This window comes from Arachis duranensis, chromosome 1, assembly GCF_000817695.3.
Source record: "Arachis duranensis cultivar V14167 chromosome 1, aradu.V14167.gnm2.J7QH, whole genome shotgun sequence".
Lineage (NCBI taxonomy): Eukaryota > Viridiplantae > Streptophyta > Magnoliopsida > Fabales > Fabaceae > Arachis > Arachis duranensis.
In genome coordinates, this window is record NC_029772.3 from 101,500,992 (window position 1) to 101,564,321 (window position 63,330).

General features: G+C 33.9%; 2 protein-coding genes across 2 annotated transcripts; one reads left to right on the plus strand and one right to left on the minus strand.

The window, feature by feature from the left end:
- Positions 1–4,488: 4,488 nt before the first annotated feature.
- On the minus strand, positions 4,489–5,404 carry LOC107471290 (uncharacterized). The gene is made up of 2 exons (XM_016090738.1): positions 4,873–5,404; positions 4,489–4,763 (listed from the first exon to the last, which is right to left on the minus strand). The coding sequence occupies exons 1-2, from the start codon at positions 5,402–5,404 to the stop codon at positions 4,489–4,491; spliced, it is 807 nt and encodes a 268-aa protein (XP_015946224.1).
- Positions 5,405–24,511: 19,107 nt separating this feature from the next.
- LOC107469452 (serine carboxypeptidase-like 13) lies at positions 24,512–28,165 on the plus strand. The gene is made up of 14 exons (XM_016088827.3): positions 24,512–24,831; positions 24,937–25,082; positions 25,318–25,394; positions 25,543–25,665; positions 25,769–25,871; positions 25,997–26,034; positions 26,263–26,361; positions 26,458–26,544; positions 26,637–26,795; positions 26,890–26,961; positions 27,054–27,172; positions 27,295–27,408; positions 27,525–27,570; positions 27,672–28,165. The coding sequence occupies exons 1-14, from the start codon at positions 24,629–24,631 to the stop codon at positions 27,753–27,755; spliced, it is 1,470 nt and encodes a 489-aa protein (XP_015944313.1). The 5' UTR covers positions 24,512–24,628; the 3' UTR covers positions 27,756–28,165.
- The last annotated feature ends 35,165 nt before the right edge of the window (positions 28,166–63,330 follow it).

Genomic DNA, 63,330 nt, shown 5'->3' on the forward strand with positions numbered 1-63,330 from the left:
CAACGTTGAGGAATGAAGAGTTGAAAGCAACACAACAACAACAAGAAACTCAAGTCCACAACATTTGAAGACAAGTATAGTGTCTTAGGACTTAGGTAACTTCTTGTTAAGAACCAATTGCTAAATCTCTCAACATACACTCACAAAATATTTTGATGCACATCTTGCAACTCGATGCTAGCCAAATGGTTTAAAACTTGTTTTTCAAAGGTACAAAAGCATAGGAATTGACTCCAACAAGTTTGAGATCAATCCTAAGTATTTTAAAGTGATTTTAAGCCATTCTTTAAGGTTTGCATCGATGCACACTCATCTTGCATCGATGCAAAGCATGCGACGACCTGTTGAATCGATGCAAATATGTTTGCATCGATGCAACCTAGCTGAAAATTCAAATTTCAGCTTCAAAAACACATTTGCATCGATGCAAAGTGTTATGCATCGATGCAAATAATTCAAAAACATAAAAAACGGCTAGTTTTGACAAAAAGGCTCCATCCCATTAACTCCCCAATGTTCCTAAGGTTTGGGAAATCTATAAATAGATGGATTGAAGCCTTATTTCAGTGATTTTGATTTTTTGAAAACTATATTGTTCATATTCTTTCATTCTACATTATATACCGTGAGGTGTTAGAAACTAAGGACTCGGTTTGTAAAAGGTTTTGCGCGAGCACCTTGAAGCTTGGGAATAGTGGAACTTCTCAATTGCGATTGAGAAAGAAAGTGGACGTAGGACAAGGATTGTGCCGAACCACTCTAAATAGCGTTTGCATCTCTCCAAACTCATCGCTTCAATATTATTGTCTTTTACCTTTGAGCAAATAAATTGTGATCGAAAAGTAGCTTCGTAAGTACTTAAGGAGTAGCTTAAGCCCGATTGGTGAAAAGCTTGATCAATTTATTTGAGTTGGTGTCTATTGGAAAGTAAAAGCTCCTTATAAATGCTTAGCAATTGAGTTAAGCTCTTGGAAAAATACTAGTACAATAACACTTTTGTATATTGTCTTTAACTTTCGCAAAAAGATTCATTGTTGTTGCAATACTCAATTCACCCCCCCTCTTGAGTAATTGTGCATAGGTTCTACAGGTTAGTTAGAGTTAATTTTTTTAGCTTACTTAGAGTTATTTTTTTTAGCTTAGTTAGATTTACTATTTACATGTTAGAGAAAATTATTAGTTATAGTTTGCATGTTAGTTAGAGTTACAGATTTACTATTTAGATGTTAGTTAGACTTATTGTTAACTGTTTTTATGAGTGTTGTTCCCGACCTAGATGACAGACAGTCACAGACGAAGTGGACTATGAATCTCACTTGGTTCCACAACACGGTTTGTGGAGAGCTGGAGCAGGATGCCACAGAGGAGCGCCTGTTGAGGAACACGAGAGGGTACATCATGCAGTTGATAGGGGGTATCCTATTCCCAGATGCATCTGACTCTCAGGTGCACATAAGGTGGCTCCCCCTACTGGAGGACCTTGAGACGTGTGGCTGACTATCGTAGGGCTCGGCTGTACTGGCATGGCTGTACCGCCAGATGTGTCGGGCCATGGAGCATGATCAGCGCAATTTGGGTGGGTGCATTTTTTTTAGCTTAGTTAGATTTACTATTTACATGTTAGAGAAAATTATTAGTTATAGATTGCATGTTAGTTAGAGTTACAGATTTACTATTTAGATGTTAGTTAGACTTATTGTTAACTGTTTTTATGTTAGTTAGATTTTTTATGTTATTGTTTTTAAGTATAGTTGTTGTTTATTGTCTATAACATGTTAATTAGTATAATAAAGTAAATTGTTAGTTAGTTTAGTCAGAATAATTAGTTTAAGTTGTGAATCAAAAGATAATTAGTGGAATAATGAATAAGGTTAAGTTAGACTAGAAAGGAACTTAATTAGTAAAATTTAGGGTTCAGTTAGTTATTTATTAATTAATTAGTTAGTTGACAACGTCAGTTAGTCGGGCAGGATTAGAATTACTATGTTTATAAGCTGTTTTGGATTTAAATATTTTTTTAAATAATTTAGTTAACGTAAAAAGAACTTAGTTTAGTGTGTGTAATTTCATTTTACTAGATTATGTTTAGATGGAGTAGCAGTTATTGAGTTATGAGGGTGAGATGTACAGATTGGATCACGCTGAGCACATTGTTGGTAGACTTGATCGAGTGGTACACTTTTTTAACTATTTTTTATTTTATTGTAATTAAAAAGCAGTGAATTTGTTATTTTATGTGTTCACCGTCACCTTTTTTTTATTTTTTGTTTTTGTTTGGTAGACGCCTTGGATCTTGCGCACCAGGCGGAATTTGATGACATGGCCGCTGGAGCAGATTAGGCCATATCTCAGACGAGCCGGGTTTGAGTATGTGGCCTATATGGTCGAGTTCGAACACGATTGGCCGCTTGCCTCGGCTTTGATAGAGAGGTGGAGGCCTGAGTCTCACACGTTTTATCTACCGTGTAGGAAGATGACTATCACCCTCCAGGACGTGGCCTATCAGCTGGTACTTAGGATCGACGCTGATCCTGTGAGTGGATACATTGGTGGGTGGGAGCAGCACTATCAGAGACAGACCATTGAGGAGTTATGTGAGCAGATTTTGAGTGTTGTTCCCGGCCTAGATGACAGACAGTCACAAACGAAGTGGACTATGAATCTCACTTGGTTCCACAACACGGTTTGTGGAGAGCTGGAGTAGGACGCCACAGAGGAGCGCCTGTTGAGGTACACAAGAGGGTACATCATGCAGTTGATAGAGGTATCCTATTCCCAGATGCATCTGACTCTCAGGTGCATATCAGGTGGCTCCCCCTACTGGAGGACCTTGAGACGTGTGGCTGACTATTGTGGGGCTCGGCTGTACTGGCATGACTGTACCGCCAGATGTGTCAGGCCTTGGAGCATGGTCAGCGCAATTTGGGTGGGTGCGTCAGCCTGCTGCTATCCTGGGCTTATCACCATATTCCGCTGGTATTGTCCGAGGGCTTTGATACTCGTCGATTTTCTCTGATGGAGAGATATTATTATAATACTTATAATAACCCTTCATGTTATTATTTCTTAGTTAATTAAGTTGAGCGATAAAATAATATTATGGTTGGCATTGTAGGTGGGTTCAGTACCGGACGGACAATGCCAGAGGTGAGAGTAGGCTTAGGCATTATAGGCGTACCTTGAATGGGATTAGGATGCTGAATGTAAGTGATTAATATTTAAGTTTACATATTTAACTTTAATTTACTTTAATACCTATTTCATTTGAAATTTGAATGTCGTCATTTATATGCGTTTTGTGAACAGGTTGAGTGGACATCGTATGCTGACCCACAACTGGTTGGTCTAGTTCCACCGGCAATAGCTGAGGCAGAGGCCTTGGCGCCAGTTGTTTGTCCGCTGATTTGCTTTGCTATCGTCGAGTGGCATTAGGTGGATTGGGTAGTATGTCAGTTCGGTGGCCTGCAGCACATTTCGACTAGGCCACTATACATTGAAGACATGCACATGTTGGACGGTCGGTTTGGGGGCGGTGAGTGGTTCCCGCAGCTGCTTGGTGGTTGGCATAAGTTGTGGGATGCTCGGGTCCACCATCGACTGCCTATACACCATCATATAGAGCTGCGTCCATCCCTCCTATATATGAATTGGTACCTGCAGTGGGCGCACATAGAGTTAATCGGTCTAGGTGACCAGCACCTAGTGGCGGCTGGAGTTATGCCAAAGGACCTGCCCATCCACCATCCACTTGCTCCAGATCTGCATCAGCCGAAGGATGGTCACCTTCCGGAGATGAGGCCAGCTGCAGGAGGAGGTAGAGGTAGGGGGCGGGGGAGAGCCAAGGGGAGAGGTAGATGCGGTGCAGGGCGTGGGAGGCAGGGTGGTGACAAGACTCCCCACGATAGAGACCCCGTCAGCCCACCAGCTCACCAGGCCGAGGATGCAGGCTAGACGGTTGGGTTTGTTTCAGGACTCATACTCAGAGACTACTTGTCCTTGAGACCCCCTGTGTCACATCACTCAGAAGTAGGGACCAGTCAGCAGAGACAGAAGCCGAAGGCTAGTGTTCATTTTGATATTGGGGAAATAGCTTGACTTAACAAGAGCTATGATCGGCAAATTACGGAAACCGTTCATAACATTGTTAATACACTCAGAGATATTGGTCTTCATGTGACCAAATCAACGACCCTCATCAGCATACTGTGTCCACTGGGACCGTGGTATTTCTTTAATCCAGTTTGTGATTGCTACATTTTCTCCCCTTAGCCGGCCAAAATAATGAGCAAACTCACGCTGCGACTTTGAATACGCTGCATTAATCAGAACCTTCTTCAAGTCTTTGTTCTTAAAGTGAGTCATGAAGTTGGCTGCAATGTGTCTTGTACAAAACGCCTGGAAGGCGTGAGGTGGTTTCCATAAACTCCCTTTGGCGTTCAGCGCACCATCAATGGATTTATGTTTGTCTGAGATCACTAAGACCTCGGGTTATGGTGTGACATGCTCCCGCAGATACGACAGAAAGAATGACCATGCCTCCTTTGTCTCACCCTCAACAATGGCAACTATAATAGGCAAAATATTTGCGTTGCCGTCTTGAGCTATGGCCATCAGCAAGGTCCCACTGTATTTACCATATAAGTGAGTTCCATCAATGAAAATAAGTGGCTTGCAATGCTTGAAAGCCTTAATGCACGTTGGAAATGTCCAAAAGACCCGATGAAACATGACAGTGTCAGTGGAACCAGGACATGGTTGAGTCACTAGTGTACCCAAGTACCTAAAGAGACATATTTAGTTGGCTTATTGTACACGTCTGACTTTTTTAGTAGTGAATAACCGAATTTGAAATAAATCTTACTAGGCAAGTACATCTGCATAGCGAATAACCAACGAGAAAGCTCATTGTATGACTCCTCCTAATCGCCATATATTCTAGCAATGACTCTTTGTTTGCAAGCCAAACCTTTCTATAGGACGCCTTGTAACCAAAGTGATTCTTCACACCTCCTTGGAGAACCATTATGCTGATTGTTGGATCGGCTTTGACCATCGTGAAAATGTGTTGCGCAATCACCTTCGAATCCAACCTACCATGGTCTTGTCCCATCAAAGTTTGCATGCAAGTATGAAACCCAGTGTATCTTCTCACCTCCCACTTTTCTTGCTTTCGGCGATATGATATGAGTATGCACCAATTACAACCGAGTCTGAACTGGATACATTGTGCATTGTACCTTAACTGGTCACTCTTTACTATTTTGTACTCCGCAACCCTCTTAATGCTGTACTGCTTAACTGTCAACAGGACTTCTTCTTTGTTCTTAAATTGTTGTCCAACCTCAAACTCATCGCTTAGATCCTCATCAGGGCCTCCTTGGGTAAACGGCCGATCTGAATTCATTGCATCGAGATTCAACCTCGTGAAATGATCCGGCCGGTCATGTGGTCGAGAAATGGCAGGTTATGTCAGAGCAATCTGTATGTCAACATAGAAGTTCATCTCTTCTTCCTCATCACCATCATCAGGAATTTCAGGTGGTTCTTCCTTAGCATCGTCTCTGTCATCGGGGTTAACTTCATACTGATCCATCATCGGATCTCTTATAGCAGAACCATCATGACTTTTAACATCATCGTCCATTAAGTCGACATTACGAACTTCAATATTAGAGCCCTCCTAACTACCCTCAGGTGGCATATTTTGATCCACCATAGTTCTTCTGATAGTTCGTCTAACAGCTCCACTCGACGAACTATCATTGACAGTATCTGCAGATGATCCTCGGCCACCCACCTTAACGAGATACACAAATAATTTCAACAGATGAATATTTGTCCATCGATTGTGCCACGACCTTATAAGCCGTACGTTCTCGTTGTCGCGCAAACGGTACCTAATTCAAGACAATAGAAATATTTCTCACAACCGTGCTTTGATAAATGTAATAGTAACAGAGACAATACAATTGTAATATACCTTTTATAAAATAAACTGCCATCTACTTTCATCGGATATCTGTAGTAAAAATTTTCACCCTTTTTGCCTCTTGCTGCCCGATGAAATACAATATCAAATTCTTCAAAACTATTAAACTATTGACTTCCGGTGTTATATAGGTAATTATTGTTTGTCCCGATCTAAAAACGATAGAACCTTCTTCGTCCTACACAATTTCACCATCGTAATGAATGGATATCAATAGATTCCTTGACATCATAGAGAAAATATCAACAATGAGAGAAAGAAAATGAACAATGAAATTGTGGTTTTGTGATAAGCTCTTCAACATATATGATTTTATTTTGGAAACCTAACATATAGTTCGCCGAAGGGTGCAAAAAACTCTATAATTTATATAGAGTTCACCGGGGGTACGGCGAACTTGATCTTATTACAAAAAAAATTGTATTCTGGAAAATAAAGCTTAAATATCTTGTTTGGGAAATTATTTAATTTTTTTATTTTATTTAAGAAAAAAATCCTATTCTAAGGGAATAGAAACTGTTAAGATGAAGGATTAAAAAACGTGAGTGGCGTGGATTAAAACAATGAATAGTTTTCATTGAATTGAAATAAAAAGTCACACCTTCGAGAGTGTAGCTGTAAAAATAAGTCGTAAAACCACTTTCAAAAAAATCCTATAACGCTCTTTTGTCTTTATTGTTGAGTTTACATTTTTTCTGTTTACTGTGAGTAAAAAGGGAAATAAAACGGAGAAATCCTCCATAAGTGATGATAGCGACGCATATGCATGAGTTGACGATGATATTAAGATTCGTGGTTCTTTGTTCATTGAAAAGAAAGTATCATGTCAATAGATTGTTCGAAAATAGTGAGGAGTAGTTCTGATATTTAAGTAGAGTTGATGATATGCATTAAGGCTAAATGCATTTTTCACAAAAAAGATGATTGTGAGTTCTTTTATATTTATAGTTGGATCTTATAGGAGTTGCAAATAAGATTATTTTTTATTAATTTTGAGTATTTAGTATTAAAACAATTAAACTGTGTAGTCTCGCAACTTCATCTGAACGGATGGATTTTTCTAAAATGTTTTGAAATATTGATGGAGGTTTTAGAAGTAAAACATTTTTTGAAAGTATTTTTCTCACTATTTTAGGCAAAAGGGATATGAAAAGGGATTTGGATCAATTTAAATGCTGTCCTAGATGGAGTATTTTAAGGTGTACAACTCTTCTTATAAAGATTTTAAAAAAATATTTTTAAAAGTGAAATATGTATATGAGGATTTTTCGTTTTATATTAATGAAAACCTTGGCGAGAAATTTCTATTATACTGGTGTTGTGAACCTCAACAAGTTCTTGGGCCTGAGGTAATTAGCTTCAATGATGAATGTGTGTTAGAATACTTGGTAGAAGCTATCGAAAAGAATAAATATATGTCAGTTTCAAAATTACTTCCACGGGAAGAGATTAAAAGCAGGGAAGAAATTTTCTAGTGTAACTGCGGCTAGATTAACAGCACATTTAAGGAGAAGACAAGCTGAAAAAGAAGGATCTTCTGACCCAGAAAAAGGAGATGGTGAAGCTAAAGTGAATCAACCAATTCCTAAGAAAAAATTCATAATCTTTAAGAAGAGAAAAATAGATCAAGATATGGAAGATTTAAATGTGAATGAAGGTGTGATAACCAAAGAAAAAGAGATTCCTTTAGATGAACTATCATCCTTAATGGGTAATTGGTGAGCACTAGATACGGGTTTAGAATTTCACAAATTAAAACACAGCATCCGTCGTAGATATAGTCCTAAATCGACAACCAACGCTATCAAAGTTTTTTCTCCACTTTTTCAAACCATCCTTGCCTTCTAAACCTTAAATCACTCAAACAAACATATCAAAGTATCGAATAGAATAAAAGTGAAATAAATTCAACAATTTAAAGCATAAAAAACATGTTTTTAACAATTAAATACAATTAGGAGAAAATTCACAAAAATATGCAATTTCAAGAAATAAGTGCAAGATAAGTTGATAAGTTCCACCATTGTCAACCTAAAAATTATTGTAAAATATAGATTAATCAATTTCCACACACTTAAATAATAACATGTCCTCCTGCTAAGCATTGAGAAAGATAAGATCAAGGGATATCAACACTTAATAGATGTAAGCTATCTATATACATTTAACTATTCTAGCTAATTCTACCTACTTTTATCTACTTGGTAAAAAATAAGTCAATTTTCAAGAATATATATGAGCATTTAGGTTAAAAATAATATATCAATCAATTCAATTCCATCAATTAACCGAGTTCTAGAAAATTTTACAAACTTGCCAGATAAGATCCGATGAGAAAAGCGAATATAGAATTGAGCAGTCGAATCGTGTATTTACTCTCTAACCGCTCTAGTGTATATGGTTGATCATTCAATTATCTTCTAACCTTGCTTTCTAAGACTTGTTTTTCTTCTAACAATCAACAAATATTCAATGTATACATACAAATCTCATGAGGACTTTAAAAGGTTGTAATGGGATTAGAGTAAATGTGAGGATGTATATGGTCAATTAGACTATAAATTTGAATCATTGATTAGCTTAAACCTCCACCTAACCTACAACAACCTACTTGATCCTATTAGCTTAAACCTTCACCTAACCTACAACAACCTACTTGATCCTACTTCATGAATCTAGCTACCTATGCACATACACACTCTCTTCAATTTACATCACATATGCCCTTGCTTTTAGGACTACCATATGGAACAATAATTATTACCTTCAAATTATTTTTTTTTCTATGAGTAAATGCATATGCTTTTAACAATGTAATGCATGTATGTGTTGCTCAATTTTCAAAATTTTTGTTTCAAGAAATACACCCTTTTTCTCTACCAATATTTTCTTTTTCCCCACACTTACATTATGCAACATCCAATAGTCTAAGCTAATAAAAAATCAAATTGGGACATTTATGATTTTCCGCTTAGGGTTAGAGTTATGCTAAAATTCAAAACAAAGGAGAATCTATTAGGCTCAAAATTAGGTAACAATGATAGATTAATAGGGTGAGGCTATTTAGGCAAGTGAGTTAATATGAAATAATACCTCAATCATATAAATGCATCCATACATGAAATAATGGAGATCAAGAATCAAACAAGTCAAAGATCACAATTATATAGAGAATAACACGCAAAAGAATGAAATAGTGGTTAAAATAATGTAACCATACATCAAAGCTAAAATCTCACTTGATTGTGTGTTCTAGCTCTAATCTACGCTCCACATCTATTATTCAAGAAAGTTCAAAAGAAAAGCTTTAACTCAAATCAATGAGATTTCCTAAAAAAAAAATTTTTTTTAAAAACTTATTATTCTAACCAATTAGCTTAAATCTTATTATTCTTGGAAACTCAAATCTATGCTCTAATCTTTTTTTTTCAAATGAGTGGTTGGATGAAAATTAAAATTCTAAACTTCTTTCTTATTTCACTATTCTCAGTTTAACGCATGCACATAGGAAAAAACCTAGATCCTCTAGTCCACATTCACTCAACCATAACTAAAATTAAAAAGAAACATATATACAAACCATAACAAAAAAAGTGTGTTAAAGAAAACTAGAATAAAGTTTCAGCTTATATACAAACTAACAAGAAAAAGAGTTCAAATATCAAAATAACTAAAGTAGAATTCAAGGAACATAACAAAATAAGGTAGAAAGTGTTCAGAGGAAGAATTTTACAACCATGCCGATCCGATCTAATCCCCCCATACTTGAAGTTTGCACGGTCCATCGTGTGCTTTGACCAACAAGGTGAGAAAGAAGTTCTACAACTCTCTGCCTCCAGCTGGTGGATGCTCAGGCTCATGTGGCTAGGGTACCTCCAAATTCACTGCCTGGTTGTCATCTCCGCTTGCTTTTGACTGTGACTCTGGTGTATCAAACTCTTCAAGCAATGGATCCCACTCCTTGACCTGCCTCTTCATGTTTTCATAGCGCCGCTTTTGGCGATACTCCATGTGGTCCATTGTCTTGAAAAGTTTGAGGACTATGTGATGGATCAACTGTGATGGTGGTAGAGGTGGTGGTTACTAGTAATCTGGTGCTGATGATGGGGCCTGCTTCTGAAGAAGATGCCTGGCTCTTCCCTTTTTACCTGGTCATGGCTTGAGACTTATACCACACCCCATGAGGAATGACTTCCTTGCTCTGAATGATGGTGGGCATCTCATCATCTTTCGCCCATTCCACACCAGCCTTGAGAGCCAGCTGTGTAATCAAAGTAGGGAATGCCAAATTACCCACGACATGCACTCTTCTTCCCATCAATATTCAAATGTGCTTTGGAAGGTATAAAGGTTTCCCTTCCAAGACACACCATATCATCACGCCATGTCAACGGTAACCTTGGTCTCATCAGTGCTCGGCATCACATAATTTGAAAGGATTTCATGTTAAAGCTAAGCCTCAATGGTTAGAGCCTTGATCGGGATTCCATCAGGGCCAGGCTTCTACTGTCTCATAATTCAAGCGCTCTCAGGTTGTGCTATACACTCCAAAACCTTGTCCTATTCAAAGGTAAGCATCTTTCAAGCTTCCTTTGCCTTTTCATAGGCATCTTTTTCGTTAGGCTTTGGTCGCATTTGAAAAATCTCCCGGAGGGCTGCCTCAGTCATCGGGATTTGCTTCCCGCAAAGATAAACCAAATCGAAAGCTGCAATGTAGTAGTTGGAATAGAACTCGTGGATTCACAATAAGTTTATCTCCACTAAGTCCCTATCAAGGAACTCCCATCCCCTCTTATTAATACGATTTTCAGTAAATTTTTTAAGTTCGTTAGGGATGCGGAGTTTTCGCTCAACATGGAGGCTCCGCTTCCAAAAATTTGACATCTTAAGCTTAGAGCATCGGTTGGAAAATTTGGAAAGGTCGTCGGTAGGAGTCCTCTGATCAACTTCATCTCGCTTGGTGGCTCCATTAAGGTGAGGTTGCGGAAAAATGACACTTATTGCTTGCTCTTGTCAATTTGACGTCAAATCCTAGCTTTGACCTTTCTTTTCCCATTTTTCCTTTGATCACTTATCCTGAAAAAGAATAGAGGGAGAATATATCAACTATAGGAATGAAGGAAACAAGGCAAGATTATAAACAAATAACATGGAGTACACACAAGTGTCATTCGTAATCAAATGCCAACAAGAATCATTAATTCCAATTATATGGTAGCTACAACATGTAATTTGAAATCTAAGATGTGCATAGAGGCATATCCAAAAGTAATTGAATCAACCAAGAACAATGTTCAAATAAGGTGTGGATAGCATGTTCAAACACCAATGCTTTCACGACTAATAGCACAAAGATTGATGTAAAAAAATTTGAAGTTTCACACATAGTGTAACCCAAAACCAATTGTAACACACGAAGTGAACCACATGGGGTCACATAGGATCAATTTCATTAATCTTGCACCATTAGGTAAAAGATCTTAATCAATCAACAAAATATCGACAATTTTGATCAATTAGAAATATTATACTCAATCATCAATGTACAATAGTTCTAATAAAAGAGAAACAAGCATTAATTTCAAGGGATTGATCAAAATTTGAATCAAAAGCTCTTGAGGTAATTTGACAACCACTTGGCCTATGTAATTGTCAAAAGTGCAAACGAAATAAAACCAAGTAACAATCTATAACCCCATTCAAAGAATGCTATTTAGCCAAAATTCCAGTAACTTTACACAAAACAGGCATCCATTGACCTAAATACGAATTCATCAAGATTGACATAGATTCGGTAGCATGGTATAAATTCAGTAGAATAAGTATTCAAACAATAACTAATCAAACATAAAACCATATTCAATCAAGTTTAACCACAATATCCACCAAGTAACAAAGATTCATAAACACTTCAACAGTATTAAACCTAACAATCCTAGTTCTAACCTATCTCAACAATCTAATATCAACTAAAATAACAATTAAAGCTAACTAAACTAACTAACTAGAAACAAACATAAGGTATTAAAACTAACCAAAATAGATGTTAAAAGCAAAATGGTAACTATAACACCCTATCACACAGAGCTTTACGCTTAATTTTGAAAATCAGAGGTGGTGGAGTATTACGACTTCTAAAAGTAAACTACGTACACACACACAAAGACGCGCACGCACACGCGCACGCGCGCGCGCGCGCACACACACACACACATGTACAAAGAACAATTTAACTAGGATCCTTGAAGAAAAGTTAAACAAAAAAAAACTCGAGATTCACATCACACTCAAAACGGTTAAGCGTAGAAGTGATAGATAACAGCGGACATAAAGGATAATATACATACTCTTTATTCACTTTACAATCATTCTAACACCTAAATTCATCAATTCATTCAAACCATTTTTCACATATAATTCTACCAATTTCACTAATCATTATCAACATCACATTTATACATATATAATCAACCAAATCCAACAATTCAGAGCATTCAAGCCTATCTTGTGGCAACTAGCTTAAGTTTTCACACAATATTATATATTAGCTATAGGAAGCCAAAACCATACATTGGCCGATTTTCTCTCAAGCTCAAAGATACTACGAAGACCTTTTCTTCTCAAGCTCCCAAGCTTCCAACCCAACTCAATCAAGTTTCCAGCCACCAAAAAGTTATTCCATGTTGTCCACTTTACCGGTTTGACTTCAATTCACATGGATTCAATCTAATTCCATACAATTTCATACATAATCACAATTTCAATACCTAAACTTCACAAAATCGAAGAATTCATAGGAGATAAGAGTTTCTCACCTTTATCCACTTAGTAATTAGATAAAACCCAGCTATGCGTCGCACTAGAGTACCTCTAAATCATCAAACGTGCAAAATTCTCAATACCCATGAACCAAATTCACAAAAATTAAAGAGAGGTAAGGGTTGGGTGAAAGATTTTAAATTTCATACCACTGTGTTCAAATGGATTTAAAGAGATCGGCAAGGCGGTCGGGGTAGTCGCAAATGGTGCGGCAATTGGAGCTTCGGATTGAAAGTTAGGAGGAATTGAAGCTTGAGGTGATAAGGGTTTAAGGTTCTTGCTTCTCCCCTCTTCAACCCAGTATGAATGGCAATAATGAAGGAAAGGAGTGGCTGAGTTTGGTTTATATATGTTGGGTCTTAGGCCCAATATGGGTCCGGTTCAATCGATTTGATTTGTTGGTCCAACTTTGGGCCAAAATATTTAAAATTAGTGTTTTAATTCATATTTTAAATATTTTTATTTCTTCAAATTATAAAATTTAATTTTTTAATCCCCTTGACTTATAATTAATTTATTAGTTAATTATTTATTAATTTACTAAATTTTACAGTAACTTGCATGCAGAACTAAAAAATAGAGAATGGGTGAGAGGAGTGCTACGATGCTGTGATGTCATCGATGCTAGAGATGGTAGACGGTTGGTCACTAATGGTGGCAGAGCTCACTGGAAATGAGAAAAATAGGGGCTATCCTATTTTGAAAATGCGAATTGAGAAGAGATAAAGTAGGTGGTTCTTGATAAACCCCAATTTGACGGTTTATTTTGTATTGAATTTAGAGTATTTTGATAACCTTTTGTCACATTTAGCCTATGAATTGGTATAGTTTTGAAATCTCTCCCGTATTTGTGCTTAAGTGTAAAAACATGCTTTTCAAGCCTTATTTTGATATTTTAATCCATCCTTGATTCCATAAGATGCCTTGATGTGTTTGCTAGTAATCTCAGGATTGGAATAAGCTAGGCATGGATCAAAGGAAGCAAGGAAGAAAGCATACAAGTGGAGAGAAGCACAAAAAGCCAAAGAATTGGTCTCGGCCATGCACGCGCACGCGCGCACATTGCGAAACAGGCCAAGGACGCGCACGCGTACCGTGCGCGCACGCGTCGATGACGGCACATGACCTCATTAATGCAACACGTGCCTGGCGTTTTGAGAGGGTTTCTGAACCCATTTTTGGCGCCAGTTGCTAAGGGAAAGGAATAAAAGGATGAAAGATTAAGGGGAAGGCATGAATTAATGATACACACTCATTAGGATTAGTTTAGAGTTACTTTCTAGAGAGAGAAGCTCTCACTTCTCTCTAGAATTAGGATTAGGTTTAGTTCAATAATCTTATATCTAGATTTTAATCTTTGCTTTCATCTTCTTCTACTTCTATCTTCTCAATCCCTTCTAGTTACATTCATTCTTCTTCCATTCTTTAGTTGTAATTTCTTTTATGTTGTTCTTATACTTTGTTGTAGATCCACTTTTGTTTCTTCCTTTCTCTTTCAATTCAATTCAAGGTAAATCATAATAATTGTGTTCCCTTCGATTTGTGTTGTTAATTCCTTCCAATAATTGTTGTTAGATTTTGTTCTTGTTGTTGATTTACTATGCTTTCCTTTTATGCCTTCCAAGTGTTTGATGAAATGCTTGATTGGATTTTAGTATAGGTTGTGTTCCTCTTGGCCTAGGTAGAGTAATTAGTGACTCTTGAGTTATCTAATTCCTTTGTTGATTGACAATTAGAAGTTGCTAATTGATTTGAATGCCTCTAAAGCTAGTCTTTCCTTTAGGAGTTGATTAGGACTTGAGGAATCGAATTGATTCATCCACTTGACTTTCCTCCATGGTTAGAGGTTAACTAAGTGGGAGCAATATACAATTCTCATCACAATTGAGAAGGATAACTAGGATAGGATTTCTAGTTCTCATATCTTGTCGAGAGCTTTTATAGTTGTTAGTTTATTTTCATTGCCATTTACTTTTCATGCTTCTTATCAAAACCCCAAAATAACTCAAACCAATAACAAGACACTTTATTGTAAATCCTAGGGAGAACGACCCGAGGTTTGAATACTTCGGTTTATAAATTTTAGGGGTTTGTACTAGTGACAAACAACTTTTTGTATGAAAGGATTATTGTTTGGTTTAGAAACTATGCTTTACAACGAGATTTCATTAGTGAAATTCTAAACCGTCAAAAATCCAATCATCAGTTCTCTAGGTGGATTAGAGAGAGGAGAGAGGAAAGCAAAGATAGCCGCGACGGCTGTGGCGACCGTTAGTGAGCAGGGGTTGAGCAAAGAGAAGGGGGTGACGCGGTGGTTGAGAAGAAGGTGAAGATAAAGGGATAAGGGAAATGGAAAGAGAAAGAAGAAGGAGAAAAAATAAAAGAAGAGAGAGGTGCGGCAGCAATGGTGGACGCTGGTGGCAAAAGAGAAAGGAGAGAATGGGAGGAAGGAGAAGAAGAAGAGAGGAAGAGAGATAGTGGCCATGCGAATTAGGGTTCGCACTCTAGTAAACACGAAAAGAGGGGTGAGCTAGAAGAAATTAGAAATTATGCGTACGCATCATAAATGTATAGACGAGAAAGTTGCCACTGTTCGCATGTATGCAATTGTGAAATTGAGAGTGGTGTGTTGTATGTACGCATCATTACCTCAATTTGATGTTGAGAAAATTTAGATATTTGTCTAAATAATCTGTTACAATTAGTTGATTTAATCTGTCATTGCATTGTTTCTTCTCTTATTCTCATTAATTAAGTATTACTTTCTTCTTTTGTGTGTTTAGGATCTTCTATCTTATCTTCTAGATAATACAACCAAAATTGATATGTCTAATATTTGTAAGGATTCTGTGTGTTTTAAAGTGAACGAAATCTTGATTTAGATTTTCAGAATGCCTTGGATAAAACTATGGGTCCTTCCTCAAAGATGATCAAAATTAAATACTGTTAGGATGGATCTTTATCCATCAGAAATTAGCTATTGGAGTAGGTCTACAAAGCTTAAATTTCAAATTAGTTCTTATCTTTGTTATGTTGATTTATATTTTAAGTTTTTCCTATTTTTTGAGATGTGTGCAAATGTTGGGAGAGCCACACTTATGCCTTGAATATTTTGGGTTAATGTTTAGTTTATGGTTTATCTACATGTATTTTGTGGTACTGGTCATTGCTGTAATACCCTAATATTTTCAGACTAGCCCTAAACCTTATTTGAATTATATTGGTTGTTGATACTTAAATTTTATGAAATTTTAAAGTAAAAATCTTTAAATAAAATATTCTATAAAAAAATAGTAGATAACTAGTTTTTATTTTTGAAAGTCATTTGAAAATAGTGAGAAGCTTGATCACAAGAATCGTTACTAGTTGGGAGAAGTATAAGTGGACCTAGTGATACTAAGACAAAAATTGGGCGTACTAAATTATAAAGGCAAAAACAATGAAAAATTTTACCCATATCAAATAATCTTATAATAAATAAAGACAAACATTATAACCACAATTATAGTCACTCAATAAAGATTAAATAAGACACACAGGGAATTCTAATTCTCTCACTTTGTATAACTTTGGTTAAAACAATCGTCTATCCTCCATCCTTAATATGAATTTGGGTAGGTGCTTAATGTTCTATATCTATGTCCTTGATATTCCACTACTAACCATCTTATAGTGTACTGGTCTTTTTAGCTCAATCAAGTAGCATATTGCTTTGCACCACATTGTTCTTGAAGATAGTATAGAGAAAGGGGTCAGAAATAAAAATTTCTCAGTAGTTTATCTATATATGGTGCCATCGTATCCATCCCCAATCACTCCGAGTTTAAAATAAAAATGATGATAATGCAATATTGTTCAATTATGATTTTAAAAATTTTTTATTACTTGGAGTGGCGTAACTTTTAGATGTTTATCATTTACTTATATTATGACACATGTGACTCATAACGAAATGCCTATAATGTTAAAACATATAGAATGCAAACTCATAAACTTTGATTTGATGTTCTCGTAGGCCATAAAGCAAGGGAAAATAAATAAAAGAAGAATAGTAACATTGCCATAGATAAATCAAACAGAAATTATCTATAAATAAAATAAGGACAATAAACATAATCATAAATCAAACAGAAAAGATTTTTGAATAAAAGAAGGATCTTTGAATAAAATAAAAATAATAAACATAATCGTAAGTCAAACAGAAAGGATTTCTGGATAAAAGAAGGATCTTTGAATGAAATAAGAATAATAAACATAGTGCTTGTTTAGGTGCCATTATCTTGATAAAAAAGATTTTTTTCTTAGAAACTCTCCCAAACAAGCTGATGAGTGGATATTTTATACGCTTTTTGATATCATTTTCATATAGTTTTTAGCATATTTTGTTTAAGTTTTATTATGTTTTCATAGATTTTAGTGTAAAATTCACATTTTGGATTCTACTATGAGTTGTTGTGTTTTATGGTGATTTCAGATATTTTCTGGTTGAAATATGAGAGTTTTGACAAAGTCTGATTCAGAGGTAAGGAAAGCGTAGCAGATGCTGTCAGGATCTGACTTTCGTGCATTCAAGCAAGCATTTCTAGAGTTACAGATATCCAAATGGAGCATTTTCAACGGATATGGAAAGCTAACCTCTAGGGATTTCCAGCAATATATAATAGTTTATACTTGTCTTTGGAGATGAAGGCCCAAAACTGGCATTCAACGCCGCCATCTACCCCCTTACTCGCGTTGGACGCCCAAAAGGAAGTATCTGGCGTCCAACGCCCAAAGGGGAGTCCTAAGGGGGCGTTCAACACCCAAGAGCCCTACTAGCACGTGGAGACACTCTAGCTCATCCCAGACACTCACTAAGTGGGCCTCAGAAGTGGATTTTCGCACTACAAGCCTAAGCCTATCATATTTCTGTAATCCTTAGTTATTAGATTAGTATATATAGGAGAAGATCACTCTTGTTTTAGGATCTTCGACCACCATAGAATATTATTTCAGATTTTCAAGTTTCATTGTACAATATGAGCCACTAAACCTCTTAAGTTAGGGTTAGGAGCTCTGTTGAGTTTTATGGATTAACAAAAGCACTACTGTTCTATTTCAATTCGTGTTTGATTCTCTCCTAAGATGTATCTTCGTTCTTCAACCTTATGAATAAGTTGAACCGTCACAAGTTATCTCTATTCTACATGGGTTCAACGAGCGTCTTTCATCGGATATCAATGAACCACTATCTTGAGGGTACATCTCTTAGACAGCTAATCCACGACTTTGTTGGGAACTTCTTGAGACATCATTTCAGCCGAGGCATTGGGAGATTAGGATCTTTGCGGTAAAGCCTAGAATCAAGGCACAACATTCTCTGATTCGGAAGATTCAACCTTGTCTGTGACATTTTGAAGAGGATCACCAAGGGGATGGACTACAGGAGCTTCACCCTCATTCATACTGGATGCGCACTAAACCTGGTGTTTAGCCTAGAGGAAGATTGGCGGCCTCTCAACTGGCGTTGATCACATACAGCCTGCTATAGAAGAAATCATTCACAATTGGAGTAGATAGTAAGAAAGTATTGATCTAGAAGAACAAAACATCTCCAAAGCCTTAACCATCTTCTTATCATTGAATTCACAACCACTGAGTAACGTTAATTTTATTTTATTTTACTTTTATGCGCTTAAACAACTAAACAACTTTTCTATCCGCTTGACTAAGATTTACAAGATAACCACAGTTTGATCAAAGCCGACAATCCTCGTGGGATCGACCCTGACTCACCTTAGGTATTACTTGGATGACCTAGTGCACTTGCTGGTTCAGTTGTACGAAGTTAAATTTCGTGCACCACAAGCCCATAACCATAAATCAAATAGAAAGGATCTTTGAATAAAATAATAATAATAAACATAATCATAAATCAAACAGAAAGGATAAAAGAAGAACAATCATAGTCACACTTTTTTCTGTACTTTTCATTACTTTCTCTCTTAGTTTTTATGAATGGTATTGAGCTCAAACCGATATAAAAAGGTAGGAGTCCCCTTCCTTTACCGAAGGTTCTTATCCCAAACATTTTGACGATCACCTTTCCTTACCGAAGGATCATCTCCATTGATCACCTTTCCTTATCGAATGATCATATCCATATCTTGTATTTGAGAGTAACCTTTCCTTACCGAAGTATCATTCCTTTGGTTCAATTAACAACCAAAGTTATTTAAGACATATACAAGAAGAAAGTCACGCAAAAAAAAGAGACATAAGTTTGTCGATCACATTCCCTTACCAAGAGATCATTTCATTATTTTGTTTTTAGGAGTCACCTTCCCTTATCGAAAGATCATTTCCTCAATTCTTTAGTGTACTTAAGATGGTTATTATAATGCTTAATGTGTATGCAATAAAGAGATATTATTATATAAAATTCATGGGAGTCTCCCCCCTTACCGAAGGTTCTTATCCCAAAAGTTTGCCGATCACCTTCCTTTACTGAAGGATCATCTCAATTCGATCACCTTCCTTTACCGAAGGATCATCTCGATTATCTTATCTTTGGGGGTCATTTTTTCTTACCGAGAGATCATTTCCTCAGTTCTTTAATACCCATATGATGGTTATTATAATGCATAATGTGTATGAAGTAAAGAGACATTATATCATGACATGAAATGCTAACATCTATATTAAAAAATATTTAAGATGTGACATATAAAAAAGTAGCATAAAACTCCTACCTCCAGTGAAGTCCCTATATATATTCCATTGTAAATAGACACGATTCGTTAGTGAAAAGAGACTTGTTCCATAGTTAGACTTTGTCTATGTTTTGATGTAGGTATGAATCCTTGATTAGATAGAAAAAAAATCTCCATATTTTATAGTTTACATGATTCAGAGAGGATATCTTCTCAAACAATATATGAGTGAAATTTTTGAATAGTTTGGCTGAAGATTTAAAGTGGGAGTAAGGAAGTGAGGAGAGATAATGGTTTTTCTTATAATAAAGTGGAGAAGGTATATGAATGATAATTTATAGAGATAATAGAAGATAGAGAAGATAGGTTATCTAGAACGTTTTGTATAAAAAAGAGAATATAATGAGAAAGAAAAGACTCAAATAACTTTTAGGTGTATATAAATTGTGTTAGGAGAATCTAACTCGCGTTTAGGTAAAATCTTCAATCTGAATTGTCACTTTACGAGCCCTATAACATTTTGTATGTTTGGAATTTGGAAATAGCTATTAGAGACATATTTACAGATAATTTAGCAAAGTCAATTAGATAATCACAACTTGAGATATTCGTGAAATACTGTTAGTATATCAGACTGGTTGGTTAGAGTACGATTTTTTACTATGAACTTGTAACAGATTTATCTACCTAATTTAATTTGATTTTGATTTTATACTGAACTTAAAGAATAAAGCTAGTTTTTTTTATCTTTTAATATAACTAAAGATCATTTAAATTCAATGAACATGAAATTAGTTATGACTATATCTTAAAAGATGGTTTATTGTCGGTTAAGAATTTACTACAAGTAATGTTTTCATATTTTTTAATTTTAAATTAGATATGTTAGTTTTTTAAATATATTATTTTTTAATTCTTTATTATGAATTTAAATCTTAAATCATTACAATTTTAATTAATTAATTAATTATTAAATAATAAACATGATTCAAAAAGTTGGGATGTTACCATTGCTCTTTTTGATCTTTTGTCATAGTATTTTGAATTGGAGAGGGTTTGTTCTCAAATGTAATAAATGTTATTATATTATGACTCAGATAAAACTAAAGATGACAACCCTGAGATATTAGGCATTAGCTAAATCTTACTTTGGCAAATCTTTGAATTGTTATTTTGATGAGTATTGTAACGATCCAATTTTCAGTATGACATGTTCATACCGAAACATCGAGTGTTACCAACTTAAAACTACACTGACACTATTATTATTAATACCAAGCTTGTAATAGGGTTAACGGAACTCGATTTTTATGAAAAACCTTCCTTAAAAAAAAGAGCAAACAAAAAAATGCAAGATTATGCAAACTAATAAGATAAACAGATACATACACAAACAGGATAATATACTATAATATATATACATATATAGCATCCAAAAGATGACAAGTTAGTTACTCCTTCACAATTATGTACATATATACAACTCAAAACATCTCCGGTGTCTGGTCCATATAGGAAGCCCCCTAATCTGACGCCCAGACTAGCCTAGTCTTATAACCTGATCTCTCAAAAAATAAAAGTGAGAGTCTAAGATAAAAGAAAGGCGAAACTGGAGAGCTGCTCAAAAGAAAGTGCTGATGTTGCTGCTTAATCATTGTCAGAAGTCAAGATGATCTCTATATCCATCTCAGGATCCTCATCGTCCTCAGAAGTCAGATCCACAATCTCTTTCTCCTCGGTGTCCTCGTCGTAAAAAATAACGATGACCTCGGGTGTATATTGAAGGCTACCATCACTGCTACCTCCTATTGAAGCTATACCACTGGATGGGAGAAATCTGCTCAACAGCTGAAGGCCGAGCAAACATAGCGACTGAAGTCTCGATATGCTCTATGGTGAAAGGGTCAGAGGAGTGAGTAGACAGAGACTCCATCGACATATCCAAACCTACTGGGGGAAACTCAGGGATGGGGTCACCGATGACAGGGCCAGGCTCAGGCACCACCTAACCATCCTGCTGTGCTGGATCAGGATCTCCATGCATGAAATCAAAAGGATGGTGGATAGAATCGGGATGTAACCACGATAGCGGAAAGGCATATAGTGCATCAGGATCAAAGAGAGGTGAAGCTAACGAGTGATGGAAAGGATGATCTCTAACTACGTACATATGAACTCGAGGCTCCGCAGCCACCACATAGAAGTTGCGAAGGATAGGATCCTTGTACATAAGGTTGCTCGAGCTCATAGAAAATGGCACCTGTCTCCATCTGAAGGGGGAGGAAGATAGAGGGTAAGAACTGCGGAGTTATTAGTAGGTGAAACAAGTTAAGTTGTTTTTTATAAATCGGCGCGAGACCAATCAGACAACAACAAAGAAACATAGGACAAACAACAATCAAGAGCAAACAGCACATAACATATAACCACAAGAATGAATTCAAAACACACATAAGAAATATGCGCAAACAAGTATGATGCATGTCTAACCCTAGTGCAGGTAATGAGCTCATCCGTCGGTTTTCGACCTGCGTTCGACATTACATCCTTACGGACGTTGTCTCTCATTGCCATCACTTCGGGATATAATGCTCGGTACATTCTTGGGTTATCGCGCTCGCTGGGCTATAGTGCTCGTACTGCTCTTCAGCAAATCACTGGATAAATCGATGACAAGAAGAGTCATTAGTGTTGCCTTTTCAAACATCAATCATCTCATCACATAATTAAATACCTCCCAAGATATGATAATTCTTTATCCATAACACCACAATTTCTCCAAAATAATAAATTGAAACAGAGTGAATCATGAGATTTAACTTAAAAATCACTTTTCAAATATTTCAGAGTTATTCTTAAATTATGCCTAAATATGCCCATAGGAATAAAATACATAAATATGCTTAAACTTTGAAAAATGACATATTTTACAAGTTACTTTAATTAAATTGACATATTTTAAAATTACTCTAAATAACTCTGAACTTTTAAAAAATCGACCAAGTCTTCGATGGTTACTTTATAAATTATTTAAAATATTTTATAAATTTTAAAACACCCAAAACTTCGTTAAAAATAAGTAAAATGGCACGATTCTTTCATTTTCAAAATAAAATATTTTTCATTCAATTAAGATCATATTTCTCCCAAAACTTCCGCTTTAAACTCTTTATTACAACCTATTATTTTTTTCTTCAAAAACCAAACTCAATTAGTTTCAATAAAAATTCATATATTCATAAATAAATAATTTTGTTAATTAAATCTTTCTCAAAAATCAAGTCTCTGTTCCTTTTTACTCGAAATCTCCGTTCAAAATACTCATTTAGTTATAATTAATTCCAAATCAAAATTTGACCGTCAGAACTCAGTTGCATACTATCATATAATTCATATTTCAGCCAATTATTCAACAACAACATCTCAGTGCCTTATTTCTCAACATGGCCGAAACACAACAACAAATTCAGCAGCAATTCAGCTAAAATTTTAACAGCTAACAATCCAACCATATATATCAATTATTTCATAATTTTAACCGATTAAAGAGTCAAACCCTATCTCTGTAAAGTGCAGAACACACGTAAGATACTGGAGGAGGTTTCTGATAGGTCAAATGGAGCGAAAATATTGAAAATTCGGTGGTTCCTTCCCTCCTTTGGTTCGGCCAAACTGATTCCTGGCAGGGACAACTCCACTTCGCGATTCCACCGAACAAAAGATACATCACCGCGTAGAGGAGGAAGATACGGTCACTTTTATCGGATCAGAATTTTTGTGGGGGATCATGGATCTCAAGAAATCGAACTCGAAAAGTTGAAAAATCAACAAAAATACTTCCTGCATGTCACGACTGAACTAGAGGAGAGAGAGAAGATTTGTGCTTATATATAATGTGTAATTAGTGACTAATGTCACTTAATTACATAGGAAAGGCATGTGTTGCGACATGTGGCGCATTAAGTGCTGTGTGCGGCAATTTTAAGCTGCTGAGTCAGCAAGATTAAATTTTTAAATATCTTAAAAGGTAATAATTAAGGAAATTAAACATGGTAAAAATTCAAATAATTATCTCAAGTGATGGTATTTAATTAGAATAAAGATTGAGTAAATTACTAATATAAATGATATTAGTAAAGTCGAACTTTTTCAATCTTTCGGGTTCAATATTAAGTGATCGTTTTTCATCAAATAAAATTAAATAATAATATAATATTAATATTATATTATTATTCATTTTATTTAAAGATTGCAGAAAGAAAAATTTATATGTATATAGATGAATCAAGATGTTATATGTATATAGATGAATGCAATAGTTAAAAGTATATGATCTATTTTAATTAATTGTGTAATATTTTAAAATTGTCTGAACCTTTTGGTAGAGATTACTTATTATTAATGAAAAAAATACCTACTAATATTTAATAGTTGTATATCAAAAAACTGTTTATGTTGTGAGTCATGTTAATATATTATAGAAATATATTAGCAATTTCATTTTATTGATTTGAAAAATGGTATTTTATCGAATAGTTGCAAATGAAAAAACAAGTAAAAAAATATAATAATAATAATAATGTAAATTATTTTAAATAATTATAATTAATAATTAATAATTTTATATTTTTTTAAAATAAAATTTAAATAATGAATAATTAATGACAAACGGAAGAAATAGAATGCCGTTTTCATGATAATAGGCATAAGATAAAACACGTGATCTCTTTGGTCTTTAGTCTTTACTATACATTAGTCTAATTTTTTATTTTGATAAATTCTGCCCTATGATACAAACAAACGGAAGAAATAGAAAGCCGTTTTCATGATCATCATCTATCCATCCTAAAGTCCCACCAGAAAGATCCCACCGCCAATAGGCCACTGACATTCGTCACCTTTATTTTTTTATGGTACATAAATAATTCATAATTTTTAAGGGTTCCAGAAAGTCAGAAACATTGTGTAATCCACGATAACTATTAAAATAAAATAACAAAAGAATACAAGGCAAAACAAAATTCTTCTCCTTGAGATCTAAACTCTAATCTAATCACCAATGAAAAACGAATGAAAAGTTGATGACCATCTTGGAGATAGCAAGAACTAAGAGGCTTAAATTAAAAACATGAATATGCTCAGAGAAAGAAGACACAGTTCAGTGAGAATGGCTACACTACTAAGCTCAAATTGTTATAGTGATAATCATGGGGTCCTACTTCTCCTTCTTTTGTTACTACTACAGATCTCATCTCAACTTGCAAACTGTGGCAGCATAGTGAAGTTCCTTCCAGGGTTCCAGGGACCCCTTCCTTTTGTTCTTGAAACTGGGTCTGTTACACTTTATGCTGTAGCCTATGGTTTTTTTAATTTATGGGATTTGGATCATGTACTTAACAACTAACTTTGCACGCATGCATGTCTTAAATTAATCAGGTATATAGGAGTGGGTGAAAATGAAGATGTGCAGGCTTTCTACTATTTCATCGAGTCAGAGAACAATCCTAAGGTGGATCCTCTCATGTTGTGGCTCACCGGTGGTCCTGGATGCTCTGCTTTCTCTGGCCTTGTCTTTGAAATCGGTAACACACTCACACGGTACTCCTATCTGAAATTTTCATGCTTTTAGTCTTTTGCATAGTCTCAGTCAAAATCAGGTGAGTAATAAGGAAAGAGGCAAAAAGAAAATTTGTTTCTATCTGAGCCTTTAGTATCTTCTGAGAAGATTGTAACATCTATGAGACTATGACAAGGATTGCATATAATACATAGCTGAATTTATGTCTTTAATAATGTATTTGAGGTGTTGCATTTTAGGACCACTTGGATTTCAAAATGAGGAATATAATGGGAGCTTGCCAAATTTGGTCTATAGGCCATACTCATGGACAAAGGTGTGGATTATCTGCATTTATTTGCTGAATATATAGTTTGGCATTCATTTTGTTTATTTTATCAAATCCTTCTAGATTTTTCTTTCAGTAATTTTGTACATCTTTGATGTTCATTCACTGCTAATTATTGCAATTTGTTTTGTTGTAGACAAGTAGCATTATATTTGTAGATTTACCTGTTAATACAGGCTTCACATATGCCAGATCAGAATCTGCCACAGCGCGAAGCGACTCATTGCTAGTCAACCAAACTCATCAATTTCTTAGGAAGGTAAATCCCTACAACTTTATGGTGTTTTTACTGCATATTCACAAATGGTTCTCTTTGTGTCTACTAAAGTGAACTTTTATAATCTTGTTAAAAATCTTTGCAGTGGCTAACTGAGCATCCACAATTTTTCTCAAATGAATTTTTCGTCGGAGGCGATTCATACTCCGGTATTCCTATTCCAGTAATTGTTGATGAAATTTCACGAGGTATAAAACTCATTGATCTAATGCCTAGTTATAGACAACTATTTGAGTAATGTATGTGTGTGATAAATGAGATCTAAAGTAACTTAAACACAGTTTAATTCTACTCCATATTGCCTTGTTTACAGAAAATGAAGAAGGAGTCCAACCTTGGATAAATCTTCAGGTTTCATTTTTAGTCATTTTTTAAACTTTTCTAAAGGTTGTCTTAAATACACCACAATGTAAAGCAATCTTAATAATGCTTTTGATCTTCTTTAAGAGCTTCTTCCATGTGGAATTTGAATATCTCCAGAGTTGGCTAACTTTAAAAAGAATTATGTATTTTCTATATATATAAAATGATTCTTCTATGTGATTAATTAAGTTTACCATGAGAAATCCTTTTCTTCAGGGGTACCTTCTGGGGAATGCTGCAACAACCCGAGTTGAGAAAAACTATCAAATCCCATTTGCTCATGGAATGGGACTAATTTCTGATGAACTATACCAGGTAGTTAAGTTCACTTGTAAAGTTTTTCTTTAAATTGGTATTGCAAAAATAAAATACAAACACTAAGTGATGTCTGCAATTTACTCAATGAAACAGTCACTGCAAACAAATTGTAGAGGAGAATATATAAAAGTAGACACTAGAAGTGCATTATGTTCAAGAGATCTCAAGTCCTTTGATGAGGTATTCAATCACCTATTGTTATTGTCCGTGCTATGTTTGTTGAATCTTTTTGTGTTCAATTTCTAGTTAGAAACCATTGTACTTTTCTGCAGATGACATCAGGACTCAATAAAGCCCATATTTTGGAACCTTCATGTGAATTTGGTTCACCTAAACCATTGAAGACTTCTTGGAGACGATCTATAACCGAAAACTATCCTTTGAAGTTCGTCAGCAACACTCGTCTCAGATTACCACCCTTGAACTGCCGGGTAATCCACATGCCTTGTTGAATAAGATATGTTTCCTTAATGCTTCTTTTCTCTTCTTGTTTTTAACTTTTGTTCTTCTCCTTTCCAAAATCAGACTTATGGATACTTCCTTAGTAGTTATTGGGCCAATGATGACAAAGTACGGAATGCGCTAAACATACGAAAGGTATAACTGAAACACATCAAAAAAATTTTCTGAAATTCATGGTTAGTATAACAACTATAACTTGAAAGGGATTGTCTCCATTTGTGTTTCAGGGAACAAAAAAGGAATGGCAACGCTGCACCTACAATATACCCAACAAGGAGGATATCCCTAGCAGCTTTCCATATCATGTAAAGCTCAGCAGAAAAGGCTATCGTTCGCTGATATACAGGTAAGTGTTCGCTGTATGCTCGAATGGTCGAAATTCAGAGGAGATAGCACAAAGTAACTTGTTTGTTATTTTCTTTTTACTTTTACTTAAAATGGAGAAATAAATCTATGTATTTCTAACAGCGGCGATCATGACATGAATGTTCCTTTCATGGCGACTCAAGTGTGGATAAGATCGCTAAACTACTCAATAGTTGATGATTGGAGGCCATGGTATACAAATGGCCAAGTTGCAGGGTATTTCCCTAACTATATATAGTTATGTAAAAGTAAAACTATGTTGGATTTATTCAAACTTAGTTAAACCATATATGTACTTAAAATCATGCTTCTTTTTTTTCCCTCTCAAGCAGATATACAAGAACTTACTCCAATATGATGACATTTGCAACTGTTAAGGCAAGTCTATCTTATCACACACACTTCATTTTAATGAATCTATCAAAGATGTGAAGTATGGGGGCTTACTCTTATCTTTAATATTTCCACTTGCATTGCAGAATGGAGGGCACACAGCTCCTGAATACAAGCCTGAAGAATGCTTGGACATGTATAGTAGGTGGATCTCTAACAGGCCATTGTAGGAAGAAAGAATAATTGACAACGCATATATATCAATAACAAAAATGTTATTTGTACATCAAAATCAGTCACTAAAATCAGTCACCAATGTATTTATGTATAAATACATGTGTGGTTTAATTTATTTTTAATATATATTTATATTCTAACATGTATTTTATACTGGTGGCTGATTTTGGTGGTTAATTTTGATATACACGTAGTATAGTCCAATAAATAAATAGTATATCCATTTTCCATAGCTACTATACCACGGAGCAGATTTTGTTCACCATAAAACAGTTGAATCATCTATGTATTCTCAATATATGTATTGTAGATGCACATCTGATCTTAAGATTTGGTGTGGATTAAAACAGTAAATAAAAGAGACTTTGAGATCTCAATGAATGCTACATTCATCTATATACCATATTGGCATATTGCCATGTCTTTAAACTAGTGGAAGTGTTATGTTACCTAAAAGGTGGTGTCTAATTTGTTAAAAATATTAAAAATTAATATTTAATTTAAAAAATATAAAAATAAATTATTTTTAATTATTTAAAATTTATTATAAAAAAAAGTTAAATAAAATTTAAATACTAAATAATAAATACTATAGAATTTACCTTAAATTAGTATACTAATTTTTTTGTTGTACAACTACATAAAGAATTCCTTTGCAATTTTCATCGATAAAGTAACACTTTTAGTACTTAGTGATTCATTTTTAACTATAGAAGCATTAAATTTAAAATCATACTTATTAGGTTTCTTTAAGATAGACTATATTTATTTATCTATTTATTAGTAATATATTAAAATAGAGCTTAAGATAATCTCTAAATACATTATTAATTTTTTAGTGTTTTATTATTATGCCACGTCAGCTTAAATAGCTAATTCATACAACTTGAGCACAAGCTTCTATCTTTACATTATAGCATAAGATTTTCATTTTATTTTTATTTACTTATCATAATAACTTATCTTCATATAATATTATATAATTCTTTTTTAATCTTAACTTTTCACATTCTCTTATCTTTTATTTTTATGTAAATTACACTATTACTTTCAATGTTAATATTAATTCTTTTTAATAGGTATAAATTTAATTAAAATCTAATTTCTTTTCTTCTTCTTTCGTACTCATTATTCATTCTTATCTTTATTATATAAATCAATATCCACTTCACACATTTTTTTTATCTTCTCTCACATAATCTTATACCTCTTTTTCTTTCTTCTTCTCCTTCTCTATTCTTACTAATTTTTTGTACAACTTGAATTTGGTTGATGATCATAAGTTTTATTTTTATTTTTTTTAATTTACTAAATGTATGTATTAAATGATTGTGTGATTGTATTCATTAATTTTTTATTTCTTTCTGTGATTGTATTAATGAATTATATAAATGTCTTTGTCGTCTATATATCTTCTTTTTTCTGTCCACAATTTATATTTTTTTAATATCATTTAGTTGTAATAATATTTTTAAAAATACATTTTATCATGATTCTTCATAAAAAATAAAATTAGAAAATAAATATCATTTTTAATTATCAAAACATTAATATTATTTACTATATAAATCAACATTCACTTTACATATTTTCTTTATCTCTTCTAACATAATTTCATGCCTCTTTCTTTTTCTCTTTCTCTTTCTCCCTCTCCATTCTTGCTAACTTTTTTGCATAACTAGAATTCAATTTATAACCATAGTTTTTTCTTTTTTAATTTGCTAAATGAATGTATTAGGTGATTGTATAATTGTATTCATTAATTTTTTATTTCTTTGTGTAATTGTATTCATAAGTTATATAATTTCTTTTTCACCTATATATCACTTTTTTTTTTCAATAATTTGTATTTTTTTAATATCATTTAGTTGTAATAATATTGTTGAAAATACATGTTGTCACGATTCATGAAAAATAAAATTTAAAAATTAAATGTCGTTCTTAATTATCAAAATATTAATAATATTCATACTTGTATTTTATTTAATAGTTTCATCGTTGTACCATACTATTTAAATATAACCTAAAAAAAGTTTTAAAAAAAGTAACTATTTAAAAATAAAAATATAAAATAATTATATGAAATCAGGTGAATAAATTTCAATTGAAAGCTCGATACAGAACTTGCATATAAACCAAAAAACCATATCAAAGCAGCACCTAGGAAGTGTACGACATAATATAGGATCGAATGCACCGTTCATAAATATCATTGAATAAAATTTGGTGACATAGATGTTGGGATCATCGATCTCCTCACAGGATTTCAGTGTTGTCATTGGTAGAGTGAAATTTTTTGGCATTTGAAAGATCATGATATTTTTTGAAAATGGATTAGCCCTCTTTACTGTTAGTTTTAGAGTGATTATCATCGTGACTTTGGCCTCTGAGATATGGTCGTCATTATCATCGTCGTTCCTGGAATCTTTCTGCTCTTTCTCTTTACTTTGGTTGTTTTGCTTTTGGTTTAATAAGTCGGTCATCTGCTGTTTGTTTTCTGTCTGCAGAGACTTATCAATAGTTAATAGCTGGACATCGATGTAAGGAGGAGGAAGATGATTATTTTTCTCTTTCGTCATTGGTTATGATTTGCAAAAGAGGGTGAAAGCAATGCAGAAGAGATAATGGTAATGATGGTGGGATTAAGTAAAATCGACCCACAGTAAATACCAAATATTCCTGTATAGTAAATTTCAGGAGAGGTATAATTCGTCCGATCCAAAATTGAATTTACTTCCGTCTGAGTTGGATGAGATATACGTCAGTTTCTCAAGAACTATAGTAATAGACATTTATAAAGACACTCTAACACTTAAATAAATAAAAAAAAAGAATGAATAGAATATATTCCAATTCAGAGTGAACAACATACTTTTCTTTTTTTTTATGCGGTCCTTCTTATAAAGTGGATTAGGTTCTGTTTTACCCTATATATAATGTGACTAACCTGATCGTTCTCTAATCCAGTGTATTCTAAAAATTACATATAACCACTTCCTTTCTTTTCTCCGTGCTTGATGAGAATTCTTCTTTTGTTTTATTTAGCACCTTACCGATTTATAACATTAACGTGTACGAGCTAATGGACGGATCAATTTTGATAATGTCATTTTTTTGGATTTTGTTATTTTGCCTCTAAAATTGGTTTTGACAATAACTAACTACATATTCATATTCATACTCATCCGCTAAAAAGATTAGTTTGTCCCTTTGTTTAAATAAAAAAACCACGTGTTTACATAACTCTATTTATTCTACTTCGTTTTTCACTTTTTTTTTTTGTCTCTCTCTAATGCCACTTTCTCATCATCTCCTAAATCACTCCTTCAATATTTGAGGTGACAAAGTTGATAATCCACTCTACTAAAGTAAAGCAAACTTAAAATGTTAGCCTGTGTTATTTTATGGCAAGTTAGTAGGTAAACGGACTAGCTTAACTTTTTCTAAAAAAATACTAATTAAAATTAATCTAAAAACAATAATTAAAAATTAAATATAAATAAAAAATAATTAAATTATAATATAATTTTAATACTATCTTTTTTCTAAACTTTCAATTTCAATATATAGAACTTATTACAATAATATCCGATAACAGAATTATTATTTTAAAAAATAAGTCATATAATTTAAGCATATATATGAGAGTAATAAAATAAATAAAATTAATAATAACAAAAAGAATATCAAGTAAAAAAAAAAGTGTGTTCGAACATTATGTAATTATTAACTTTTGTAGCACTACTCACTCTTTTATTTTAAAAAAAGTCTTTGGTCCGGTAGTACAAGTTTGACGAATTTTTTTATTTGGTGGATTCAAATCATAGTCCAACTTGTCCTTTTTAGGAGATTTGAGCATTTGACGGATTAAAATAACGAATTCATCCCATGCATTTTGTCACCCTACTCAATATTTTTAAAAAACTATTCTCTTTATATTCCGACCCATAAATCATTCTCTCACAATTCTCTAACAACCAAATTAAAGGGTGGTGCGACGAGAACAAATGAAAGGACTTGCCCTTTGTTATGAAACTTTTTGAAAAATCTTGTAAACTTCTTTAGATACAACCTATAATTATTGGGATACTCCTGTAACAAGAATCACCTTTGAGAAAGGACTACCAATTTGGTTTATTGGACAAATAAAATTCATGGGTGAGTGAATGCCATAGTTGTGTCATGTTAGGGTTAAATAAATTGAGTTTTTAAGGAATGTGAATTGTGATTTTGTGTGAAATAGGCAATTGACTAATATTTTGTAACTTGTAAGAAAATCCTGTAATACCTCTGGAATACAACCTGTAACTTAGGAGATAATTCTGTAATAAGTTCCACTAGTGAGAAAGGACCACCAAATTGGTTACCTAGACACAAAATACTTGGTTGATGACTTTATGCCCTAGTTATGCCATGTTAATAAATAAAGAAAGTCAAATGTGATTTACTGTGAAATAGCCAGGATCTTATACTGTCTTGTAACTTTCAGAAAATTCCTGTAACCCACTCTAGATACAACTTATATACACTTTTAGGAAATTTCGATTGTTTGGATATATTTTTAATTTATTTATATACAAAAACCTTTATTATTGAAGTACTTTTTATATTGAGCCAAGGTTAATGATTTCTCTCATAAGTTTTTTTTTTTTAAAGTAAAATGACAAATAAGTCCTTAAAATTTTACATTCTGAACAGATTTAGTTTCTTAAGAAAAAGAATACCAATAAAATTTTTTATGATAACAATACATTTATACACTCCTTACACACTTATCAGAACTTTTTTTTCACTCGGTTGCAACTGATGAGACTCAAATCCAAAACCTCTAAGTGAGAAAAAAAAAACTATATCATTTGAGTTATAGCTTGTTACACAGTTTGACATCATACTTTTCGCTTTGAGCAAGAAATGCAGAGAATCCTAAAACTGGGTAATCCAGCCCAAACTTTTAAGTCCCAATACTAGCTTTTTGAATGCAAGTTTTTCTGAACCAAAAAGAAATAAACTTTAACTATTTCTTCTTCTTCTTTTTTTTTTAAGAAAAAAATGCAACTTCTTCTTTTAAAAAAAAAATGCACTTCTTCATACTAATATAAAATGAAATATTTTTCATATACAAGTTATTTTTTGATACAAATCTACACAAATTTTTTTAAACTAATTTATCTCATACGCCATTATCTAACTAACTTTTCAATCAATGCGTAAATATATAATTGCTTTTTTCGAAAAGATTTCGTTTCCGTTTTTGAATTTTCTCAGCGTTTTTTATCTACATTTTCTTTCATCTCTGAGTTTTCTGCGTTTCTCTTCGTTCATTCTTTGCGTTCTCTTTTTTTATTTTTCGCAATTTCCTTCGTTCTCTATATTTTTTAAATCAAGCTCTGAACTCAGTTTTGAACAGTTATCTCGTTGAAGATAATGAATGATTCAAGTTCAGATTATCAATTGAATTAGAGTAAAATGGATTATTATTTTGAATCCAATCAAGTGGCTGAGATATGGTTCGATTATAGTTAATGTTTTCATTAGTAGTTTATGATTTTGTAGGTGAATAGTGTTATTTTTGTTTGTGAAAATTACTGTTCATCGTTGATAGTTTGAATTGAATGCAATGTAGGAGTGCTGCATTAAAAAAAATATTTTTGTGTATTTACAGTAAATTTTAGTGTAAAACTAAGATATTTATGTGTATTTTTTAAGAATTTTTGGTGTATGTATATTGATAAGTTCTACATAATTCAAAACTTTTGTTCTCTCTCCTCCTCATATGCTGCTGCTTCTTTTTCATTTTTTTCATCATCGTCACCATCTTCTTTTTTTTCTTATTCATTTTTTCTTTCTTATTTTACCTTCTCAAGTTTTTTTTATTTTACTATTTTAACAAGAATAAAAATAAAAAAATTAAACAAAGAAGAAGAAAAAACACATAATGCTACAAAATTACTTGGAAGAGGATGAACTTACATTCATTCAACTAAAAAAAAGAAAGAAATAAGGAAAGAAAGAAAAAAATACAGCATTAAAGAAAATATTTTTATGTATTTGTAGCCAATTTCGGTATAAAACTAAGATATTTATGTGTATCGTTTAAGAATTTTTGGTATTTTTGTAATGATAAGTTCTGCATAATTCAAAATTCTTCCTCTTTCTCTTCCTCCTCCTCATCTTCTACTGCTTCTTCTTCTATTTTTCATCATCATCATCATCACCATCTTCTTCTTTTTTTTTCTTCTTCATCTTTTCCTTCTTGTTTTATCTTCTCAAGTTTGTTCTTGTTTTACTTTCTTAAAAAAAAAAAAAAAAAAAAAAAAAGAATAAATATATAATGCTGCAAAATTACTTGGAAGAGGATGAGTTTACATTCATTCAACTTATAGAAAGAAAGAAATAAGAAAAAAAAGAAGAAAAAAAAATGCAGCATTAAAGGAAACATTTTTGTGTATTTGCAGTCAATTTCGGAGTAAAACTAAGATATTTATGTGTATTGTTTAAGAATTTTCGGTGTATGTGTACTGATAAGTTCTGCATAATTTAAAACTCTTCTTCTTCCTCCTCCTTATCTTCTGCTGCATCTTCTTCTTCATCTTCTTATTTCATTTTCTCATATAATTCTTTCCGAATTCAGCTACGAAATTTTCTTCATTTTTCGCGACAATTTTGAGAGATTTTTGAGAGATATATATATTCTTATTTGAATTTTGAGTGTTGTGATTTTGATTGAGAAAGAAGAACCATTTGTTATAATAGTTTTTGCACTATTCAAGAGTTAAAAAAGTGTGTGTTTACACGCAATTTAAACCGAGAATTATTTTTAATGGATTTAGACTAACTTGTATGAATTTGTATGCCAAAAAAATTGTATATATAACATACATGATATAAAATTTGGCTTATTGAGTTGGAGAATATGTTAAAAAAAATATATTGAAAACCATGAAAAGCTAAAGAACTGTTTGGTTTTGGATTTTATTTTTTATTATTTAAAAAGAGAAAAAACAATAAAATCATATAATTTCATTTTCAGTTTTACTTCATGTTCTCTTCACAAAATTTTGAAAAACAATTAAAAATAAAAAATGTAAGAGTGCGATTTGGTTTATATTTTATTTTCAGTATTTATTGTTTTTAGAATTTTATAAAAAAATAAAAATAAAATTTTATTATTTTTATTATTTTTCTTTTATAAAATCTTAAAATTAGAAAATCTTAAAAATAAATATAAAAAATAAAAATACAAATTAAATACACTCTAATTTTTTTAACTAATAATCTGTTAATATTTCTATTCTCTTTGAATCTCTTTTTCTCTTTGTACAATAACAATTCAAACCTTTAATCTTTATAATTTTTTATTTTATTGACTAGTAGTTGCAAAAAAAGAAAGAAAAAAAGAAGAAATGGATTTTTAGCATAACGCTTGCACACATTTTTTGTTTTAAACCATACTACATAAATTAAAAAAAAAGGTAGCCACTTTTAAGCTTGCATATAGGACACAATATCTATATGTTTGCAATGAAAATAAATAAACTCCAAAGTATTCATTTTTCCTTTTAATGGGCAAACCCAAAAGCCCATAATGTAACACATTGATTAGCCAATGATAATGGTGCCTTCTGGATGATTGGAACTTGATTAGCAATGTCAAAGTTATTACTTTAGTAGGTTTGCGTGTCCACCGTTATCAGAACCAAACCGGTAATTAAATTATTGGTTCAACTGGTGGATCACTGATTTACCCGATTAATCCGATCATAATTAAAAAAATATAAAATTATATAAATAAAATTGAAACAATGCCTTAAAACTTAAAATATGAGTCTTACAAACATTAATAATCAAATATAAAGTCTTAAACATAACTAATAATCTAAAAGAAGAGTTAATAAACTAGTCTTTAGTATAAAATATGTTCTCAATTTAAATCAACAAGAGCAAATTAAAGATAAAACAATCATTAAATCAAGTCCAAGGAGTGAGCTCAAAGTTGGCATCAACATCTTCATAGGACAAATTAGGAGCTTGATCAACATTTCCTTCATTTTGATTTATATCCATATCTTCCATAGCATTGTTACTTGGTCCATCATTATCTTGGTCATCTTCCAAATTTAATTGATCTATATTTGTGTATTTTTGACAAATCAATATCAAGAATAATTCATAATAGCAATTGATAATTAAAATATTCAGACAATTGAAGAATTTTTCAAGATCATCCAAAATTGGTTGAATGGACATATTTGCCAAATCATTTCGAAGATACAATAGCAGCAACCAGCAACCAGCAACTAAGAAACTAAATACCAACACAGCAACCAGCAACAGCAGCAACCAGCAACAAATTAGAGTAAATACATCAACCAGCAACAATACAACAGGAAAAATACAACAGCTCTACCGAATTACCGATTACCAAATACCAACACAGCAACCAGCAACAAATAACCCTAAAAAACTAAATACAATAGTAGCAACTACCAAATTCAATAACAATTTTAACTAAAATTCTCCCAGCTTTAACAACTACTCTAAAAAATCAAATTTATCCACCAGATTCCATAACAATAGGTCAATAGCAACTAAAATATGCTCAAGTTCAACAACTTTAAAAATCAAATACAACAGCAACTGAGCTGAGGGAGCAGAGGCACTGAGGCAGAAGATGAATGCTTTCTGAGCTTTTTGACGACCACCACTTGCACATAAATGACCCGAGGGAGCAGAGACTAAGAGTGACGGAGAGGTGAGGCCGCAGAAGATGAACACTTTCTGAGCCTTTTTATGAACACTTTATGCCGCTGACGAGGTGAGGCCGAGATTGAGAGTGATGATGAGGTGAGGCCGAGACAACGAGGTGAAGCCAAGACTGGGTGACGACAGAGCAACGAGGGTGAGGTCGAGACTGGGTGACGACAGAGCGACAAGGGTGAGGCCGTGAGCGTGAGAGTGAGGCAGTGAGGGACTGCCGACGGAGAGACGTGGTTGGCTGGGGGTATCGGCGGTGACTGGTGAGGAACTGCCGATTGATGAACTCAGAGTCTCAGACACTCAAAGAGTCTTAGATGCCATTAGGAATTTAGAGGCAATGGGGGGAAGGGGGGATTAGCCTAGGGTTTCACTTTCACAGTTTCAACGAAGGAGAGGGGGGATGAATTAGAACGACGCCATTTCAGGATTTAAAAAAAAAATTTCACCACCTAGACCGGGTCAAATCACCCGGCCAGGTCACCGGTTTTCATCAAAACCCGTCGGATAGAACCGGATTTCACTGGATTCATTACATGGCCGGTTCAATGAGTGATTCGGCCCGACCAGGTAATCGAGTGACCGAATTTCTGGTCAAACTGGCCAGATCGAACTGGGTTTGATAACTATGGTCTTCACTGAGTCCTTCCCCTCAAAATTTTAACACCATCCTCAAATCCAAGCATATGATTGCACTCATCATCATCATCATCATCATCATCATCATCATTATTATTATAGAAAATAACCGAGAAGAAAAGACTACATACTTCTAAAGTGATACAAATATAGGCTGGTTTTATTATGGGGAAAGAATAATGTGGTCCTCTAAAGACCTGGGGGATTTTATAAAATAAAAAAGTTGTAAGGGTTGATTTATAAATATTAATTTAGTTCAAAAGCTGTGTTTGGTGATAGATTTGCTGATGATTTAGATGATCACTGTAAACACTGGAAACGGGCAAAACGACGTCGTGCGAAGAGGCATATACCATCGAACAAAAAAAAAAGAGCAGCTGCACGGAGAAATTGCTTCGACTGAGCTACAAGAAAAGAGTATCTTCGGCCACTTGATTTGACGGACTAGGGTCGAATCTCATCACACTCATATCAACATCTCTCTATTCCACCTTCCATCCACCAGATCCAGCGATTCAGATCCACGAGGTTAGTGTAGTTTTTTGCTGTATGAATGTTTGAGTTAGGAATTGGGGAAGCCTATAACGACAACCCCTAATCTTTAATGAGTGCTGTATAATTCCCCTTGCGAATTTTCTTTCTTTTGTTGGAGCAAATAGATGTGTCATGGGGTTATTTTTCACAGTTTTAATGGGTTGTAAAGTGAATTTTGTGTTGAAATGTGATATTGTGTTGAGGTGTTGTACATTTCTTTGGTTCAGGGAGGCTTACCCTTTCGAAGCAGTGCAAGCTGAGATATTTGGAGCATACTTTCCAACATTGGTAAAGTGGTAACTAAGAGCTTTGTTACACTCTTATGCTTCTGTAAGGAAAATTAAGGAAAAAAAATAGAGAAGGGTCTATGCAAAATATTGGCTTGAGAAAAAAAATTATTTGTTTATTTATTTATATACTGATTATTATTTGCAGGTTTTATAAGATGAATTGAATTGTTCAGAATATAACATTAGGCTAGGATTTGGTGAGATTGAACGGATAAGGAAATAAATGAAATGATTGAACTTGAGTGAAATAGTGTTGTTCAAATTCAAACAATGAAATGGGAAAAATAATTTCATATGACTAGCGCCTATGGAATTTGAAGCACACAGTCTTTGATTCGCTGCCTTTTTGTTTCTGTGATTCTTTTATTAGTCTTTATGCCTTTTTTTTATGTTCTCACTATTTTTCTTATCTATCCAGTTGTGTGAATTTGATAAACTCCAATTAAATTTTGCTAAGAATATTTTAAACTTAAGTTCAATTTCTAAATACTTTCGTTGAGATAAATATTACTTCTGACTTGAATTTCATATATTTTGTATTATTTTGTGATACATTCTATTATCATAAATCCACAATCATGAGTATAAATTCACTTTAATTGTTGAGGGAGACTTTTTTGTTACGAATCTTTCGGTTTATTTTACGAAATGGGAGAATAGGAATTGAGGGATGAAAAAGAAAAATTGCAAGTAAGTTAATGATGAAAGGGGGAAGAAGAAAGGGATTGTGCTTTCTGTTATAAGTGAAAATTCTTTCAGGCGTATATATTTTATTTGCATAAAGAGAGTTGGTTAAATACCCTTCTGAGAAACTTTGTCCTAACTTAATTTTGTATTTTTGTTTGGCAAAGTTTTGAAAATAATAATTTCAAGGATGTTTCAGTTTCATAATGATGATGAGGTAAGGGCATTGTTCATGCTGCTCTCCAACTCAAACAATTGTTACACTTATATTTTATCAATACCCATCTTTCATTGCTCTCTAATTTTTATAAATTCGGTTTCAATTCTTCTTTTTATAATGTTGAATACTCTCAAAACTGGCAGCATTTTCCTTTTTGCAATTTGCTCACCATCTGTTTGTAATTTTGTTTCTTTGTTAGTGTGTTCAAATAGTGAAGGAGACATGGAGATTCCAGTGGGAGAGATGCAATGCACTATACCCGTTACACTTGGGATCTGGGGATAAAGTGTTGAGGCATCCCATTTGGTTCATAAGAAGTCTTCATGGTACAAACTTGTTGCCTCCATTGGTGCCCATGAAAATTTGTCAGTTGAGGTAATCTCATACAGAAGTTATAAAAACTCTCAACTATACAAGTTTGCGTTCAAAATTGATCAAACTTACGATTCTACAAATAAAATTTTACAAGTTTGAGTTTGATTATTGAATTTTATGTATGAAACATGTATAATTTGGTCCTAGCATCATTAGTAGAGTAATTAGCTATTAGTAGAAATAATTTAAATAATAGTTAGAAGAGTTATAATGGATTATGATGAGAAATGAAATTTAAGTTTCACTTTCTTAAATTCTCTTTCAAATGCTTGGAATTTGCATTGGCTTTTTAATTACCCTATTTTAGGTGAAACTTGTGAGTATGATGTTGGCATTCAACAAATCATGAGTTTCTAAAGGTGCACAATTTATGAATGCAAACGACACATATTCTATGCCTTGAATTTTTTCATGTTTTTGCTTATGTATTTCTGATTGCACTGCTAGCGACAGGTTAAGCATGGTCAGAATTTTGAAGTTGTCTTTCATTTTTTTTCATATTTCCCTTTGAAATCAATTTAGATAAGGAAAAGTCTAGGGGACCAGCAGTTTTGTTAAATTTTGGCCAGCATGTAACCAGCAAAGGAAGGTGAGCCATTGGATGAAATCTCACACCAATCTCACACCATCAAATCATTATTGATGGCTAATTGATGGCTAACAATCACAAAAATTGCTGACCCCCTAGCATTGCTCTTTAGATAATTGTGACCGCCCTTGCATATGTCATTTTATTGAAAGATTTGCCTTAACAGGTTGTAATTTTTTAAGGAAGTGTGCGAATTCTCCGATAACAAGAAATATGTATGTCTTTAAAGTAATTAATCCCTTCATATATTAGACTTATATGTGTAATCTGCAGTGATTTGCTTTTATTTCTTTCGTATTGCTTATGTTAAGGTTTTCAGTTACTTATTTGATTAGAATAAATAGTTCATTAGGTTTTATTGAACATAAAAATGGTTCACAAAGAACACATATTTTTAGTTATGCACTCATTGTGGATGTTTAGATTGCTTTTTATTGACATTACCATATTTATTGACTTGGGCTTGATTGAGGTACAGTTGCACATCAAAGAAGCTATTTGAGCTGCACTAAGTGAACCTGGTAAAGTAAATAGGACACATTTAAGCTTTCTTGTATCCACATTGAATTAGGACATATGGCCTCATTGTGACATCACTGACATGAGTTACTACAGTAGGATTATATGTTTGTCAACACTGGGTTGACGTTGATTTGAAGACCTAACAGGTTTCACATTATTTTTTACTTCAGTATTTCAACATACCCATCCTCAATAATGTCGTGTGGATAAAAATATTGTTTCATTTTGGCTTCCTCTGATTGTTTGTTTTGGATAAAAAATATTTTAGTTTATATATGTGAATTATTTTTATTTTTGTTGTGTGTGTGTAGGGGATGGTTCTTTGGAGGCCCCATTAGCAATAAGATATGAACCATGGAGGTAAAAAAAGAGAATAAAGAAAAGGAAAACAAAATTTTAGCTATTATATTGTTTTGCCTATGTCATTCTTATAAAAAAAGGCAAGCAAAGAAAATCCCCTTATGTTTCTTTTATTTCTAACTTTGAATTTGTATCAAAATGAAACTTTTTACCTATTTTATTCTTAGTTGATAAGTGATATTTGTTTTGTAGATAGTCTTAAGTAACATAAGCACTTGTGATTTGTGATGATGGCTCCAATGTCTTCTCCATTCCTTGTATATAAAAAAAATAGAATTGATAAGGCATAAGATTGGTTAGATCAATTTATGATGTCTTGTCTTTGTTTTCTTATCCTTGGGTTTTTTCATTTCTGATTTAATAATATCGAACAACCAAGAAGATAGTTCTTAGTGGTTTGGGATTTGGCGAGTAACAATGCAGGGGACCGAGGAGGTTTCATCTAATTTTCAGGAGAATTTCACTCCAGAGGTAAGCATATCATCGTAATCCTGATGGAAATTGAAGTAAGAGTATTTTTTAGGACAACCTGTTGGCATCAACTATGTCTTGCTATGGTAATGGATTGTTTTAGGTGGAAGAGGACCCGATAGGAAATGAGACCTTTGTTGCAGAAACAGAATCCGTTCTGATTGGTGCTAGTCAAGCAGATGATCAAAGAGATGTCATCGTTCTCGACGGTATAGGTTTGTTTGGTGCAATTGATTTTGATGCGTTGCAAGCTGAGGAGATTATGATGATAGAGTTTGCGGATTTGAAAACTGCTTATGACTTCTATAACGAGTACGGTCGGATTAAGGGGTTTTTCATAAGGCGGTCGAAGGTAGGGCGCTGCAGGAAGGCAGGATCTGAGGGAGACATTATATGGCAAATTTTTGTATGCTCGTGACAAGGTGAACGAGATGCAAAGCATGTTCACAGAAATGATAGGAAGATGGATCCTAGACCAGTAACACGATGTGGGTGTAATGCGCGAATACAAGTTCATGTTGACTCGAGGAACGGGCGATGGTACGTTGAGTTCTTCTTCGATGAACATAACCATGACATGTTGGAGGCAAGGTTTAGGGGAATGATGCGGTCTCATCGGGCAATAAAAACGGGGGATTTACACCAAATTAATACCATGAGAAGCTTTGGCCTTCGAGTTCCGACAATATTTCGGGCTTTTGCAAACCAAAGTGGTGGATTCGAGATGGTTGGGTTTGAGGTGAAAGACATCTATAATACAATTGAGAAGCAAAGAAGAGTTGGAGCCAGCGACACGGATAATGCACTAAAGTATTTACAAATGTTGAAGAGTTGTGACCTCTGTATGTTTTGGAAGTATTCATTGGATGAACAACGGAGGCTCCACAATATATTTTGGTGTGATGGCGCAAGTCAGTATGATTTCAATGTTTTCGGAGATGTTATGGGGTTTGATGCAACGTACGGAAGAAATAAGTACAAATGTCCCCTTGTGATATTCTTTGGCGTGGATAACCACATGCGCACTGTTGTGTTTGGATGCGCGGTTCTCTCGACGGAAAGGGAGGAAAGCTATGTGTGGTTGCTTCGGGCATTTGTGGAGGCCATGAAAGGAAAGGCTCCTAAGTCCGTTATTACCGACAATGATCAAGCCATGAAGAGTGCAATTAAAGCTGTATTTCCAGAAGCACATCATAGGTTGTGCAACTGGCACTTGCTATGCAATCCAACCGCTTGAGTAGGTATTCCACGGTTTATGACCAAGTTTCGTCTTTGTTTAATGGGGGATTTGGAGGTCGATGACTTCGAAGATATATGGAATGATGCAGTTGAAGAATTCGGGTTGCAACAAAATTTATGGGTCAAGGATATGTACGAGAAGAAACATATATGGTCGAATGCCTACATTAGGGGTAAGTTCTTTGCTGGGCTCAAGACAACATCAAGGTGTGAGACGCTGAATATGCAGATAGGGAAGTTTATACACAACGGCTACAACTTGAGAGAATTTATTGAGCATTTCCAACAGTATTTAGAGTTCATGCGTAGGAGAGTAGTCGTTGCTGGTACAAATCTGCTTATGGAGATCCGGTTGTGAAAACAAGATTAGAGGAGTTAGAACGGTTTGTAGCAACAATATACACACGAGAGGTCTTTGTCTTATTTTGGGAGGTGTTATTACTAGCTAGCAATGTCAGAGTAGTTTCTTCGAAGAAGACAAGCACCTGTACATTGTTTGAGGTGGCCATGTATTGCCAAGGTAGATCATGGAACGTTTCTTGGGGGGAGATGGATGATGAATTTAGATGCTCTTGCCTGCGCATGGAATCCTTTGGAATACCCTGTGTCCACATAACTGGTGTGCTTGTTAGACTTAACATGGTTGTTATTCCAGATAGTCTTATACTGGGTCGTTGGACAAAGAAGGCAAAACAACCACCAATAAATAACCATGTTTTTAGTGGAGAGATTCCTAATGCAGCCTATATGAGTATGCATGCGGCAATGCTCGATGACTGTAGAGAACTGGTAAAGCTTTCTTGTAGTTACTTTGAGGATTATTTCGAGGTGAAGACCAAAATAGCTAATGAACGAGACGCGTTAAGAGAAAAGATCCGGAAAAGGTTGGCGACCATTGCTGAGGGCAAGGGCGATGTTCGTCCATACACGATCCTCTGAGAGCCAAACATAAAGGGTGTGTTCGTCATGTTGTGACGACTTGTGGGAGGTACCGGCGTGTCCAACGCTGCAGAAAGTGTGGCAAGGCTGGCCATAACGCTCGTAGATGCATCGACGGGAATGGTGACGACACCATGCATGAATTAGATGCTTTTGAATCATCGCACAACATGGACGAATCACAAGAAGCTGAGGCTTCACAACAGATGGAATACGATGGTCTGAGCTTCTAAATGAGTTTGAAGAGGTATTAACTTATGTTACATTATTGTTTCATTGTTGATTGAATTTCAATCCGTGGTCTGAGGTTGTTCATTCCACAATTATACACACAAAAGCCTAAAGATAGCAGAATGAGACAAGCTATACAAGTCCTACAGCTTTATATTTTTATTGAAATTGAAAATTCACTAATATATCAAATCAAAGCCTGATATCTTAGAAAAAGTTGGATAATAAAAGGTTTTTTTTATCATTTTTTTACTGACTTATGTTTACATAATATTTACTTGGATACTCAATAGTAGGCAACAAGTTTTTATCTGTTCCTGCCCAAGCATAATGTTCTAAGTGAGAATTAGTTCTTGACAGTTGCATGTTATGACTCTTTTGTACTATGATACAAAGTTATATGTTGCATGAGATGTATTTTAGACATACTAAAGACCTTAGGTTTTACAGCAATTGTATTCACAATCTGTCATTATCTTTTCAAACTCTTCTTTCCCTGACTTGGCATATGTCTCATTTGGTTATCATATGTATGTGATAAAACTCTTTACTATACATGTATAACTGCTAAAGTAATTGAGTTCTACCAATTCTTATATAGACTTATGTAGAAAGAGAAAGAATTGTTACTAATCCTCTGTGCAAGCCCTTTAGTATTTGCATGTTTATTTTATAAATTTGTTTGTAGTTATATCTGTAGGAGTACAGATAGGGTTGGGGCTTTTAAGGATATCTAGTTCAATATTAGATAAAGCAGATAGTTAAAGAAGGTTGACTTCCTTGTGACTTTCTTACTTGTGTAAGTTCTCTTCAGCTTATTCGTTGAATTGCTTAGAAAGTCTTTCCCTAACCTTGGTATGATGTCTTGAATTGAGAAAAAGATCATATTATTGGATTAAAGTTGAGTTTCTTGTTTCTCCAATTTTTTTGTGCATTTGCAGAATTGTTGCTAGAAGACTATGGTAACCAAGCAGCCCCTTATCAAATAGCTGTCCATGGTACTTACATCACTACAGGAGAATTTTGAGACTATAACTAGAATAGTATAATTTTACGTATTTGATGTACCCACTACGAACTACGAAGAACGAAATGTACAACTTCACTTTGTTAATGTTGATGGTAATTTGTGTGTATCATTTTAATAGGATCAAAACCTGGCCCTGATAACAAACAAGGCTTCCAATGTGTTTTTTGACATTTTAATGATATACGTTGGGGTTTTTTGGTAATGAGTTTCGGTTAAAAGAAACTTTTTTTTAGTTAAACTATCAAGTAGTCAAGTGGGCCTATTTGTTAAAATATTAAATTATAAGGGAAGCCCAACGATTAAGCAGAATTTTCTTTTGCTAGGCCTCAAAACTTAACTTCTACTGTCCAAAAAAGAAAAAGAACTTACATAATTTCTCGGAGAAAAGAACAACGAAAAACTCCCTTTAAGATTGTTCCTTTTTTTATCAAGTGCAAGAAAAAAAAAAGATTTTTCTTTTTTCTGACGAGCAAAATTAATCAAATTATTAAGATGTCAAAAGCATTATAAACCACAATTCTAGCAGGACCCCACACATAATTGAAGGATGTCCAAAGCATTCATTAGTTTCAACGAAGTGGTCATGTCCCACACAGTCCACATAGAGAGAAGACAACATAATAAACCACTATTCTAGCGTTCTTGTGTGCATAATTTGAACCAGTTGTGTGAATTGAAAAATTAGATAAGCCAAAAGACTAGATACACTATATCATGCATGTCTTATAATGTTCTCACAAACTAGCATAACATGTAGATATTAATATTTAGCATTAGTAGCTGTTGATAATAGTCCTGACAATAGCAGTGACATGCATAGCTAACAAGGAACAAATTCCAAAACCTACATGTACACTTGCATGCTAATGCTCCCTTGACATATTTAAGCCAATTTAGATGACCATCATAGATGTTGAAACTATATTGGGGTAACAAAAAAATGGACATTTAAATCGGCACTAATATTGTTCACGGACCATGCTAGCATAGAGTGCACTAATAATATTAAACCTTCTACTGATACGTGACAGTAACTAAAATATTAAACATTCATAATACTAAGATATAAGTAGGTTCCTAAAGCATGCATATAACAACCATAGGTGCTCATGGCAAGATTTATCTTGTAGTCCTTCAAGAATTCCAGTCAACTAGGGACCGCTAAAAAATTCATCTCGCATTTAATTAAAGTGCTCCATAGCCAACGCAAGCGCAGTGTCCATCCTTATCTTGTCAACTATACAGTCAATTTTGTTCTGAAAAAGTGAGTGACAAATAAAAGATAATGTTATAGTTACTTCTGCCATCTCTATTAGGCTTAAATAATATAAAGACAGAAAAAATTAAGGGAAGAAAACCTTTCGCTGCCCAACAGGGTTGAGAGTAAATAGTTGCTCAATTTGGAACCAGAGAAGCATCCACAATTTGTCATAGTAGCTGCATGGATAATCATACTATAGAGCCCATAATGATTCAACGAAGATAATATTAACAAAAAGCTAGCAACTGTCAAAATACGCTACCAATTGTTCATATTTGGTACCCCAAGGACAAAATTTGGGTGCCAATCAGCTAGAGGAGGTTTGCTGTCCAAAACATTCAGGTCAGGATACAAGACCTTCATGACCTTATCTAGTGCCCTTGCCTACAGATAAACCATAGAAGAGGACCATGAAAAATGTTGTGTTAATAATGGCAGAATGTAGACACTCGATTGCATAAATGCATATTGATTTGCTTCAATTTGCGCACTATATGGAGATTATGTCAATTTATATGATGACACAAATGACTCTTTTGAGTCTCTTATTGTATATATATAGCTGAGAATTCACATGAATGCTTATTTGTTTATGGCTAATCATAAAGGTGAGGAACTCACAAGATATTGACATAGTTTCATTAGCATATCTGCATATGCTTCTGGTTGGCAAACATTCAATGCACTAATGCACTATAAATCAAGTTGAACAAAACCACCACATTTCGAGTTCACACAATTTTTAATTATATTGAAATAAACATAATTTTCTTATTTGTCTTCTTTTTTTTTTATATCTTGTACAGTATGAAAAGCCAACTTTCCATTGGGAGGAAACTACAGCATGGGGGGAATCACTCCAAAATAATGAAAATGGAGCATGATAGAAGTGATTTACTAGTAAGGTGTTTATTTATGTGGTTAATAAATTGAAATCAATAGTGTTCATTTATGTATAATAAAAGGAAATGTTTTTTTTTTACAACAAAATGTAACATAATTAATAATAATATATTAGAGATAAATTTGTATAGTGAATACATCGTAGTCTAATAATCTTGGAATTATATCATCATTTTCTATTAAAAAAAAAGAGAAAAACTGGGTGGTTAGTATTACAACAAATTTGCATGCATGGAAGAACATAAATCAACATATCAACCGTCCAACCAAGTAGCTCATATGGTGACACTTACCACATCCGAAGCAGCATGAACCCTCCCTATATAGGTTTCAAGTGTTGGAAAACTATCAAACAGCCATATTTTTCCATTTGGAATGTCCACCGTCATAAGATAGTAGTGACTTTCTTTTGAGGGTTTTAGCACATCTTTCATTTGAACATAAATCTGAATAATATACATGACAATCATGTGAGAACGTATCAGCATGTTGCAAACAGAAAAATCAATGAAAGGGATACGAGGTGAACTTACATATTTCAGAGCAGTTGGTTTGGAGAAGTAATCATCGGCATAATACGTGATAACATTCTCGTCGTCGATCTCCGAGTATAGTATGAAGTCCTACAAGGAAGGATCAAAGCAAAGTTTATTTATTTGTGTCCCAAATGTGAATGTTAGGTAGGTTTTTAAAGTAAATAATTACTTACTGAGAAAATGACTGGTAGGGACCAGACAGTGCATTCATGGAGTTGAGCTTGTGTCCATGCAGTTTTATAAGACATGAGCTCCATGACATAGTCCGATGGATCATTCCCTGGCAAAAGGCAAGAGAATGCTTCACGGTCCATAGTATGAGTCTATGAGATCCTCTCTTGAAAAGAACCTCATTCGAACTCAGTAAAGCATCAAATAAATAGGCCGCTGCCTGAACCTCCTCAAGGCTATACCACATTGCCTTTGTAATCTTGAAGTTCGAACGAATAAACTGTTAAGACATGGAACAAGTTGTTAGGGTTTGGGTAATGGCGGAAGATAAGCACCTAATAGTCCATAGACAATGCTTCTTACCGGTGGAAAGGTGACCCCCACAGTAGTGCAGCTCAACTTCAGTGGTGGTTCTCACGTTGGCTTGTGCATCTTACCACTCCTCTTCATATCCTCTGGAGAGCGTTGAGCAATCTTTACAATCTTCGAAGGTTTTGGTGTTCTAAGCATGGAAGGTGCACAGCATCCAACATTCTCACCAAGTCCACCCTGGACAAGTTGAAAACAAAAAGAATCACTACATTAACAACGACAAATGAGTTTAAAATAGGTTCATGTGAAATGTGGTAAACATAATTACCATGACTTTACCCCTCATTTGAAGAGGGATGTAGGAGGAGTGGACCGGGACAACTATTGTGGCAACTGAAGAGGAACCTCCGGCGCCGGACCTGTTGAACATGCGGGTCTGATCTTGATGAATAATAGAGCCCAATATAACAGTGTCCTCGTTCCAGTTGCCAAGGATCCCAGAGTGCAGCAAGGGTTCCATAAAGGGTACGGTGTCACCCGCAGGTTGGTCAGCTGGTTTTTCGGGGATGTAGACCTCCTTCTCATCTCTTGCAACGGGAATGATAATGTTCTTGCCACCAACGACGTCATCATCGTCAACAACAATGACATCAGAGGCGGCGTTGTGAGAGTTGCTCGGTTGTCGATCTTTCTGTTCGAAAGTTTTCAACGCTTGGTCAACCAAACTAAGGGCTCTTTTAAGGTCGTCGGCAATAGCTCCAACCTGCTCGGCTCCCTGCTCGAAAGTCTGTTTATGAGGAACAAATTATGGTTTCGATAAGTTAGTTATGTCAATTTCGGAACCAAAATATGGTTATGTAACTCAGGGATTTTTTCAAATGGATTTACCTGAAGAACCTTGAACATATTCTTGGCAGGACCCTCCATGGTTTCATTCAAGACCTTCAACGCAGAACAAACATCACTGCTCTGAGAAAACAACACAGATTCACACATTAATATCATATGACTACAACATTATAGTGTAAAATAAATGAGAATGAGTAGCAAGGAGCAATGTACCGCAGGAGGAGGTGACCCATCTTGGTGTTCTCCCACAGCCTTCACTGCCTCATCATAATCCATGATAGGAGAGAACCAATTCTTGGGTAGTGAATGGTAATGCAACAGAAGCCCTTTTTAAATGGTGTGAATGGTAAGACATAATCCTATTTAAATGGGTAGTGAAGCATTGTCTTGGGAAGTGAATGAATAAAGGTAATGAGTGAAATTTTCTTAGGTCATGTCATAGGGTGGCGTTATGGGAAAAGCGGAAGCATAATATCTAGCTTAATCTCCTTTCTGTGGTCTGTAGCAGAAAATCTGACTGTTAAACCATCTTACATCCATGAGAATGGAAGAATCTCAATATAACCTTCAGGTCTTCTATTTTCCTAACCTCTGCCAACACCCTATTCAACCTATGTGAATGAGACATCTTTGTATCTTCTCTTCTCCTAACCTGCCAACATCATACGTAACCTAAGTGAGTGAGACATGATGGTTTCACTAATCATCCACAACACTCAAACATCAACTAATATGTTAGCATCCAATCCTCCTATTTGACATATGTATAAAGTTATTATAATTTAATATATTTAATAGGATAAAAAATAAGATATAATTGATAATGTCAAATACAATTATGAATTCTTGAAAAAAGTAATAAAATGGGTAATGTGGTGAAATAAATAAACTTCCTGGACAAAAAATTCTAATACATTGTTTAAATTCTTTTTTTAAATACGCACCATTTTTTTGTTGAAATAATTTATAGTTTGAAATCTTTAATTTTTATTGTGCTGGTTTACATTTTTTTATATTATATTTTTAAATCATTGATTACAATAAAAAATTCGAAAAAATTGGATTTACGTTAGAGGAACAGAAAAGACTTCAGACATTAAACTGTTATTATACACTTAAATATTTGTGTAGTCAAGCAATACATTTGGGTATTATAAGCTCCTGCTATCTATTTTTTAAATTGGTGGGAGAATAATTCTAATTAGAATTACCATAGTTGTGTCGCTCATACTCATGCATTTTTCAAATTTTGATTGAACCTATCATCCCTAAAGAGGATGCATTATTCTCTCAATATAAACTAGAAACTGAATATCGCCCGCTAATATGACGAATAATTTAAATCCAATTTACTAAATCCAGTGAACATTCATAATAATCGTTAATTTACTGGTCATAATAATGATTTAAGTTTAACTTCAGCATTAATAACATCTTACACAACTTTTTTAAACTTAAATACAACTGCCACTCATATCACAGCAGACACAGTAAGTATCACTTCTAATTCTACTTAATTAGATAACGAAAGAAGTAAGAAACGGCGAGACAGAAAAATTTGGCTATGGTGGTGAAAGAATAAAGTGGCCCTTAAAGGACACTTTAATTTTATTCGAAATGTGTGGCTATTGATCAATCATACAAGTTAAGTTGTGTATTTATATTCTTACCCAAAATTTATAATAATTATAAAGAAGCCTCAATTATTAATGAAAGTATTTTTATTTGGATGTAATTAGGGAGGGGTTAATTTTTTGGACTTTTTGTAACTTGGGCCTTCAATAGTCATGTGTATAAAGATCCAATATTTTAAACTAATATTGGACATAGTTAACAAAAATTGTGACGTTACTACTTACTCGTTTATCAAAAAAACCTCATAAAGCAAATTGTAAACAAGAAAAAAAAAACTCATAAGCAAAAGTGTCTACTATAATAATAATAATAATAATAATAATAATAATAATAATAATAATAATAATAATAATAATACTTGATTATATATAAAATTCTAAATTATTATCATTTTTTCAATTAATAAATTTGGAAAGAAAAATATAATAATAAAAAATATAATTATAAAAAATTAACAAGAATAATAAAAAAATAAAAAATAAATTGTGTCTCTTGTTAGTGTCTCTGTGTTCTCTTGTCAGAGTAGACCCAAAATATACTAATGCAGTGTCTCTCGACACAATATTTCTATTCAAAATTTTTATATCTCATCTGTCAAATACGATTTTGTGTTTTTGTGTCTCTATAGACAAGTGCAACCTTAAAAATTGATAAAAAAAATCAGTTGATTAGACATTTAGACTTGATTACAAAAATAATTTGTTCATCTAATATTTCTTATAAAATAAATTTAAATATTTTCATTTTTAAATATATTAAAAATTTAAATGTTGGACTATATTTACATATGTAGTTACTAAAATTTGTGTTTATTATTTGTATTACTCATTACATATGTAGTTACTAAAATGTAGGGTTTACAATTTAAAATTTAAACGTTTATGATTTATGTATTTAAAAAAGATTTACGCGAATATGCATTTTTAGTTGATGAATTTGAACAATTTTTTTATATTTTTGTAACATAGAGTAAATACAAGAATAATAAATAATCAATATATATATATATATATATATGAATTTAAAACATATTGGCGAATAAGATATATAAAATATAATCGTTTTAAAGAATTTACTTAGTATGTTATAATTTTTTTATCATGAGAAAAATAAATAAATTTTAAAATATTAGATGTCAATGTTATTATAAATATTAAAATATTTTTATATTATAATTAGTATTTAATGTTAAAGGTTTATAGCTAATAGTTTAGGATTTATGGTTGAGTATTGCATCTAGGGATTAGTGTTTAGGGTCTTATGTCTTAGGATTTTAGAGTTTGAGATTTAGGATTTAGGGTTTAGGATTTGTGGTGCAAGGGTTAGATTATTAGAAATGATAGTTTAGGGTTTATGATTTAGAATTTGGAGTGTAAAATTTAGGGTTTAAGGTGCAAGGGTCAGAGGAATAGAAATGATAGTTTAGGGTTTAGGTTTTAAGGGTTAGGGTTTAGAGTTTAGGTTTAAGGTTTAGGGTTTAGGGTTTAAGGTTTACGGTGCAAGGATTATAGTATTAAAAATGATAGTTTAGGGTTTAGGATTTATGGTGCAAGGGTTAGAGTTTTAGAAATGATAGTTTAGGATTCAAGGTTTGGAGTGTAGAGTTTAGGATTTATGGTACAAGGATTACAGGATTAGAAATGATAGTTTAGGGTTTAGAATTTAGGGTGCAAGGGTGCAAGGGTTAGAGTATTAGAAATGATAGTTTAGGATTTAAGGTTTAGGGTACAAAGGTTACATGACTCGAAATTATAGTTTAGGGTTGAGGATTTAGGAGTTAGGAGTTAGGGGTTAGGAGTTAGAGTATTAGAAATGATCGTTTGTGTTTAGGGTTTAGGGTGTAAGGATCAAAGTATTAAAAATAATAGTTTAGAGTTTAGGATTTAGGGTTTATGTCACAGGATTTAGCGTTGAATTTGAATCCTCTAAATTTTAGATTTTCACTTTAGAGGATAAAGTGAAATCTCTCACCATTGAATGTTTTATCTCTCATGTTTTCTCTCGATCCCACCTATGAAATAAATGGTGATAGATTATACTTTACCCTCTAAAGTGAAATTCAAACTTTAAAGAATCTGAATCCTTTAGCGTTTAGGTTTTAAGTTTTAGTATTTAAGATTTAGGGTTTAGAGAAATTCCTTTTTATATTTTTGTAACATCGAGTTAATTAAAGAATAATAAATAATCAATATATATTTTTATACGAAATACTGAAATCTATTATTTAAAAATAATTATGCTACTAAAAGATTGGGTTCGAGAATTAAAAATGAATTTTGAATTAAAAAAATACATCATGATCAAAATAGATAATGTAGCAAATTGGATAAGTCTGAAGACATTTTTGCTGGAGAAGATTATGCAACAGCACTTTTTGATAGAGAATTGTTTATGACAGTTGGTAGTAACATGAGTCCGAAGTAATTGAAATTAAATATTTGTCTCGAAAATTATAATTTGATGAAAATATTAATGTTGTCATTAAAAGTTAAAATCTAGATTAAATTATTTTAAAAAAATTAATTTTGATTTAATTCTATAACTATCAATATGATTTTATTTATACTAATATGTAATTATGGTTTTATATACAAATTGAGAAAAAAAATACTATTTTTAAATAGCATAATAAAAATTAATTATTTCTATTTGTACAATAGACTTAACACCTAATACAAGATAAGATTCGAACCTAGGAACGCGATTAAGGCTCAGGCTCCATTACCTCAATAACAATAACCTACCCGAGAAGTCAAGAGAGGCGAAGCGAATTAAATGCGAAACCCTGAAGTATACCACAATAGCAAGGCAATTATACCTGCGAATGTTATCTCAGCCGCTCGCGTAGAGCCTGGTGATGCATACTACGTATACTGTGAATGTTATCGTTTCATTGTTGAATGAATTTCAATTTGTGGTCTGAGGTTGTTCATTCCACAATACTACACACCAAAGCCTAATGATAGCAGAATGAGACAAGTTATACAAGTCCTACAGCTTTATATTTTTATTGAAATTGAAAATTGAAATTGAAAATTCACTAATATATCAAATCGAAGCCTGATATCTTTGAAAAAGTTAGATAATAAAAGGTTTTTTTTATCATTTTTTACTGACTTATGTTTAAATAATAATATTTACTTGGATATTCAATAGTAGGCAACAAGTTTTTATCTGTTCCTGCCCAAGCATAATGTTCTAAGTGAGAATTAGTTCTTGACAGTTGCATGTTATGACTCTTTTGTACTATGATACAAAGTTATATGTTGCATGAGATGTATTTTGGACATACTAAAGACCTTAGATTTTACAGTAATTGTATTCAAAATCTGTCATTATCTTTTCAAACTCTTCTTTCCCTGACTTAGCATATGTCTCATTTGGTTATCATAAGCCTTTGGTCACATATGTATGTGATAAAACTCTTTACTATACATGTATAACTGCTAAAGTAATTGAGTTCTACCACTTCTTATATAGACTTATGTAGAAAGAGATAGAATTGTTACTAATCCTCTGTGCAAGCCCTTTAGTATTTGCATGTTTATTTTATAAATTTGTTTGTAGTTATATCTGTAGGAGTACAGATAGGGTTGGAGCTTTTAAGGATATCTAGTTATATATTAGATAGAGCAGATAGTTAAAGAAGGTTGACTTCCTTGTGACTTTCTTACTTGTGTAAGTTCTCTTCATCTTATTCGTTGAATTGCTTAGAAAGTCTTTCCCTGACCTTAGTATGATGTCTTGAATTGAGAAAAAGATCATATTGTTGGATTGAAGTTGAGTATCTTGTTTCTCCAATTTTCCTGTGCATTTGCAGAATTGCTACCAGAGGACTATGGTAACCAAGCAGCCCCATATCAAACAGCTGTCCATGGTACTTACATCACTACAGGAGAATTTTGAGACTATAACTAGAATAGTGTAATTTTACGTATTTGATGTACCCACTACGAAGAACGAACTGTACAACTTCACTTTGTTAATGTTGATGGTAATTTGTGTGTATCATTTTAACAGGATCAAAACCTGGCCCTGATAACAAAGAAGGCTTCCAATTTGTCTTTTGACATTTTAATGATATACGTTGGGGTTTTTCTGGTAAAGAGTTTAGTTTAAAAGAAAATTTTTTTAACTGAACTATCAAGTAGTCAAGTGGGCCTATTTGTTAAAATATTAAATTATAAGGGAAGCCCAACAATTAAGTAGAATTTTCTTTTGCTTGGCCTCAAAACTTACACAACTTCTACTGTCCAAAAAAGAAAAAGAACTTACATAATTTCTTGGAGAAAATAATAACGAAAAACTCCTTTTAAGATTGTTCCTTTTTTTTTTCAGGTTCAAGAAAAAAAAAAGATTATTCTTTCTTCTGACGAGCGAAATTAATCAAATTATTAAGATGTCAAAAGCATTATAAACCACAATTCTAGCAGGACCCCACACATAATTGAAGGATGTCCAAAGTATTCATTAGTTTCAACAAAGTGGTCATGTCCCACACAGTCCACATAGAGAGAAGACAGCATAATAAACCACTATTCTAGCGTTCTTGTGTGCATAATTTGAACCAGTTGTGTGAATTGAAAAATTAGATAAGCCAAAAGACTAGATACACTATATCATGCATGTCTCATAATGTTCTCACAAACTAGCATAACATGTAGATATTAATATTTAGCATTAGTAGCTGTTGATAATAGTCCTCACAATAGCAGTGACATGCATAGCTAACAAGGAACACATTCCAAAACCTACATGTGCACTTGCATGCTAATGCTCCCTTGACATAGTTAAGCCAATTTAGATGACCATCATAGATGTTGAAATTATATTGGGGTAACAAAAAAAATGGACATTTAAATCGACGCTAATATTGTTCACGGACCATGCTAGCATAGAGTGCACTAATAACATTAAACCTTCTACTAATACGTGACAGTAACCAAAATATTAAACATTCATAATACTAAGACATAAGTAGGTTCCTAAAGCATGCATATAACAACCATAGGTGCTCATGGCAAGATTTCTCTTGCAGTCTTTCAAGAATTCCAATCAACCAGGGACCGCTGAAAAAATTCATCTCGCATTTCATTGAAGTGCTCCGTAGCCAACGCAAGCGCAGTGTCCATCCTTATCTTGTCAGCTATATAGTCAATGTTGTTCTGAAAAAGTGAGTGACAAATAAAAGATAATGTTATACTTACTTCCCCATCTGTATTAGGCTTAGATAATGTGAAGACAAAAAAAATTAAGGAAAGAAAACCTTTCGCTGCCCAACAGGATTGAGAGTAAACAGCTGCTCCATTTGGAGCCAGAGAAGCATCCCCAATTTGTTATAGTAGCTGCATGGATAATCATATTATAGAGCCCATAATGATTCAATGAAGATAATATTAACAAAAAGCTAGCAACTGTCAAAATATGCTACCAATTGTTCTTATTTGGTACTCCAAGGACAAAATTTGGGTGCCATTCAGCTAGAAGAGGTCTGCTGTCAAAAACATTCAGGTCAGGGTACACGACTTTCATGACCTTATCTAGTGCCCTTGCCTACAAATAAACCATAGAAGAGGACCATGAAAAATGTTGTGTTAATAATCGCAGAATATGGATACTCGATTGCATAAATGCATATTGATTTGCTTCAATTTGAGCACTATATGGAGATTGTGTCAATTTATATGATGACACAAATGACTCTTATGAGTCTCTTATTGTATATATATAGCTGAGAATTCCCATGAATGCTTATTGGTTTATGGCTAATCATAAAGGTGAGGAACTCACAAGATATTGAAAGACAAATTAAGGATCAATTTATTTGATGTGTGAAGAATGATTATTCATAGAAAGATAGCAACACTACTAACTAGAAAAAGGTGCATGTTAATGTTGAACTATGCTTTTTGGTAGGATCAAAAAATATTGACATAGTTTCATTAGCATATGCTTCTGGTTGGCAAACATTCAATGCACTAATGCACTATAAATCAAGTTGAACAAAATCCACCACATTTTGAGTTCACACAATTTTTAATTATAATGAAATAAACTTAATTTTTTTATTTGTCTTCTTTTTTTCTATCTTGTACAGTATGAAAAGCCCACTTTCCATTGGGAGAAAACTACATCATGGGGGGAACCACTCCAAAATAATGAAAATGGAGCATAATAGGAGTGATTTACTGGTAAGGTATTTATTTATGTGGTTAATAATTTGAAAATCAATAGTGTTCATTTATGTATAATAAAAGGAAATAATTTTTTTTTACAAAAAAATGTAACATAATTAATAATAATATATTAGAGATAATTTTGTATAGTAAATACATCATAGTCTAATAAGCTTGGAATTATATTATCATTTTCTATTAAAAAAAGAGGAAAATAGGGTGGTTAGTATTACAACAAATTTGCATGCATGGAAGAATATAAATCAACATATCAACCGTCAAACCACGTAGCTCATATGGGGCGACACTTATCACATCCGAAGCAGCATGAACCCTCCCTATATGGGTTTCAAGTGTTGGAAAACTATCAAACAGCCATATTTTTTCATTTGGGATGTCCACTGTCATAAGATAGTAGTGGTTTTCTTTTGAGGGTTTCAGCACATCTTTCATTTGAACATAAATCTGAATAATATACATGACAATCATGTGAGAACGTATCAGCATGTTGCAAAGAGAAAAATCAATGAAAGGGATACGAGGTGAACTTACATATTTCAGAGCAGTTGGTTTGGGGAAGTAATCATCGGCATAATACGTGATAACATTCTCGTCGTCGATCTCCGAGTCTAGTATGAAGTCCTACAAGGAAGGATCAAAGCAAAGTTTATTTATTTGTGTCCCAAATGTGAATGTTAGGTAGGTTTTTAAAGTGAATAACTACTTACTTAGAAAATGACTGGGAGGGACTAGACAGTGCATTCATGGAGTTGAGTTTGTGTCCATGCAGTTTTATAAGATATGAGCTCCATGACATAGTCCGATGGATCATTCCCTGGCAAAAGGCAAGAGAATGCTTCACGGTCCATAGTATGAGATCCTCTCTTGAAAAGAACTTCATTCAAACTCAGTGAAGCACCAAATAAATAAGCCGCTGCCTGAGCCTCCTCAAGGCTATAACGCATTGCCCTTATAATCTTGAAGTTTAAACGAATAAGCTGTTAAGACATGGAACAAGTTGTTAGGGTTTGGATAATGGCGGAAGATAAGCACCTAATAGTCCATAGACAATGCTTCTTACCGGTGGAAAGGTGACCCCCACAGTAGTGCAGCTCAACTTCAGTGGTGGTTCTCGCGTTGGCTTGCGCATCTTACCACTGCTCTTCATATCCTCTGGAGAGCGTTGAGCAATCTTTGCAATCTTCGAAGGTTTTGGTGTTCCAAGCACGGAAGGTGCACAACATCCAACATTCTCACCAAGTCCACCCTGGACAAGTTGAAAACAAAAAGAAGCACTACATTAACAACGACAAATGAGTTTAAAATAGGTTCATGTGAAATGTGGTAAACATAATTACCATGACTAGGGCTGGAAGTGAGTCGAGCTGAGTCGAGCTAGACCAAGCTCAAGCTCGACTCACAAAAATTGAGTTTGGCTCACGGCTCGTTTCATTAATAATCGAGCCTATTTTTTAAATTCAAATTCGGCTCATCGAAAGCTCACGAGCTGGCTCAAATAATAGAAATATAAATACATAATCTATAATTCTATATCAATAAATTATAAGTTATATATTTTAAAAAATATTTAAAAAGATCAATTTTATATATTGTTATCTATCAATAAATTATAAATTTTTTATTTACTTTTTTAGTTCTCACAGCCGCAACCCTAACAGCTTCACTCCTTGTCTCCTTCAGGTTTGAGGCTTTGTGCCCCCATTCCCCCAACCCTAACAGAGAAAGGTCACCCGTCACCTCTTCCTCTTCAGCCGCAACCCTCTTCCTCTCCCGCCGAGCCAATCACCGCCGCGACGCTACCTTCCTCCGAGCCCCTCGCCCACTTCCTCTTCCTCTTCAGCCGCAACCCTCTTCCTCTCCCGCCGAGCCAATCACCGCCGCGACGCTACCTTCCTCCGAGCCCCTCGCCCACTTCCTCTTCCTCTTCAGCCGCAACCCTCTTCCTCTCCCGCCGAGCCAATCACCGCCGCGACGCCACCTTCCTCCGAGCCCCTCGCCCACTTCCTCTTCCTCTTCAGCCGCAACCCTTTTCCTCTACCGCCGAGCCTCTCATCGCCGCAATGCTACCATCCTCCGAGCCCCTCGCCGAGTCTTCATCTGCTGAACAGTGAACCCCTCGCTGTGTCACTGCGCTGCTGTCCTGCGCTACCGAACCTCTGTGCTGCCCTCTTTGTCTCCGTCTTCCTCCTCTAGTAACTGGTAAGTTGCCCCTTTCTCTATCTCATGCTCTCTCTGCTGCCATATCTTAAAGCTTGAGTGCATTAATATTGTCATATCTTAGTGAGGTTATGTAACTATATTTCTGTTCAGGTCTATCATCACATGTATGTTCATTTGCAGGAACAATTTTAGTTTATGGGGCCGATTTTGTCACAGGATTAACTGTTCAAAAGAATAAACACTGTTTGGAGAAAATTGAGATCTTAAACTTCCTTTATTTTTTGTACTAAAAATTGAATACGAAGGGAAGACATTTTTTCTATCTCTGAATCTTTATATTTGTGTCCTATTTTAGTTACCAAACACAGCCTTGATGAATTCATCCTTGATTCACACTGCATTATAACCATTAATTCATGCTGGGTTAGTGTGTGGTTTTATTGAGTGAATTAGAGTATTATTCTTCTTTTTCATTCCTTTGAAGTCATATATTCAACCTGTGCAGAATACTTTGAAGTCATATATTCTTCTTGTATTATTGATATTAATTGAACTTTCAATTTGATAACAAACATATTCATCCTTGATTTTTAATGTTTTAGCTGAGTATGCTATTGTTTACAAACAATATGGGCTTACCGGTGGCCATGCGATCATGCTCGGTGCGGATCCTTTGAGTAAAGCTGCTGCACTTGAAGCATTGCATGCTTATCCCGGTATGGTTTTCTAAATGCTGCCACTGATTAGTGGCATTTGTGTTTTCTAAAGGTACATATTTACTAAAATGTTGTGTTCTTAATTGTTATTGAGAATGATGTTGTTGAAAGTTGAAACATGAGTCTTAGCAATATACAAGTTATGTTAGCATTTTCATTGTCCTTTATGGTTGATGAAATGTTTAAAACTTACACAGATTTTTCCTCTGCTGAACTTAAATGTGGAGGACTGGTAAAATTTAGGCAGTTTGCAAGTTGGAGGGGGAATAAATTCGGACAATTGTTTGAGTTACATCGAGGAAGGAGCAAGCCACGTCATTGTCACATCCGTAAGTTCTTCTTTGAGTTTTTCCACCTTTTAATTGCCATTAACTTTCATCCATTGAGAAAGCATTTGTATTGGATAATTGTTCCACTAATGTTGCTATGATAGATGAACTGTTGGGGCGTCTAGATTCTTCATTCTTGATGTTGGGGGGTAAATTGTTACATATGCGTTGTTGTGCTCATATATTAAATTTGATTGTCAAGGATGGTTTGAGTATAGTGAAGGAAAGTATTGAAAAGATTCGTAGTAGTGTATTGTATTGGACTGCAACACAGAAAAGGAATGAAACTTTTGTGAGTTGGTGTGCTAAAACAGCGATTCCATTTACTAAGAAATTGGTTCTTGATTGTCCGACTAGGTGGAACTCAACTTATTTGATATTAGAAACTGCATTGTTATATAGATCTGTCTTTCCTAGGTTAAGGCAGAAAGAACCCCAATATAAAACTGTGCCAAGTAATGAGGAGTGAGAACTTGCCAAGGAAATATGTGATAGATTGAAGTTGTTTTATGATGTTACTCAGCTGTTTTCTGGTTCTAAATTTCCGACGGCCAATCTTTACTTTACATTGGTTTGTAAAATAAAAGTCTCATTGGATGAATGGCAACTTTCTAGTAATTCTTTAATTGCTAATATGGCATCTAGCATGAAGAAGAAATTTGAGAAGTATTGGGATGAGATTCATGGCATTATGGGTGTTGCTGCTATTTTAGATCCTAGGTACAAGATGGTTGGAGTTGAGTTTCAAACTTGGCTTACTAGCTCACGAGCTTAGCTTATTGAACTATTAACGAGTCAAGCTCGAGCTAGCTCATGAGCTAGCTTGACTCACTTCCAGCTCTAACCATGACTTTACCCCTCATTTGAAGAGGGATGTAAGAGGAGTGGACCGGGGCAGCTATTGTGGCAACTGAAGAGGAACCTCCAGCGCCGGACCTGTTAAACATGCGGGTCTGATCTTGATGAATAATAGAGCCCAATATAATAGTGTCCTCATTCCAGTTGCCAAGGATCCCCGAGTGCAGTAAGGGTTCCATAAAGGGTACGATGTCACCCGCAGGTTGGTCAGCTGGTTTTTCGGGGATGTAGACCTCCTTCTCATCTCTTGCAACCGGAATGGTAATGTTCTTCCCTTCGACGACGTCATCATCGTCAACAACAATGACATCAGAGGCGGCGTTGTGAGTGTTGCTCGGTTGTCGATCTTTCTGTCCGAAAGTTTTCAGCGCTTGGTCAACCAAACTAATGGCTCTTTTCAGGTCGCCGGCAATAGCTCCAACCTGCTCGGCTCCCTGCTCGAAAGTCTGTTTATGAGGAACAGATTATGATTTCGGTAAGTTAGTTATGTCAATTTCGGAACCAAAATATGGTTATGTAACTCAGGGATTTTTTCAAACGGATTTATCTGAAGAACCTTGAACATATTCTTGGCAGGACCCTCCATGGTTTCATTCAGGACCTTCAACGCAGCACAAACATCACTGTTCTGAGAAAACAACATAAATTCACACATTAATATCATATGACTACGACATTATAGTGTAAAATAAATGAGAATGAGTAGCAAGGAGCAATGTACCGCAGGAGGAGGTGACCCATCTTGGTGTTCTCCCACAGTCTTTACATTAGAATCCATGATAGGAGAGAACCAGTTCTTGGGTAGTGAATGGTAAAGCAACATAAGCCCTTTTTAAATGGTGTGAATGGTAAGACATAATCCTACTTAAATGGGTAGTGAAGCGTTGTCTTGGGAAGTGAATGAATAGAGGTAATGAGTGAAATTTTCTTAGGCCATGTCATAGGGTGGCGTTATGGGAAAAGAGAAAGCATAATATCTAGCTTAATCTCCCTTCTGGGGTCTGTAGCAGAAAATCTGACGGTTAAACCATCTTGCATCCATGAGAATGGAAGAATCTCAGTATAACCTTCAGGTCTTCTATTCTCCTAACTTATGCTAACACCCTATTCAACCTATGTGAATAAGACATCTTTGTATCTTCTCTTCTCCTAACCTGCCAACACCATACGTAACCTAAGTGAGTGAGACATGATGGTGTCACTAATCATCCACAACACTCAAACATCAACTAATATATTAGCATCCAATCTTCCTATTTGACATGTGTATAAAGTTATTATAATTTAATATATTTAATGGGATAAAAAATAAGATATAATTGATAATGTCAAATACAATTATGAATTCTTGAAAAAAATAAAAAATGGGTAATGTGGTGAAATAAATAAACTTCTTGGACAAAAAATTCTAATACATTGTTTAAATTTTTTTTTAACATACACACCATTTTTTTTGTTAAAATAATTCATAGTTTGAAATCTTTAATTTTTATTGTGCTGGTTTACATTTTTTTTGTATTATATTTTTAAATCATTGATTACAATAAAAAAATTCGAAAAAATTAGATTTACGTTAGAGGAACAGAAAAGACTTCAATCATTAAACTGTTATTATACACTTAAATATTTGTGTAGTCAAGCAATACATTTGGGCATTATAAGCTCCTGCTATCTATTTTTTAAATTGGTGGGAGAATAATTCTAATTAGAATTACAATAGTTGTGTTGCTCATATTCATACATTTTTCAAATTTTGATTGAACCCATCATTCCTAAAGAGGATGCATTATTCTCTCAATATAAACTAGAAACCGAATATCGCCTGCTAATATGATGAATAATTTAAATCCAATTTACTAAATTCAGTGCACATTCATAATAATCATTAATTTACTAGTCATAATAATGATTTAAGTTTAACTTCAGCACTAATAACATTTTACACAATTTTTTTTAACTTAAATACAACTGCCACTCATACCACAGCAGATACAGTAAGTACCACTTCTAATTGTACTTAAGTAGATAATGAAAGAAGTAAGAAACAGCGAGAAAGAAACAATGAAGTCACAAATTAGTTCTTACAACAAGTAGTTTATACAACCTACTCTTTGCATGCAAGAAAAATGCCATCAATCCGTTTGATCCTTCATCTTGAACACAGTAGACAACTTTTCAATAATTTCCCCAATTTGAATGAACAACTCCTATTTCACTGCACTCTTGAGTCCCACAACCCCCTGATTACAGCGACGAAGATATTGAAGATATGAAGTATTAGAGTTGTATAGGGTTAGATGTAACCCTAAACCCCTCTTGTAAATGTCACGTGACATGAATTTTACTAATAAATAATGAATAATATAAAAAATTAATCAAAACAGTAAAAAATAATAAATAATATGGATGAAGCATGAAGGCCACCATTTGCGGGAAAATTTTAAAACAGGGAAAGACGGAAAAGATTTAAGAAATCGAAAATATTTTGAGAATTGAGAGTGCCAAAAAATAAGATGGGTTGAGGAAATTTTGAGTGGTTTGATTCAAAAATTGAAAATGAAATTTTGTGTTTTCGAAAGCCGAGAATGACGCTTTCCTATTTCCGTCTTATCTTAACAATTTCTCTAATTCTTCCACGTGCCAATATTATGCTCACTTTAATCCGATTTTTTAAAAATAAATAATTTAATCATTTTAATTATCAAAATAAATAATTTATAGTGTATTTATTAATTTAAATAAATTGTCTATTTTTTATTATTTA

What these genes read in the sequence shown, in the direction of transcription:
- LOC107471290 (XM_016090738.1), bottom strand. Translation starts at nt 5,404, where the DNA reads ATGAATTCAGATCGGCCGTTTACCCAAGGAGGCCCTGATGAGGATCTA. An exon ending in TGGTTATTCGCTATGCAGAT is followed by an intron (nt 4,764 to 4,872) that starts GTACTTGCCTAG and finishes TGGGTACACTAG; the next exon opens with TGACTCAACCATGTCCTGGT.
- LOC107469452 (XM_016088827.3), top strand. Translation starts at nt 24,629, where the DNA reads ATGAATATGCTCAGAGAAAGAAGACACAGTTCAGTGAGAATGGCTACA. An exon ending in ATCTCAAGTCCTTTGATGAG is followed by an intron (nt 26,545 to 26,636) that starts GTATTCAATCAC and finishes ACTTTTCTGCAG; the next exon opens with ATGACATCAGGACTCAATAA. An exon ending in TATCGTTCGCTGATATACAG is followed by an intron (nt 27,173 to 27,294) that starts GTAAGTGTTCGC and finishes TATTTCTAACAG; the next exon opens with CGGCGATCATGACATGAATG.